The sequence below is a fragment of the Stomoxys calcitrans genome, chromosome 3 (assembly GCF_963082655.1).
Source record: "Stomoxys calcitrans chromosome 3, idStoCalc2.1, whole genome shotgun sequence".
Classification (NCBI taxonomy): domain Eukaryota; kingdom Metazoa; phylum Arthropoda; class Insecta; order Diptera; family Muscidae; genus Stomoxys; species Stomoxys calcitrans.
In genome coordinates this window covers 94,983,678-95,055,766 of record NC_081554.1, presented here as the reverse complement: position 1 = coordinate 95,055,766, position 72,089 = coordinate 94,983,678, and the positions used below count along the sequence as shown (strand labels likewise).

The 72,089-nt window shown below is 39.3% G+C and overlaps 2 protein-coding genes and 3 long non-coding RNA genes across 6 annotated transcripts; 2 read left to right on the top strand and 3 right to left on the bottom strand.

Moving 5' to 3' along the window:
- The first annotated feature begins 31,503 nt into the window (after positions 1 to 31,503).
- On the top strand, positions 31,504 to 33,280 carry LOC106094079 (transmembrane protein 230). 2 transcript variants are annotated; one of them, XM_013261254.2, is made up of 3 exons: positions 31,504 to 31,579; positions 31,640 to 31,872; positions 32,782 to 33,280. In XM_013261254.2, the coding sequence occupies exons 2-3, from the start codon at positions 31,690 to 31,692 to the stop codon at positions 32,965 to 32,967; spliced, it is 369 nt and encodes a 122-aa protein (XP_013116708.1). In that variant the 5' UTR covers positions 31,504 to 31,579; positions 31,640 to 31,689; the 3' UTR covers positions 32,968 to 33,280. The 2 variants fall into 2 exon arrangements, with proteins under 2 accessions (XP_013116708.1, XP_059221288.1); XM_059365305.1 differs by having other exon boundaries at positions 31,542 to 31,872.
- Positions 33,281 to 39,887: 6,607 nt separating this feature from the next.
- Positions 39,888 to 67,547, top strand: LOC106094080 (transmembrane protein 214). Its single transcript, XM_013261255.2, has 11 exons — positions 39,888 to 40,098; positions 40,161 to 40,474; positions 40,557 to 40,781; positions 41,002 to 41,167; positions 41,232 to 41,331; positions 41,391 to 41,505; positions 41,573 to 41,771; positions 41,832 to 41,977; positions 58,349 to 58,759; positions 66,743 to 66,861; positions 66,930 to 67,547. Exons 1-11 carry the CDS (start codon positions 39,972 to 39,974, stop codon positions 67,042 to 67,044), a joined length of 2,037 nt encoding a protein of 678 aa, XP_013116709.2. The 5' UTR covers positions 39,888 to 39,971; the 3' UTR covers positions 67,045 to 67,547.
- On the bottom strand, positions 46,212 to 53,681 carry LOC131995957 (uncharacterized). The gene is made up of 2 exons (XR_009397712.1): positions 53,546 to 53,681; positions 46,212 to 48,305 (listed from the first exon to the last, which is right to left on the bottom strand). It is a non-coding gene; the product is annotated as an uncharacterized LOC131995957 (long non-coding RNA).
- On the bottom strand, positions 58,220 to 59,041 carry LOC106094082 (uncharacterized). Its single transcript, XR_001222471.2, has 2 exons — positions 58,871 to 59,041; positions 58,220 to 58,813 (listed from the first exon to the last, which is right to left on the bottom strand). It is a non-coding gene; the product is annotated as an uncharacterized LOC106094082 (long non-coding RNA).
- LOC106094081 (uncharacterized) lies at positions 64,632 to 65,360 on the bottom strand. The gene is made up of 2 exons (XR_001222470.2): positions 64,934 to 65,360; positions 64,632 to 64,867 (listed from the first exon to the last, which is right to left on the bottom strand). It is a non-coding gene; the product is annotated as an uncharacterized LOC106094081 (long non-coding RNA).
- Positions 67,548 to 72,089: the final 4,542 nt, after the last annotated feature.

The following is a 72,089-nucleotide window of genomic DNA, read 5'->3' as shown; positions in this document are numbered from 1 at the left end:
ATTCGGGGAGTTTTCAATATTATTTTGGCGTTTTTACGGCATTGTTTTAGTTCACCATTTAACTGCATATTAAATTATCACGCGATTTACTTTCCTTTCTCTGTGGTGTTCAATTGCCGCTGTTATTGTTGTTGTTTTTGTTGATTCGCCATTGTTGTTTCTTTTTAGTTGTTCGTGAAATCTAGCACAAACGCCAATTTGACGCCAGGCTGACACGCAGTTCTTTTCATTTTTATAAGGGTAGGCTGGCAATACTGGTTAGAGTGAGCAATTGGTAGCAAACCATAATTTTGGCCCTCCACAAACAGATGAGCAGTTGTATGAAATGTCCTTCATGTGTGTAGGATTGTGTACTGGGACATTAGGGTGTCTGAGGGGAGCGAGCCTTTAAATTTATGCTTAGATTCGTTTGGAATTTTGCGGACACACCTGATTTAAAGTGACCTTGAAGAAAATATTAAAATAAATTGCGTGATTAGGCTTTTGTTAAAACGCAAGGTCATTTATGGGACAAACCCAAATAAAGATTTTTCAACTTTGGGAGGAGTATAGTTGCCTGAAGCTCGACAATACTAAATGGTCATGTGAACATTTTTTTATTAGCAAAGACAAAAAATTTAAAGAATTTGAAACTTAAATGTTAATAAAATGAGTCATAAGTTTTTTGTTTCATGTCGCCTGTGTTATTTGCGCACTCACATATGAACAACTGAGAATTTTACTTTTATCCTATCTGCTATGAACACTTTCTTATGCGTCTGTGCATGATATTATAAAAATTGTAAGCCCCAAAGCTACCAGACGTGCATTACCACTTTCTTAACCAGTCTTACCACAGTATTTTTATCTGACACTTTTCACTCCTTCATTTCATACAACGAAGTTTGCATGGCAACATTTTAATTTACACAAATCAGACAATGGGTTTATGGATAGAGATGGGCGATGGGTAAATAGCCAAAAGGTATTTACCCGGTAATTTGGGTAAATTGGATAAATACCCGGGTGGTTACCCATTTATACCCAAAAGCTGTGTATTTATAATTTTGAAGATATCTTGGGTATAAAAACATTTTTCAAACAATTTTTGATGATTTCGTATTCTTTGTATACAAACCTGATCTTCTATTCTCATAAAATCGGATTTATCGGATAGCCGCTATATAGACCGATGTCCAGACTTAAAGTCTTGAGGCAATAAATTGGTAATTTTTTATCCGATTTCGACGAAATTTGGCACAGTGAGTTCTGGTAGACCCCTCCCATTTCTGAGAAGTGCTGTTCAGATCAGGATATTTTTGGATATAGCTGCCCTATAGACCGACCGCCCGATGTCCCGATATAGGGTATACATAAAATAGTGTGTTCTGGTAGACCCCTACCCTCTAACCTTTTTGTTGAATATCGTTCAGATTGGGCTTTAAAAAGACGACAACTTATTCACATCCGCTAAATCAGACAGGTTTAAAGAAATGCGGCTGTGATGTATATAAAGGGTGATTTTTTTGAGGTTAGGATTTTCATGCATTAGTATTTGACAGATCACGTGGGATTTCAGACATGGTGTCAAAGAGAAAGATGCTCAGTATGCTTTGACATTTCATCATGAATAGACTTACTAACGAGCAACGCTTGCAAATCATTGAATTTTATTACCAAAATCAGTGTTCGGTTCGAAATGTGTTCAAATTTTGACAAATTTTGTTCAGCGATGAGGCTCATTTCTGGTTGAATGGCTACGTAAATAAGCAAAATTGCCGCATTTGGAGTGAAGAGCAACCAGAAGCCGTTCAAGAACTGCCCATGCATCCCGAAAAATGCACTGTTTGGTGTGGTTTGTACGCTGGTGGAATCATTGGACCGTATTTTTTCAACGATGCTGTTGGACGCAACGTTACGGTGAATGAACACATTTCGAACCGAACACTGATTTTGGTAATAAAATTCAATGATTTGCAAGCGTTGCTCGTTAGTAAGTCTATTCATGATGAAATGTCAAAGCATACTGAGCATCTTTCTCTTTGACACCATGTCTGAAATCCCACGTGATCTGTCAAATACTAATGCATGAAAATCCTAACCTCAAAAAAATCACCCTTTACAAGCCATCCTTTTGAACCGGCAGAGTATTGAACAGTAGGTGGACTTTTGAAGCGACGTCCACCAGACTACAACACCTTGTAGCATTATAGGTGTATCTGGTGTGGTTTTATCTTAAAGAGATAAATCCAAAAAAAAAATTTTTGGCAGCATCCCCCTAAAATGTTTATTTTGTAAGATTTTAAGATTCCCAAAATTTTAGCACAATTGTAAGATGTAAAAAGTGCTGCTGGGGCCTCAAAGTTTTGAAAATCTCGATTTTTTGGCTATTGGGAGACTTTGGGGACTTCAGCGACCCATATATCTGCAAAGGCTAAAGCTTCTTGCCCATGTCATCAAATTATAGGCCATTCTCTTCTCTAACATACAACTTCCGTATAAAGATAGTAGCCGAAGTTGAAATATTAGGCTGTAGTGACTGTAGGTTGGAAACTATAATGCGAGCTATAATTAATTTAGAACCGATTTTAATAAAAATAGGCAGAGACTTTCAGATGGGTAATACAACATTCCATACCGGATTTCATGCATATACGTCCAAAATTATTGTAACTACGCACTTTTAAGTGTAGGTTAGGTTAGGTTGGAAAGAGGGTGAAGATATTAATCCGCCTCATATCACTATGGGCACACATCTTAGCCAGTAATCGACTTGTTGTGCGCTCTAGAAACTAAAATGTAACCTCGAAAAAGAACATTTTAAGTTAGGAATTCCGTGCTACTTAAAAATTTCACTCCCCTAAGTGGTACGGAAAACAATTCATTTACTTTAAAGTGTAAATCGGACGATTTATATATATATGAGAACTATATATAGGTTAGGTTAGGTTGAATGGGTCACCCACAAAAGGTGAGTTCACTCGGAGGCCGGTTTGACCCATTGTGGTACCCTAGAGAGAGAAAGGGAAGAAAAAGGAAAAATGTGGGACCTTGTACTAGAGGGTATACACGAATAAAAAGAAAAAGACAAAAGAGTGGAGAAAAACCCGAGAGGGAGGTGAAGAACCGGAGCCTGTATCAGCCCCCCTTCAGAACCACCCTGTTTCCTCAACAAATGTCAGGAGAGATACCAGAGGTACGTTCGCCAGTTCATCCAGATCACAGAAGAAAGGGCTCCCCAGAAAGGAAAGCCTACGTCTCTGCAGACCCGGACAGGAACAAAGCAAGTGCTCAATAATCTCCTCCACATCGAGGCAACTCCTATAGAAGTCATTGTGCGGTATCCCCACGGCCTCTTATCCAACGCCAGCAATTCCGGCCAAATCACCTTCGCAGTCCGACATCAATCCACCATGTCACACCTAGCCACCCACTCCGCCCTGGCCATCCCCTCTACTGTGTTCAGCAGCTCGACAAATGGCACGTAGGCAAGACCGATGACGGGTCCGCATCGCATCGCCTCCAAGCCTGCCTGCGGTGCGGATCTCAGCGCCCCTGTGATCCAGACGCAGGCCTGCCTCTGGACCTTCTCGAACTCCTTCGCACACGTCCTCTTCCCTACGGCGTCCCACCATACCAGTTCTCCATAGGCCAGTACTGGTCTCACGATGGCAGTATACATCCAATAAATCATCTAGGGAGTCAACCCCCACTTCCTACCGAACATCCACCTACAGGAGTAAAAAGCGCACGTTTCAGTCTGCTATTATAAATAACAAAATTTGCTGTGATAACTACAAAATCTGCTTAAATATTGGAAACATATTACTGCTAAACTGATAAACAATAGTAGCTACGATAGCTAACAAATTGATCTGTTATGACAGCGTACATTGTTTGCTGTTTCAGCAAATATATCTGTAATAAATGTTGGCAGTTATTTATACTTAATGCTTAAGGCTGCAAAAAGGAGGTCCCCTGTCAGGGGGAAAAACTGGAATCTGTCACCACTCATTAATATGCGAGAAGTTTCATGAGCAAATTACATAATCATTGAAAATGTTATCCTTCGCTTAGAGGTATGCAATGGTTAGGTTAGTTAAGGTTGAAAATAGTATGCGGATATTAATCCGCCCCATGCCGCTAAGCCAGTAATTGGCTGTTTGCGCGCTCTAAAAACTGAAAAGTAACTCGAAAAAGAAGATATTAAGTTAGGAATTTTGTGCTAATTACAAAATCCTTAATCGTTTTCCATACCACCCCCTAAATTGGTTCATGTCTGGTGTCGTGTCTCATCATCTTCCTTACATGCCCCACACATGCTATCACTTCCCGTACCGTTACGACACCAAAAGCTATACTGACCTCCTTCTTACTTCATTTCAGTAATAGCTTCGTCCTCTCACGATCCGGATCACCCCATAGAATTTTCGCCGTCCCACCGACTGTTTCGTTTCCGTTTGCTTGTCGTTTGTCGCCCACACCCTTAAATCGGACCTCGTCGACCCGAAAAGCTTCGGGTTAACCAAGTTTATCGACGGCAGTTCTCTGGCCTTTACTGCCAAATCGTCTGCCATTTCATTCCCCCTTACTCCGTTATGGCCCGGCACCCAGCGCCCTAGTGAGCGTGGTCCTCATCGCTCCGCCTATGCCTAGACAACATGTTCTCTGAGCTATGGTATGGTCTTAACGTTAAACTTTTTCTCCATAGCAGTTAACCAAACTATTGGGGCGTAAGAAAGTATTGGTCTGAAGATATAAGTGGAAGAATATGCGACTGGGAAGTGTTGGATGACCACAGCTTCTCTGATCATCGTTATATAAGTTTTAGCCTTGGAGAAAATACTGGAGTAGTGGTCCCTCGGCTAAAAGGAAGAAAGGCGGATTGGGATAAATTTCGGCACAAATTCTGCGCCACTATCCCTTCTAGACTAGAAAAGGAAGTGGAAACTACGGAGGATATAGACAATGTGGTCAAGCGGATCACGAAGGCCCTGAATGACTCGCTTGTGTCAGCATGGCCTAATGCCAAGCCAAGGGGCAAACAGCGACCGCCATGGTGGACCCCAGAGCTGGTTTGTCTAAGGAAGGACTGCAGAAAACTCTTCAACAGTGCAAAAGCCACAAGAGCACCACACGATTGGGACATCTATAAGGCTGAGCTAAGAAAATATAAGGGCGAACTTAGAAAGGCTCAGAACAAATCCTGGGTAGAATTCTGCAGCTCCGTGGAGGAGACATCTGAGGCCTCTAGGCTAAGGAAGATTCTGTCCTCGAGACCTATTACGGTGGGGTATACCCAGAAGTCAGAGAATGTATGGACAATGTCTAGTGAGGAAACACTAGAACTACTCGTTGATGCACATTTCCCCTTAAATTCTCCAACGGACAACGTGGCGCCAGAAGAGGTTGTCACTGATATGCATTCGTCGGAGGCCATTAGGGATATTGTGTGTGAGCCGAAAATCCTTTGGGAGATAAGAAGTTTCGGCTCCTTTAAGTCGTCAAGCCCTGATGATGTATCACCGGTTGAATTACAAGCTGTGCTTGATAAACTGGTTCCCTGGCTTAGGGAGATATACTCTGCTTGTATCAGAATGTCATATATACCTGTGGAATGGAGGGACACGAAGGTCATTTTCATTCTGAAAGCAGGAAAACCCTACCACACGAAGACGGAAGATTTTCTCCTATTAGTCTGTCATCAGGCTTGGGATCTGTGGATCTAAAAAGATTGGTCAGCAGAGGAACTCCTCAAAGAGGTGTACTGTCTCCTCTACTTTGGAATATAGCCATTAACAATATATTATTTTCTCTGGAAGAAAAAGGCGTAAAGTGGTCGCGTATGCTATGACGTGGCAATTGCGGTTAGGGGAAAGTTTCCCAGCACTTTAAGATATATACTTCAGGCAGCTCTACGTGCAACAGCAAAGTGGGCTACCGAAAGTGATCTGGGTACAAATCCGTGCAAGACAGAAGTAGTTCTTTTCAGCAGGAGATACAAGTTGCCTACAGTGGAACCTGTATCCTTGGGTGGAGAGAATGTTCCATTTACAGAAAGCGCAAAATACCTGGGTGTTTTGCTGGACAGGAAACTGAACTCCAAATCCAACATTTTGGAAAGGGGAAGAAAGGCCCCTCACCTGCAAGAGAGCCATTGTCAAAAGTTGAGGTTTAGACCGCGTGTCATGCATTGGGTATGTACTGCAGTTGTCAGTCCTATTATGCTATATGGTGTTGTGATCTGGTGGACGGCGCTTCAAAACCCCACCTACTGTTCAATTCTTAGGACGACGCCATCTGATACACTGAATTTAATGCTACATCTTATGCCTCTGGACATTGTGGCTACCCAAATTGCAGCGACCACTGCCGTGAGGTTAAGAGATCTTTCTCATTGATCATTTGGCGCCCACGGACACTGTGTGGATTACACCCTACCTGAGCCGCTTTTTGATCAAAATTGCTGTACCACTATTCCTGATAGAACCGATTGGAACTGCGATATCCCTGGTAACAGAAGTTACATAGACTTCTATACGGATGGTTTCAAACTAAACGACCAGGTGGGCTTTGGGGTCTACTCTAAAGATCTAGAACTGGTCATATCGAAGAGGTTACCCGACCACTGTAGCGTGTATCAAGCAGAGATCCTTGCAATTAAGGAAGTGGTGAAATGGCTAAGATATAATGCCATTACGACGATTGGCATAAATATCTTCTCAGACAGCCAGGCAGCCATTAAATCCATGGAGAACGTATTTCTGAATGTCGCAGATCTCTCAACGAGATGACTGAACAGTTCAAAATTCAACTGTTTTGAGTGCCGGCCACAGAGATATCGCAGGGAATTCTAAAGCAGACGAGCTTGCGAGACTAGGAACTACCTTACACACTCCAGGAAATCTGTGGGTATGCCTTTGGCGACATGTAAGCTAAGTTTTCAGGACCAGGCTCGAAGGGCAACGAGTGATAGATGGTCACAAAGAGGGGGCTGTGAGCATTCCAAAACTATGTGGCCTCATCTAGACTTGAAGAGTTCTACTGCTTTGCTGTCATTGGCTAGAACAGACGTCTCAATCATTGTGTCCGTCATGACAGGTCACGGTCTAATCCGAAAACATGCTGACAGACTGAAGGTTGCCAGCAACGACTTTTGCAGAAGCTGTGAGGACATCGAAGAAGAAGAGACTATAGAGCACCTTCTGTGTGTGTGTCCCGCACTAGCAGTTAGAAGGAGTTCCACTTTAGGTTCTTATTTCTTTGAGAACCTATTTAGCGGATGTGAACATTCGCAACTTATTGCGCTTTTTAGATTGAGCTGGATGGTTCAACGGTAGGAACTAGAAGGCATCTTCCTTCTTCTGTTCCTGTGGTATCACAATGGATGAAAACATCTAAGTGAGTCTGAGGGCAGACTGCCACTTAAACCTAACCTAACCTAAGTATCGGTCTAATCATGCTTCTGTAGAGCCAGTGGACTATCCTCGGATTCAGGCCCCGTAGGCTCGAGCCTACGACCCGTTTACATAGTGCCCAACATCTGTGAGCCTTCTCGGTACGCTTCTTAATGTGACACTTCCAATTCAGTTTCCTAAGTATTTGACCAAGTCAGAAATCGAAATTGTTCTATTGAGGAAACGTGGTGCGTCAAATTGGCTCACCTTTGTCTTTCTCGTCAACAGTCATATTTCAGTCTTTTCTAGGTTAACACTGAGACACCTGGGTATATCCCAGTCATATGCCATTTGCAAGACCCTTTCAGGCTTTCTGCATAGCTGGTTCGGATTTTTTTTACTAAGAAACGTCTTTCATTCTACACAATGCAAGGCAAACAAAATTATGTAGGTATGTTTTTTATACCCACCACCGAAGGATGGGGGTATATTCATTTTGTCACTCCGTTTGCAACACATCGAAATATCCATTTCCGACCCTATAAAGTATATATATTCTTGATCAGCGTAAAAATCTAAGACGATCTAGACATGTCCGTCCGTCTGTCTGTTGAAATCACGCTACAGTCTTCAAAAATTGAGATATTGAGCTGAAACTTTGCACAGATTCTTTCTTTGTCTATAAGCAGGTTAAGTTCGAAGATGGGCCAAATCGGACTATATCTATATATAGCCCCCATATAGACCGATCCGCCGATTTAGGGTCTTAGACCCATAAAAGCCACATTTATTATCCGATTTTGCTGAAATTTGGGACAGTGAGTTGTGTTAGGCCCCCTTACATCCAGATCGGGCCAGATTTGGATATAGCTGCCATATAGACCGATCCTCCGATTCGGGGTCTTAGGCCCATAAAAGCCACATTTATTATCTGATTCTGCTGAAATTTGGGACAGTGAGTTGTGTTAGGCCCTTCGTCATCCTTCGTCAATTTGGCCCAGATCGGTACAGATTTGGATATAGCTGCCATATAGTCCGATCCTCCGATTTAGAGTCTTAGACCCATAAAAGCCACATTTATTATCCGATTTTGCTGAAATTTGGGACAGTGAGTTGTGTTAGGCCATTTGACATCCTTCGTCAATTTGGCTCAGATCGGTCCAGATTTGGATATAGCTGCCATATAGACCGATCCTCCGATTTAAGGTCTTAGACCCATAACAGCCACATTTATTATCCGATTTTGCTGAAATTTGGGACAGTGAATTGTCTTAGGCCCTTCGACATCCTTTGTCAATTTGGCTCAGATCGGATCAGATTTGGATAAAGCTGCCATATAGACCGATCTCTCGATTTGAGGTTTTGAGCCCATAAAAGGCGCATTTACTGTCCGATGGGACAGTGAGTTGTGATGAAACTTTCGATATTATTTTTCAATTTGGCTCAGATCGGTGCAGATTTGGATATAGTTGAAATATAGACCAATCTCTTAATTTAAGGTTTTGGGGCCATAAAATCCGCATTTATTGCCCGATTTCGCTGAAATTTGGGAGAGTGAGGTGTGTTAAGTTCTTCGACATTTATCTGAAACTTGGTCGAAATCGGTCCAGATTTGGATATAGCTGCCATATAGACATATGTCTTGATGAAAAGCCTTGGCCCAATAAAAGGCGGATTTATAATCCGATTTCACTGAAATTTTACACAGTGATGTATGTTAGGCTTTTCGACATCCGTATCGTTTATGGTTCAGAGCGGTTTATTTTTAGATATAGCTACTAAAAAGAGCAAAATTTTGTTTTATACAGTTGAACAATGACTTTTACTTATTAGTATTTGGTCCAAATCGGAACATATTTCGATATAGCTGCTATGGGTCGTAAGATATGCATTTTTCCCCGGATCTGACGAAAGGTGGTTTACATATATACCCGAGTTGGTGGTTATCCAAAGTTTGGCCCGACCGAACTTAACGCCTTTTTACTTGGTTTTTGTTTTTGACGCGACAAGAAGGCAGCAGCAGATCACTCATAAAAACACCTTTCATTTGATGCGGTATTACACGCAGTAATCAATGTGCAATTATTGTCAAATGAAATTACTCCCTTTATTCTTTGAACTATCTTACAAAATTGCAATCCCATAACGAATTATATTATGTATTTCAAATGTAATACATTCGCCATTTTCTCACTGGGAGATTATCTGCCTAAAATCTGTAAAGTTCCAATATCAAGTTAGTAGGGGATCCGATCGTTCTACAATCCTCGTAGTTGATAGTACGCCAAGGATTATTCAATACCCCATAGCCGTATTTGTCATGTGAAAGTGTTGTGGTGTTGTCGTCCAATTTCGAAATTTGATTCGTGATATGTTGGCAATTATAAATAAAATCTAAGGCTATAATTACACTGGCAGCACTAGGATACCAACAACGTTTTTTTTTTTTGTATTCCGACATTCGATGACACACTGGTTGGCGCTTCGAAGGGCGGAAGGAAGAGGAAAGGAGAAACGGATGTATGGGCATACATGTTATACCATTTTCAGGGTCAGTTAGCCCTTTTGTGTTTTGCTATGCGAGCTTCGAAAAACAAATATCCAAATGTTGCTCTTGCAAAGTAATGACAACTGCATTACACAGCCATCACCACCACCCCTTTCCGTCATTGCACCGTTAGAGGCACTTGTTTAAGGCTAAAGTTGCTCTAAGGTTGTTAAAGGACATTTCCCTTTAATTGAGTTATTATTGTCCGATTCGAGTTTCATTTTTGTTCTTGCCAAAATGTCCTTGTGACATTTTATGTGCTAATTTGGTTACATCAACACACGCTGCTGCCTTAGATATAAAACGACGTTTTGCAAATTTACGATACATGCCAGTGTTGAGGAGGTCTTATATTTTTATGGACTCCATCATTTAGGAAGAGTATAATCATTTTGTTTGCGCCATCATTTAATATTCACTAGGGACAACACAAAGTTTATTTTTTATTTCGAATAGCTTAAGATTGCGCAAAACGAACTACGTGTCATATAAATAAATATAAGCCAATTTAGAATGGCGCTAAATGCATGAAGGACAATTTTAAAATTTTTTCAATGAATGGTTATTTTTTCAAAAAATAAAGGAAGCAAATACGTTGGGATGCTCCAAGAATGCTCTTGGATATTCATGCAATTGAGAGCATCGTTTCAAAATCCTATCATTAATTAAAATCAAATGTCAGTGCAAATCAAATGATAAAATCAGGAGCCTTGTCGTCTTAGTTATTCCTGGCGATCTATAAACAAATAGTAAAAATGGGTAACAAGTAAAACCAATTATTACCAACTAGTATGGCGGCCGTAAATTCGACCAGGATCTAGGCCCTATCACCCGGGTGACACTACTAAGTACGCTATTACCTTTTGGAAGAATGATTCACTGGAAAGAAGGGGAAAGCTTATATCTACTGGATAGCCAAGAAGACAATATTGGTATAATCCTCCCCCAACCCAACCTATTTCCCTAGATAAGGTTAGGTTGAAAAGAGGAGGCTGATATTAATACGCGCCATGACACTATGGGCAAACACCTTACGCATAAATCGGCTTGTTGTGCGCTCAAAATACTAAAAAGTAGCCTCGAAACCCAAAATCTCAAATCCTTGTTTGTTCTCTTTTCAATCCGGTATTGTTTTCCAGGTGCCGGTGTCTGTTAGCCGCGATAGCCGAAAAATGGCATGGGAAATGCTCCAACGTCTTATCATCTTCTCCTCATGCCCTACACATTCTATCACATGCCGCACCGATTTTGCATAAGTGAGCTCGTAGTTCCATGTGTCCCGTGATGATGCGGAAAATTATACTGACCTCCTTCTTACTTCCTTTCAATAATAGCCTCGTCTTTTTTCAATCCGGATCCGTAGTGTTACATGCGCGTACGTCGCCCGAAAGGCTTCGGTTTAACCAAGGCCCTGGCCTTCACTGCCAGATCTCTCTCTCTCTCTCTCCCTGCTCATTCATTCCCCCTCACTCCGCTGTGGCTCAGCACCCAAACGATGCGAATCGTGTCTTCCTCAAAGAAGGCTTTAATGTCCTTCTTAAACTCCAAGACTGTTCGTGACCTTACCGTTTTGTTTGTTACTGCCCTGATTTTCAGTTTACTGTCTGTTAAGATGTTCACACTCGACGTCCTCGCGTCAACACCACACCACCTCACGTATTTCGTGATCGCCCGGATTTCCGCCTGCAGAACCGTATAATGGTCAGGCAGTCGAAAACAGATCTCAGTTCCTAGGTTCTCAATGTAAACTCCCAGGCCCACTTTGTCCTCTAGCTTTGATCCATCCAAGATGGGAATACCAGAGTTACGTCAATCCAAGACTCTGCCGCTGGTAGCAGTGCCTCGTACTGGACCTCAAGTGTCATCTCAGGTATCCTTTTCCATTTTATCCAGGTTTCCTATCGTCGGCTCGTTTATACCGCGATGGTATGACCTGCTCCTATCCTCTATCCATTCGCCCATCGCCTTAAGTCTCATGGTCACAGTGGCTGTCTTACACTTAATCTCTATGTCTTTGGTTCAGATATCTAGAATAGTCTCCAGTGAATAAAACCGATTGTAACTACGATATCCCCGGTAACAGAAGTTACATAGAAACGAAACAAACGACCAGGTGGGCTTTGGGGTGTACTCTAAAGATCTAAAACTGGTCATATCGAAAAGATTACCCGAACACTGCAGTGTGTATCAATCAGAGATCCTTGCAATTAAGGAAGTGGTGGAATGGCTAATATATAATGTCATTACGACGATTGGCATAAATATCTTCTCAGACAGCCAGACAGTCATTAAAACCCTGGAGAACGTATTTCTGAACACAAAAACCGCCCTCGACTGTCGCAGATCTCTTAACGAGATGGCTGAACAGTTAAAAATTCTCCTGTTCTGGATGCCGAACCACAGAGATATCCTAGGGAATTGTAAAGCGGACGAGCTTGCGAGACTAGGAACTATCCCACACATTCCAGGGATACTGAAATCTGTGGGTATGCCTCTAGCAAAATGTAAGCTAATTTTCAAGACCAGGCCATAAGGACAACGAATGATAGATGGTCACAAAGAGGGGGCTGTGAACATTCCAAATCCATGTGGCCTCATCTAGACTGGAAGAGGTCCACCGCTTTGCTAGAACAGACGTCTCAGTCATAGTGTCCGTCATAACAGGTCACTGTCTAATAGGAAAACATGCTGACAGACTGAAGGTTGCCAGCAACGACTTTTGCAGAAGCTGTGGGGACGTCGAAGAAGAAGAGACAATAGAACACCTTATGTGTGTGTGTGCGGGACACAGAGGAGTTCCACTTTAGGTTCCATTTCTTTGAGAACCGGTCTGATTTAGCAGATGTGAACATTCGCAAGTTATTGGGCTTTTTAAAGCGATCTGGATGGTTCAACGGTAGTAACTATTGTACAATAGAAGGCATCTTCCTTCTTCTGTTCCTGTGGTATCACAATGGACGAAAACGTCTAAGTGAGTCTGATGGCAGACTGCCACTTAAACCTAACCTAACCTAACCATAGTCTCCAGTGTCCTACTGGGCGCGGTTCTCATCGCTGCGCCTTTACCAAGACAACATGTTGTCTGGACCTGTTGCATTATCTTGACGTTGCACTTTTTCTCCATCGCAGTTATCCGAATTACAACAAGTAAAAACGTTCTAAACTCGGCCGGGCCAAATCTTAGCAACCCACCACCTTAATAAGTACCAAAGTTCTACCAAATCAGCAAAAATGAAAGCTTCTAGGGGTCGTAGAAGACTAATTGGCAGATCGGTTTATATGAGTGCTACATCAGATTCCAACATCCGTGGTAAGAATTGTTCACCTCGGTAATTCTTACAACGGATGTTGGAAGTCATAATAAACCACTTCGGGCAAAATCCAAATCTGAACCGATAAAGGCCATTTTGAATCACACCAATAAGATGTACGTGTCCGAAATTTCAAGCGGATATCTTATTCGTCCAACGGATCTCATGATTTTGCCAGACGCACGGGCAGACAGACGGACGGACAGTCATGGCTACCTCGACTTACAATGTCATGAGGATCAAAAAAATATATATTCCTTATGGGGTAAGAGATCAACATTTCGAGGTGTTGCAAACGAAATGACTTGATTAGTATAACCCCATCCGCTGGAATAGAAATTAAAATGAGAATTCACCATAATCGCAAAGAAATAAGACATCTGCGCTTTCAAGAAGTGAAATCGGAAGATCTATTTATATGGGACCAATATCAATATAAAGTCTTATATAGCTCTTTTCAGTTCTAAATCTGACTTTTGCTTGAAAGATATTGGAGAAAGGCTTATAGCTGTGCCTTTGCACAAAATAAATTCTCTTTATTAAATTAGGAAAGGAATTCGGAACGAGACAGTTTAAAGAACAGAAAGTTTCACCCATCCCCTTATTCCAATGACGTATTTTTGCAAATAACTTCATTTACTCCTATGAATCACAATCTGCCTCACCCATGGAGTAGCCAACCAAGTGCGCTGAAAATGTCAGCGAAAGTTTATTCTTTTAAATGTTCACAATAATGTAATTCATATTGAATGCCACAATGTACGTAATTTCAAGTTGTCCATAGGTCATTTATTTACGTGAGGACAACTGTTTTTATTTTTTTTATTTTCCGCATGAGTGTTTTTGCCAGGTAACTATGAACATGACCTGGGACGTAGTACAAACTTGGTTTGTTGCTTTCGTCCAACCATACGGAGCTACTATAAAAGCTAATGTCATGGTCAAATATGGCACGATTTTAAAATCTTGCTTGACTTGGCTATAGTATTCCCATTAAACGTTCACCAACACAAAGTCAAACACATAATTTAAAGCTCAAAAATATAAGAAGGAAATAATAAGTATTTAAAATTTCAAAAATAAACAAATACACGAGCGACCAAAACCAAAATGGCATTGGATAACCGTCGACTGAATGTTCATAGCTGAAGTCACAGACTTTTCGGAAAGTTACATCCATGGTTATTGATGATGAGACGCTATGCGGAAGATGGGTATGTTAATTCCACATTTACAAGATTCTGGACTAGTTTGCGATAAAAAATTTAGAATAAAGTTCGAATTGCATTCCCAATTTCCTATGTTTAAATTGTTAGGATGGGCCACAGTATGCCATCAGAGTCACTTAGACGTTTTCGTTTACAGTGATACCACAGGAACATGAGAAAAAAGATGCCTTCTAGTTCCTACCGTTGAGCCACCGAGATCGCTTTAATAAGCCCAACAACTAATGTGGAACTCGGCAGTAGTTGTTGTTGAAGCGGTGTATTATACACTGAGGCGGCAGCCCTTGCCGATAAAGAACTCCATGGGGTCAATCCGGTACGTACAACCGTCTGCCATGGGATTGCCACTTAACGGTTCACCGGATTGACCTGATGGAACTCCCAATCGGCAAGGGCTGCCGCCTCAGTGCACGTGTTCGTCTTTTTTCGTCATGGAAGAGGCACATCCCGTGCTGGGATTAAAAAGAACCCCGGACCCTGGTTCTGTTTGTCAGAACCACCTCCACCATCGGTCGCTGTCGGTGAGGTGTAACCGGTGCATGGAGTGGGTGCATTTCTTGCTCTGGCCTCACTTTACTACGGGAGTATAGTCATACTGGATATGTCGCAAGGTGCTGTGCGAACATAGCCAGCAGTGGGACATAAGCGTCGACGTCGTCGCCTTCTGCCTCCTCGTCGTCGGAGTATGGCTGCATCCCAGCCCCAATATTGCCAGGACAGTGCCGGGAAGTGTATCATTTTTGCAACTAAACTACAACGGTCTCCGTGGCAAGATTGATGAGATAGTGGATTTTATGAGTCGGAAGAGCATATTGGTCGCAGCGATCTAGGAGACAAAGCTGACCAACACCTGTAGCTTGCACCGTTGTCACGGATCGCTCAAAGAATGCAGGTGGGGGATTGGCCTTCGTTATACACCATTCCGTGCAATATAGACCCATCTCGCCAGCGCATGGCGCTAGTAACCCCTACATGGAGTGCATGGAGATACCAGTCAGGTCCGGTACTGCCGAGATAGAGCTATACAACATGTACAAACCGCCGTTGGTAGCTGTGTCCCAATTAATGGCCAAGCTTACAACCCCGACATAAGAGGGTTACTATCTAGCCATAATCGTCTGGTTCTGAGGGACTTTAATGCGCATCATACTTCATGGCATAGCTTTGGCAGAGCAGTTTGATTACGAGGAGATGCAGCAGCTCGCCGGACATCTCCATTGCATCTCCTGATCTCCTGCGTGACATATCCTGGCAAGCCGTCATCTCTTTGGGGTCAGACCACCTCCCTATGATTCTCACCGTCAACCGACCACCCGACTTCATAACCTCTGAGCGCCGGACGTTTATCAATCAGAATAAGGCCGATTGGGCTAGCTTCAGAGATTATACCAACCGCCGCTTCAGTGAACTGCCACCCCTCGGATGTGCTAGCTGCCGTGAAGTAATTCCGAGACATCATTAACGCAGCAGCCGCTCGCTTTATACCAGCCGGTCGAATACCCCAAGTAGTACTCGCAGACGAGCTTGATGGGATTCGTGCTATGGACCGCGCTAACCCCAGAATCAGTGAGCTCAATCTGGAAATAAACAGGGTAGTCAACGAACATAAGCGGAATTTGTGGCTGGAACACTTGGAGCATTGTGACTTAGGCACCAGTTTAGGCAAGGTGCGGTTTACTGTTAAGTCACTCTCGAACCCCGGTAGACGGAATGACAGGAACTCAGTCACTTTTGGCGAAGTAACCGTTACTGAACCGAAGAGATGCGCCAGGTTGTTCAACCGTCAATTTATTGTGCATCATGAGAGTGACAGAGCAAGGAGGAGAGCCATTCACTGTATCCGTGGTCTCCGAGCCGATGGACAGCCATCACAATTTACCCTGGGCCAAATTACGAATGTCACCTGTGGCGCCAAATCATCCAAGACGTTGGCCCCGGACAGAATCTCTACATTGATCTTGAAGAATCTGGATTTACCTGGAGTTGAGTACCTATCTACTGTGCTCAACCCGTCTTTGAACATTCTTATAGTTCCCGATGTTTGAAAAATAGGCAGAGTGATCCCGCTACTGAAGGCTGGAAAGGACCCGAGTTTGGGGGAGTCGTGCAGACCGAATTTCCCTTCTCTTAACAGTAGCAAAAACGCTTGAGGCATTACTCCTCCCAAGCCTCGCAGAACAATTTCCATTCGCCGAGCACCAAAATGGATTTCGAAGACTGCATAGCACAACAACTGCTTTGCATGCCATCACCGCACACATGTGCCGTGGAATTTACGGTGCTTCGACTTCTTATTCCCAAGGTGGGGTGATATCGCCGGCACTGTTTAACTTCTACCTATCATCCATTCCACCCCCTCCAGACGGCCGAGAGATGGTATCATATGCGGACGATTGTACGAACACGGCATCAGACCCCCTACCCATTGTTGACATCTGCGATAGGTTGAACGTCTATCTCTACGAACTTACCTCATATTTCGCTGCAAGAAATCTGAAAATATCTGCCACCAAAATATTTGGCGTCACATGACAGCTCTTACACATTCTCCCCACATGCCACAGCAATTTGCAATAAAGTCAAAAGTAAAAACAAGGTCCTCAAGTCACTTGCTGACCACATACAAAGCAATTGGCGGCTCTGTGGTAAGTTATGCAGCGACAGTGAGGTCTCGTCAGCTTTGTGACACGCAGTGAAATAATATTCAGATCTGTCAGAATGCCGCCCTCCGAACTACGACGGGCTGTCTCCTTAGTTCTCATGTGGAGCACCTCCATCAAGAGACAAAGATCCTACCAGTGCGAAGACATAACTAAATGCTGTCTAAGCAATTCCTTTTGGACTGGTATCGCAGAGACCATCCAAATCATCATCTTGTGGATAGATATACACCGCCCAGAAGCCTTAAGGTAGATCTAGAGCGTGAGGTTCAGCGCTACAAGAGAGAACCTCTAGATCAAGCGGCATATCAATCAGGTCTAGACAACATTTATGCAGACACGGTAGCGGATGCGGAAAATGGCTACCGGATGAATGTAGTTCTTGGAGAACGACCGCCTCCCTCGACACTCGGTTCTAACCTATTTTATCTTCTAATGCCTATAATCTGCCTAAGCCATCGGCCTTCTCTGGCAAACCAAAACGCCCTTTAAGAGTTCGGAATAATAAAAGGAGCATAGCTCCGAAGCTTAGTGAATGATTCTTAAATTCTCGCCGATAGGGAGATGCTTCCTTAATTGGGCTCTGAGATTAGCTGCTCATGCTACCCCAAAGGCTACATGTCTAGATTCGGTAACGGCGCCTGGGATCTTCACAGCTCAAAAGAAATAAGGCGAACAATAGTAATATGGGTTTAAGAATCATTGCTAATGCCACTAAGGACAGCTCGGTAATGGTAGTTGTCGACAAGGGAGAAGAACAGGATGGCCTACTTAGGAACGTCCATCCTAAATTACCTGGGCCTTCTCCATTTCGTGACGATTCAGGCTGGTATCGGGGCTATACAAACTAGTTGCTTTCGGAGAGCAATGCTTAATTGAAATATATATCGTTGAGCCCTACGAACGATAAGCGAAATCTGGCCAGGCACAGGATTTAGTCAAGAAAGAAGACATTCCTTCTCGACCAATGGCACAGGCTTGGATACCAAGGATTCCTTCAGATCCCAAACCATACTTGGGAGACTAAAATCTCTAATTCCAATCTTTCAACTACTGATTGATAGATTGGATGAGGCTGATAGCGATCAGAGACATGCAGTATTCGTACTAAACTCCGACTGTCTCGCAGACCTCAAGAAGTCTGAAGGCGTTGTATCCTACGGTTTCAACAAGCTGAGACTGAATGTATATAGAGGCAGTGTAGTTGGGGAATCAGGTGACGACTCAGCGAATGTTGCTGAACACTTGTCTGAGGATGTATCGACCACATCTCTAAAGTCTGGCGGGTTGCAGGACACTGGAAATCCCCCTGCCACGATCAAAACCGAAGGGGAACGCCTCGAGACGGGACCCGACAAGCCGTTTGTGGGTGAGTCATCCGATTGAATTAGGCTCAAGGTGTGCGTCAACGGGGAAGGACTGAACTCAAAAGATACTTCGACAGCAGCAGCTAGTGAATCATCTTAGGTGGAATAGTTCGCACCGCAAGTGTCCAGTGTCCTGAAGAAGAGTGGTTCCACTATTTCTCAACAGGCCCCGTAAGAAACATCATGGCAAGATCGAACGAATCTTATGAAGTTGAACTCCTGGCGGATTCGAGCGAATCTTGTTAGCATAAGCTCCTGGCGGACTCAGAAGACGAGGCCAAGGCAACAGTAGTTGAAATTCTGAATCGTGACTATGACCCGGTTTCTGCAGATAAATTTCCACCATTGTAGTGCCACCAAAGGACCTTTTGATTGCAGGAGGATTTGACGTGGTTCTTATCTAGGAACCATGGGTGTGTGAAGGCATGGAAATGGTTCGTGGACTTAGAGTTCCTAGATATAACCTATTCAAAGGTACGAGGAATGGGAGACAAAGAGACTTATCGTAAAGAGTTGTCTAAATAGTTTTCTTCTTCCGTTACTATGCACTGAAAATTCAGTAGTAGCCAGCCTTGAAATTAATAAGTCTCATCACTGGCTGGCTTGCCTATATACGGCACACGATTCAATGATGCCGCCTTTAAGAGCCTCATTGTAAAGAGTGATGCTAATGAACATGAATGAACCTTTCATGGTTGCAATCTGGCGATTTGTAATAAAGAGAATAACCGACCTTTATTACTAGGAACAGGCAAAAGGTACGAGATGCTACCTTTGTATTGGAAGATATAACCACAACTTCTCCGATCATCGTTATCTTAGTTTCAGCCTAAGAGAAAATACTGCAGAAGAGGTCCCTTGGCTTAACAGAAGAAATGCGGATTGAGATAAATTTCGGCACACATTCTGCACAACTATTCGTTCTGAGCCAGAAAAGGAAGTGGAAACTGCGGAGGACAATGACATAATGGTCAAGAGGATAACACCGTTCTTGAATAATTCGCTTGTGTCAGCATGTCCTAGGGCCCTAGTGGATCGCAGAACTGGGTCTATTCGTTCTTACACTCTTCCAGGGAAAGTCTCCAACGGACAACGTGGAGTCAGAAGAGATTGCCACTGATATGCATTCGTCGGAGTTTATTGGAGAAATTGTGTCCGAGTCGAAAATTCTTTGGGCGATAAAAAATTTCGACTCTTTTAAGTCGCCAGGCACCGATAATGTATCGCCGACTTATTTACAAGCTGTTTCCAAAAGACTGGCTCCTTGGCTAAAGGTAGATATACTCTGCTTGTATCAGCCTGTAGTATATAACTGTGAGAAGGAGGGACACAAAGATAATTTTCATGCCAAAAGCAGGAAACCCTACCGCACAAAGGCGAATGATTTTCGTTCCAGTGAAATAGTCCTTCATGACCTAGTCGCCTACATAGAGGGTTCTCTCACTGTCAAGGTATATAAGCATTTATTAAAGGTGCTTTCAAGAATTTCAAACCGATGTCAGTCGTGAAGGAGCTTGAGTTTCTAGGCATCAACACTACCGAAAAAAGTTTATAAATAAATTACTTACTAAACTTTGCGTTACGGCAGGCTTGGGAGTTGTAGACCTAACAAATAAAAGCGTGCTAAGTTCGGTCGGGCCGAATCTTAAATATCTCCCACCATGGATCGCATTTGTCAATTTCTTTGAATTACTTTTTCAAATAAATATGAGCTATATCAAATTATTGATTGATAATAATTGCGCCCTCAAGAGGCTCAGAAAGTCAATTTGGAAGATGGGTTTATAGGACAACTATATCAGGATATGGACTGTTTTAGACCGATATAGATATATGCAAATAGACGATATATGCAAAATTGCAGCCATATCGGATACGAATTCTCCCTCTAGAAGCTCAAGAAGTCTAATCGGGAGATCAGTTTATATGACAGCCATATCAGGTTATACACTGAAATTAGACCATACATGACACAATTGTTGGAAGTCATACCAAAATAACATATGCCAAATTTCAACCAAATTGGATAACAATTTAGAAGTTCAAGAAGTCTAATCGGGCGATCGGTTTATATGGCAGCTATATCAGGATATCGACTGATTTAGACCATACTCGATGCAGTTGTTGGAAATCTTAGCAGCCAAATCGGATAAGATATCAAGAGGTCTAATCGGGAGATCGGTTTATATGCCAGCCATATCAGGTAATGAACTGATTTGGACCATACTTAGCACAGTTATTGGAAGTCACAACAAAACACCACGTGCAAAATTTCAGCCACATTGGACAAGAATTGCTGCCTCTAGCAGCTCAAGAAGTCAAGACCCAAGATCGGTTTATATGGTAGCTATATCAAAATAGACCGATTTGGCCCATTTACAGTCCAAACCGACCAACACTAATAAGAAGTATTTGTGCAAAATTTTAAGCACCTACCCTTACTCCTTCGAAAGTAAGCGTGCTTTCGACAGATGCACGGACAGAGAGACATTGCTAGATCGACTTTAAATATCATGACGATCTAGAATATGTATACTTTTGGGGTCTTAGACGAATATTTCGAGGTGTTATAAACGGAATGATGAAATTAGTATACACCCATCCTATGGTGGAGTGCATAAAAAGATGAATCAACAGAGAAACACCTCAAGGGGATGTATTTTCTCCTGATAAGCCAATAACAATATATTAGCGACAACTTTGTCAAACATCTAAAAGTTGTCGCTTATACAGATGATCTATTTCGGTTAGGGGAAAGTTTCCCAGCACTCTTAGTGATATACTTCAGAAATCTCTACGTGCGACGGCGAAGTAGGCTACCGAAAGCGGGGTAGGCGTAAATCCGTGTACCCTACAGTAGCACCTGTCACCATGGGAGAAGAAAATGTCCCATTTACTGAAAGTACAAAATACCAGGGTATTTTGCTGGACAGGAAATTGAACTTCAAATCCAACATTTTGAAAATGTTGGATTTGAAAGCAACTCTTGACCTATATACCTGCAAGAGAGCTACTGGATAAAGTTGGAGTTTTAGACCGCGTGTCATGCATTGGGTATATACTGCAGTTGTCAGACCTATAATGCTATATGGTGTTGTGGTCTGGTGGACGGAGCTTCAAAAGTCCTACTACTGTTCAATACTCAACCGGAACTAACGGGTGGCTCGTTTGTTTGCATAGCCGCACTGAGTACGAAACCATCTGATGCACTGAATTTAATGCTACACCTAATGCCTCTGGACATTGTGGCTAAACAAATTGCTGTGACCACAGCCGTGAGGCTAAATTAACTTCCTCTTTGGTCATGTGGCGGCTACGGATTCAATATCCGATGTTCCAGGCAGTGTGCTTTTTGTACCACTAATCCTTATAGAACCCATTGAAACTACAATATACCTGGTAATAGAATTTACATAGACTTCTATACGGATAGCTTCAAACGAGACGATCAGGTGGGCCTTGGGGTGTACTCTGAAGAACTAGAACTGGTCATATCGGGAAGGTTACCCGACCACGGCAGTGTGTATCAAGCGGAGATCTTTGCAATTAAAAAAGTGGTGGAATGGCTAAGATGTTATGTCATAACGACGATTGGCATAAATATCTTCTCAGACAGCCAGGCAGCCATTAAATACTTCAAGAACGTATTTCTGAATCCAAAAATTGCCCTCGACCGTCGCAGATCTCTCAACGAGATGGCTGAACAGTTCAAAATTCTGGGTGCCGGGCCACAAAGATATCCCAGGAAATTTTAGAACACACATTACAAGGGAGCTGCATACTGTGCGTATGCTTCTAGCAACATGTATGCTAGGTCGTCTGGATCAGACACGAAGGGCAACGGATAATAGTTGGTCACAAAAGGAGGATTGTGAGCATTCCAAAATTATGTGACCTAATCTAGGCTTGAAGAGGTCTACCGCTTTACCGTCACTGGCTAGAACGGACAATCTCAGTCATTGTATCCTTCATGACGGGTCACCGTCTGGTCGGAAAACATGCTGACAGAGTGAAGGTTGCAAGTAATGAATTCTGCACAAGCTCTGAAGAAGAGACTATAGAACATCTGCTGTGTGTTTCCCGCACTGGCAGTCAGAAGGTTAGGTTCTCATTTCTTTGAGAACCTGTCTGATTTAGCGGATGTGAACATTCGCAAGTTGTTAAGCTTTTTAAAGCGATCTGGAAGGTTCAACGGTAGGAGCTAGAAGTATCTCTCTTCTTCTGCTTCTGTGGTATCACAATGGACGAAAACGTCTAATTAAGTCTGATGATATACTACCTAACTTAAACCTAGCCTTGGTTAAGATGCTAAGTTTAAAAAAAGGATTTATCAAAAAATAATAATTGGACAATCATCTATGAGGTAAAATAAAAATCAATCAGCGATCAACATTTGAAACGGATGACTTTATCCGTTACTAAATAGGAAACTAAATTTAAATATTGCATCTTTATTTTAAAATGTTGGTTCTTTGGCTCGTTTTCATTGCTAAAATACAAAGAAGGAAAAAAAAATTTTGGGCCAGCTTTTTTTCGCCGGAAAATTTTAATATAATCCCCTAAATACCACACAACCCAAAAGATAGCATTAATATCGGAAACACAATCCAGGGATAATAGGCTTAAGAACTCAAATCTAGAGATCGGTTTATATCGGAGCTCTATCAGGTTATAACCGATGTGGGCCATACTTGGATGCTTTTAAGTGTCATAGCAGAAGCCATGGTGCAAAATTTCAGCCAAATTGGATAATAATTGCACCTTGAGGAAATTCAAGATGTTAAATCGGGAGATTGGTTTATATGGAAGTTAAATCACATTATAGACCGATTTGGGTCATACTTGTGGTAGTTGTTGAGTCTTGTAACAGAAGTAATTATGCAAAATTTCAGACAAATCGGATAATAATTACGAGAAAATTTAAATCGGAAGATCGGTTTGTATGGGATTTGTATCAGGTTAAAGACCGATTTTCAAAACTTTTTTCAATTTTAGGGCTCTGTGTTAACTCTAACTATTTCTGTCCAAAGAAAACGCGAAGAGGCAACACAGTGCGAAAGGAGGATTGAAATAACAGAAATTTTTGTGCTCTCATAATTTAACAGCAAATGTCAAGCCCATAGGTGGCGGTAATTATTTTATTTTTCTTCTGAGCAAGCAGCTCTACCGAAAAAATTAAATTTACAGCAAAAAGAAAATAAACAAGCAAGAGCGTGCTAAGTTCAGCCGGGCCGAATCTTATATACCCTCTACCATGGATCCCATTTGTCGAGTTCTATGCGCAGTATATATTTTTAGGCAAACAAAGAATAATATCTGTTTTTAGGCAAACAAACTTTTATGCTATTGGAGCTATATCAAGTTATAGTACGATTCGGACCATAAATGCTAAACATTGTAGATGTCATTGTGTAATATTTCAGTTCATTCGGATAAGAATTGCTCCTTGTAGGGGCTCAAGAAGCAAAATCGGGAGATCGGTTTTTATGGGAGTGGTATCAAGCTATTGATCGATTCAGACCAAATTAGAAACGTATGTTGAAAGTCATGAGAAAAGCCGTTGTAAAGGGTGATTTTTTTGAGGTTAGGATTTTCATGCATTAGTATTTGACAGATCACGTGGGATTTCAGACATGGTGTCAAAGAGAAAGATGCTCAGTATGCTTTGACATTTCATCATGAATAGACTTACTAACGAGCAACGCTTGCAAATCATTGAATTTTATTACCAAAATCAGTGTTTGGTTCGAAATGTGTTCACTCACCGTTCAGCGATGAGGCTCATTTCTGGTTGAATGGCTACGTAAATAAGCAAAATTGCCGCATTTGGAGTGAAGAGCAACCAGAAGCCGTTCAAGAACTGCCCATGCATCCCGAAAAATGCACTGTTTGGTGTGGTTTGTACGCTGGTGGAATCATTGGACCGTATTTTTTTAAAGATGCTGTTGGACGCAACGTTACGGTGAATGAACACATTTCGAACCGAACACTGATTTTGGTAATAAAATTCAATGATTTGCAAGCGTTGCTCGTTAGTAAGTCTATTCATGATGAAATGTCAAAGCATACTGAGCATCTTTCTCTTTGACACCATGTCTGAAATCCCACGTGATCTGTCAAATACTAATGCATGAAAACCTTACCTCAAAAAAATCACCCTTTACAAAATTTCTGCCAAATCGGATGAGAATTGCGCCCTCTAGAGGCTCGAGAAGTCAAGATCCCAGATTGGTTTATATGGCAGCTATATCAGGTTATGTACCGATTTGCGCTATACTTAGCATAGTTATTGGAAGTCATAACAAAACACCTCATGCAAAATTTCAGTCAGACAAAAATTGCGCGCCCTATTGGCTCAAGAAGTCAAGATCCGAGATCGGTTGATATGACAGCTATACCAGATTATGAACCGATTTGAATCATACTTAGCACAGTTGTTGGAAGCGATGCCAAAACATTACGTGCAAAATATCAGTCAAATCGGACGAGAATTGCGCCCTGTAGGGGCTCAAAAAGTCAAGACCCAAGATGGATTTATATGGCAGCTATATCAAAACATGGACCGATTTGAACCATACTTAGCGCAAATGTTGGAAGGGATACCAAAACACTACGTTCAAAATTTCAGTCAAATCGGACGAGAAGCGAGAATTCCAGTCAAATCATGAACCGATTTGGCCCATTTTCAATCTCAACCGACCTACACTAATAAAAAGTATTTTTGCAAAATTTCAAGCGGCAAGCTTTAGTCCTTCGAAAGTTAGAGTGCTTTTGACAGACAGACGGACGGACATGGCTAGATCGACTTAAAATGACATGATGATCAAGAATATATATACTTTATGGGGAATCAGACGCATATTTCGGGGTGTTGCAAACAGAATGACGAAATTAGTATATCCCCATCCTATGGTGGATGCACTCGTTTCGCTGAGTGTGGTGTGGCAACAAATGTTGTGAACCACGTTAATAAACAATGGAAAAACGTGCAAATCAACTTGTACTTGATGTATGTACATGTGTGTGTTTGCATATATTATGGAAATTAAAGTACATGCCAAATTTTCTGTTTTCTATAAAACCACATAGCGTTTCCCCTCAAAAGAGTTTATGAATCACGAACTTTCATCAACATTGACGACAACAGATTTGTATACTGCACATACCAACCACACTAGTACCATTAACTAACCTATTTAGACAATGGCGGAAAAAGGCGAAATGGATTCATCTGTAAATGCCTTAAAAGCATCCAGGAATTCATCCAAAGAAGACAAAGTAAAGTGGCTTGTTATACCCTCCACCATAGGATGGGTTTATACTAATTTCGTTATTATGTTTGTAACACCTCGAAATATGCGACGAAGACACCATAATGTGTATATATTTTTGATCGTCATAACATTTTAAGTCGATCTGGCCATGTCCGTCTTACAGCAACTGTGCTTAGTATGGCGCAAATCGGTTCATAACATGGTATAGCTGCCGTATAAACCGATCTTGGATCTTGACCTCTTAAGCCTCTAGAGGGCGAAATTCTTATACGATTTGAAACAATTTTGTACAACGGCTTCTCTTATGGTCTGAATCGATCTATAGCTTGATATAGCTCTACTAGGTGCAATTCTTATACGAATGGACTGAAATATTACACAATAACTTCTACAATGTTCAGCATTCAATTCATTTATGGTCCGAATTCGACTATAACTTGATATAGCTCCAATAGCACAACAGTTCTTATTCATTATTCTTTGTTTGCCTAAAAACAGATACCGTGCAAAGAACTCGACAAAAGCTATACACGGTGGAGGGTATATAAGATTTGGCCCGGCCGAACTTAGCACGCTCTTACTAGTTTTTTTCGTTTATTTTGCTATTATGTTAATTTTAAAATAGCTGAAACTTCTTTTTCCATATTTAACTCTTTAAGAGCTTTCAGTGAAATGCCATACTGCAAAAAATTATATATGTACACATGTTTATCTCCTGAATAGCGCCATTTCATTTTGAATGTTAGCGCCACTTCTAAAAGGTTTCAGTAATATCCACAATTTTTGCTTGCGTTTTGGGGAGTAAGCCACAGGTCAGATACTTAATTCGATTTCGATGTGAGATTCGTACCCAAATACCTTTAGCTGGAATCACCTATAGCTATGATCGGTGTCACCACAGATATCACGGTCTCTCAAATTTATATGTCATATTGGTACTCTTCCGTAATGGTATGTAATTTTCAAGTGAAAAATACTTTTCATTTGGTCTACGTATCCTTGTTTGAGGGTGGGGTGAGCCATAAACTTTGCCACAATATTGTCAGACTTGTACAGGGCTACCAGATGTGACGATTTTACATAATTTTGACGATTATTTGGCCAACATTTTTTAGCTAGCGAAACATTCTCGGAATGCAAAATTTTATCGAAATTTTTCTTTAAGGAAATTTTCATTAAACTTGTTACATTATTGAAATTTTCATTCCAATTTTGTCTTTAGAGAAAATTTTATTAAAATTCTAGTCTTCGAAAAGTTTTTATTGTTTCCTTTTTTCAAATTTGTTTTTTCGGAAAATAATTTTTGGAAAGTTATATTTACAAAAAATTTTATTGAAATTTTGTATTTAGAAAAAATTTATTTGATTTTATGAAAAAATGTATAAAAATCTTGTCTTTCTCATTAAATATCAATATAAATATTCATGATTTTATGGATAATGATGGTAAACTATTAACAAATTAAGCAACAGCAATAAAATAAACTTTTAGTGGTCTTGTACCCATCGTAGATCGTGAAATCTTATTATATTTGTTAATATTTGAGAGTGACGATTTTATGGTTATATTAAAAAAAAAAAAATACAATTTTTACGATTTTCAACAAGTAAAATATTCCTTTGGTGGACAACGCTTTTTTTAACTCATGATAAAAGTTTCGTTGTTTTCAGTTCAGCGATCCGTAAAATCAATTTTCTTCAAGTTGAATGTAAATTTGTAAACAATTAGTTTAAAAATTTTCTTTAAAAAAAAGCACAAGTTCTAACTTAAAATGTAGTCGGTTTGAAAACTTTTTCAACTGAACTTAGCGAAACCAGAAACTTTCTAGGAATGTCAAAATTTTCGTAATCCAGTTACAAATATCTTAATTAAATCGTCATATGCACTTGAAATAAATAAAAAGACGTTAAGTTCGGTCGGGCCGAACTTCGGATACCCACCACCTCAGGTATATATGTAAACCAGCTTTTGTCAATATCCGGTAATAAATGCATAACTTATGCCCCATAGCAGCTATATCGAAATATGTTCCAGTTTGGACCAAATACTAATCAGTACAAGCCATTGTTCAATTGTGTATAACTTTTATACCCTCCACCATAAGATGGGGGTATACTAATTTCGTCATTCTGTTTGTAACTACTCGAAATATTCGTCTGAGACCCCATAAAGTATTAATATTCTTGATCGTCGTCGATCTAACCATGTCCGTCCGTCCGTCTGTCCGTACGTCTGTCTGTCGAAAGCACGCTAAATTTCGAAGGAGTAAAGCTCGCCGCTTGAAATTTTGCACAAATACTTCTTATTAGTGTAGGTCGGTTGGGATTGTGAATGGGTCACATCGGTCCATGTTTTGGTATAGCTGCCATATAAATTAATCTTGGGTCTCTAGAGGGCGCAATTCTGGTCCGATTTGCAAATTTTACACGACATGTTTTGTTATGATATCCAACAACTGTGCCAAGTATGGTTCAAATCGGTCCATAACCTGATATAGCTGCCATATAAACCGATCTTGGATCTTGACTTCTTGAGCCTCTAGAGTGAGCAATTCTTATCCGATTGGAATGAATTTGTGCACGAAGTACTTTCTTATGATATCCTACAACTGTGCCAAGTATGGTTCAAATCGGTTCATAACCTGAAATATCTGTCATATAAACAGATCTGGGGACTTGACTTCTTGAACATCTAGAGGTCGCAATCATTATCCGATTTACCTGAAATTTTGTATGACGGATCCTCTCATGACCATACGTGTTTATTATGGTCTGAATCGGTCTATAGAGTGATACAGCTCCCATATAAATCGATCTCTCTATTTTACTTCTTGAGCCTCCAAAGGGCGCAATTCTTATTCGAATTGGCTGACATTTTACATAGGTCTTCAACATATAATTTAATTGTGATCCAAACCGGTCCATATCTTGATATCGCTCTAATAGTAGAGCAAATCTTCTCTTATATCCTTTTTTGCCTAAGAAGAGATGCCGGGAAAAGAACTCGACAAATACGATCCATGGGATATAAGATTCGGCCCGGCCGAACTTAGCACGCTTTTACTAGTTTACCTTCGTCTGTTTATTAACAGAACCATTATGTTGAAGGAAGTGGATCAATTAAGACTTAAAACACATTAACATTAAGCTCATTTTAATAATTCGAAATATAACTTTGAATATGGTACAGACCGGTTTAGAATTGGATATAGCTGCCATATAGACCGATCTATCGATTTAAGGTCTTGGGCCCATAAAAGGCCCATTTATTGTCCGATTTCGCCAAAGTTTTGGGCAGTAAGTTACCTTAAGCCCTTCAACATTCTTCTTTAATTTGGCTCAGATCGGTCCAGATTTGGATATAGCTGCCATAAAGACCGATCTCTCAATATAAGGTTTTTGGCCCATGAAAGGCGCATTTATTGTCCGCTTTCGCCGAAATTTGGGACAGTGAGTTGTGTTATGTCCTTCGATATCCCTCTTCACTTTGGCCCAGATCGGTTCAGATTTGGATATAGCTGTCATATAGTTCGATCTCTCGATTTAATGTTTTGGCCCCATAAGAGGCACATTTATAATCCGATTTCGCTAAAATTTGACACAGTGGCTTATGTTAGGCTTTTCGACATTCGTGTCGTATATGGTTCAGATCGGTCTATATTTGGATATGGCTACAAAAAGACCAATATTTTGTTCTAGAAAATTGAACAGTGATATATACTTATTATAACTCTCAATATCCGTGTCGAAATTGGTCGAAATCGGACCATATTTCGATAAAGCTGCTATGGGGGCATAAATTATGCGTTTTTCACCGGATTATGACAAAAGGTGGTTTACATACATATATACCCTAGGTGGTGGGTATCCAAAGTTCGGCCCGGCCGAACTTAACGCGGTTCCTATGGATCACTTGAGTCCTTTCATCAAAAGTAAACGTGGAAATTAGCATATATTGGTGATTGTTGATGCAATGACTCGTTACTCTGCGACTAATCCTGTTCGATCAACGAATGCGAATCTAGTGCAGGATGCACTTAAACAGCTGACACTTAACTTTGGGTTGTCAAGACGAATTGTGGCTGATCGGGGAACAGCTTTTACATCATCGATGTTTGCCCATTATTGTAAAGGGAACGATATTCAAGACACCAAGGTTGCAGTACGATTGATCTAATTTTCGATTTTCAACTACGAGACATCCGTTGTTACAAACTATTGTCTGCGGTTGCCGATGACAAGGAGATGACGACTCCAAGCGAACGCTAAGAGGATGCCATGAATAACATCTTAGCAGCGAGGGAGGTGTAGAAAGCCAGATTTGAAGCAAAATATAAACCTCCTTGCCAGTACAACGAAGGCAATGCCGATAACTGAGGAATCTCGGAAACTTGATGTAAAGTACAGAGCGGGATAAAGGTTTAACGTTATATAAAATGTTTGTCGAAATTATAAATTTACATACCATTCATCATTGTTGCTATCACCTGTATGTTATTTTCGTATGACATAACCTTACAAAAGGGAGTAAATCCGATATTTTATGCGTAAAAATTTTTTAAGTTATCAGAATCGCGCTTAAATCACAAATTTGTGAAAACCAAAGAAACAAAAATTTACATGTGCTATTTTGAAAAGTGATTTTCATATGTTAGTATAATTTGTATCACACGAAACGTACAAATCTACATGTGCTAAATTTGACATGTCGTAAGACACCCACATACCCAAGGCGGACTTAAAAAGGTGGTCTCATGCGAACAGCTGTTAACAGCCGGCCAGCTTTGACGGTATAAAGATGACAGATTTTTGTTTGCATCCTCTTTGTTGTTATCTTCTTTTTCGCATATTTTCTGCTTATGTACGCACACGTAAACACACACGCACACAAATTTCTTTATGTGTGTTGGCAAAACGTCGATCAGATTATGTTTTGTGGTTGTTGTACAAATGAGACCACCTTTAACTGTTTCGCCATGCTACATCGTGTAATAGGGCCTTACAGTTGCTATTGCACGGCATGTAGTTGTCTTCTGACATGTCACATGTAATTTTAATGTTAGTCAGAATTGTAAATTTACGAACGATTCATCATTTTTCTATAACGCTTGTATGTTATTTTTATTTGACATAACCCAAAAATGTGAGCAAATCTGATTTTTTTATGCGTAAAAATTGTTAAATTTGTCAGAAAGTTGTCGTATTAATAAAAAAAGAAAGTATATATTAGACATTTATTTCTTAATTTATATGTTAATATTTACAACAGAGCCTAAAATCCTAGTACTGACTTCATTTACAGCGAAAATGCCTATTAAATTATTGCAAAATCCGAAGGACTCAGAACACAAACAAAAGTCAAACAACAACGCACAACAAAGACTATAGTATTGAAACAGAGTTAACTCGGCCATTTCGTGAGCATTTAATTACATTTGCAATTAAAATTATGCAAAATTTATTCTGATGCACCGACATGTCGCTACAATTTTGCTCATAGAACTCATTACCACTTGTGTTCACATTATCTTCGTTACCATTTTTTATAGAGCGTTTTGGCAGTGCTTCGTGTCAAAAGTCGAAGTCAGTACTGGGCTTAAAAACTAACAATTTTTCGTACGTATCACACGATGTGTATAACTTTCAGAGTTGCTATCTTTGAAAATACATATGGCAATACAAGTCGTGTGACAGCAACTTATGGAAATGACAGAGTATCATTAGCTAAGTTGAATACAATACGTTGCCACTAACTCGAATGCACTGGCTATTGTGAATGACTTCGTGGTTTTGTTTATTTTTATCAGCAGCAACAGCGGTAAAAACAAGTTGATATTATAGAAAAGGAAATACATGTATTGCTAAATACTGATTCTAGGGTGTTGTTCTATCGTGAAGACATTCCAACGCGGATGAAAAATATAGAGTATGTCTCGTCGACGCACAAATATTAGATACACTGCACTGGATGATGCAGATGAACAGCAACAACAAAATGACAGAGAGTTCGATGAACCAGATGCCTTTGTGGACGAGCAGTTTGTTAAACCTGAAAGAAAATTTCCTTGGAAAACTGTGCTCTTCATTTTGTTTTTCTTTGTTGCTGGAGCTGTAAGTCATTTATACGTCACAAACGGTAAAAAAAAAACAAAACCGAATGCTTCCTTAATTCCTTAACATTGTGTCTAATTAAATTTGTTGACGGTCATAACACCTATCAGATTAAATTAAGTCTTACGCATACTTTATGGATTAAAAGAAATATTTTAGTTCAATGCAAGGAACTAACTAAAACTAAGAAATATAATTCCGAATTTGAGTGGTGAGCCAAATGGTTACTCAATTCCTCACACTTATGCTTACTCCATTCCTCAATCAATTAATCCTTGGGAGGCGTGCTACCCTACGCAGAGGTTAGCATGTCCGGCTATGACGCTGAACGCCTGGGTTCGTGTCCTGGTCAGAACATCCTGATGCTGGCAACATTTGTGAGGCATTGTACTATTTGGTAAGGCAGCCATATAAAAACTTCTCCACAAAAAGTTGTCGCTCTGCGGCACGCTGTTCGAACTCGTCTATAAAATGGGGCTCCTTATCATTGAATAGTTTGACGAAAGCTACCAAACATATTGCACATGTATTTTGGCGATTTATCTTCATTATGGAAGTAATATGCAATTTTTCTCTCAGAAAACTGTAATACACACTTTGGCATTTTCGCGTGATTAAAATTAACAATAAGAAAAATTATGCTAACGTTAGGTAAACTTCAAAAATGTGTAAATTTTTTGTTTCAAGCAAAATACCTTTTTGAGTTGAAATTTTTTGAGTTGTTGATTTTATCCAGTATCTTTATAACCAGCAAGATATCAGCAGTGATTCGGGCAGGAAATTTATCTTCGTAACATATTTATTATAAACGTTAATATTTTAAAATTGTTTTTTTTTTTTTTTCAAGGAAAAAATTATAACGTATATGATTTTTTCAACAATAACGTAGAATTAATTCTGATATTGCAGACTTGCTTGACATGCAGTATATTAGTCTCTTCTGGATTCACTAATGAGAAATACGCCGACCGAGCTTGGCCTTTATTAATTCTGGGCATTTTGATGTTTATCCCAGGAGGTTACTATGGATATATATTACTGTGCATATGTTTGAAACGTGATGGTTTCACCGTTGAGGATATACCAATGTTATAAATTGTTGCAGCCAATTTGGTTGAACAAACATAAAATTTTATATGTTTAACGTTTTGTACATATTTTTTACTGTTTAATAACTGTAACTCGATTAACCGTAGCATGTAAGGCAGTAAGAGTTTGATATAATATCATTGTTTTTAAATGTTACGTTGTAAATGTTAATCTCATATACTAATATAAAATAACCATTTTCGAAAAGACTTTTGAATAAAAAAAAAACTTTCGTAGTCTTCCTGATTGCAGATATCACTCGCTAACGAATAAAAGCGACTATGCTCCCAATAGTCGATTAAACCTCTCATTGCTGTAAGTGACGTGTTTGGAAAATCTAGCTTTTAAAGTCACAAAACAAAAAATAGGTTAACTGGTTGCGTATTGGTATTCAAATGAATGATTAAAGGTAAGTATAGCACAGCTTAATGGTATTTTTCAAAGAAAATCAATATTTTGTAGAGTGCAGTTTACTGTGAAAATGGAAAAAAATTCAAATTTTTACACACCCCCTAAATTGACCCCAAGAACATGAATATGAAGTTCAGCTCGAGCCCTTAACTTAAACGAAATTTTGCTTAGAATACGAATATGCTGGAAAAAAGCCATAGGAAAAAAGTTAAACCCTGCTGCAGAGCCTTGAAAATATTGAACTCCTTTTGAAAAAATGTGTATATGCAAAAAAAATTTGCTGCTATCGTTGGCGTTACCCAGGGATTACCGCGTGAAGATGATAGTCAGATTTTAATCTCCTTTAGGACATTAATTATCATGAGTACATTTTAATCTCACACAGAACTGACTACTTTCATATGAGTTACCACTTCTCATGGGTTTGGGGCCCTAAAGTATGGAAAATTTATACTAAATTATCATTCAATAGCGGCACAGGCGAAAATTTTCTTCAAGTAATATTGTAAAAAGTCTTTTGCGTTTTTTTTTTTTTTATGTAAATTCTTCGCAAAATATGGTACTAAATTTAAAAAGACCCATTCCCGAAAACCTGGAGTCACTTTTTTGCTTTTAATTGTCATATTCGTGTTCTGCAAATTTGATACCATATTGCCTATATTCGGCGTCATTTCGCTTGATGAGGGGGAAGACACTTTTGGAAGCCCCCAACCCCCAAAAACGGACTTCATATTCGTGTCCCTGATGTATGCGAGGAATTCCATTTTCCCCTTATGCTGCAATGAACTTCGTGAAAGGTGCATATAAAATCTGATTCCCATATAGCGTTGTTTTAATTCTAGCACTTATGTATAACTATTTCAATTTTTTTTTTCCTGATATATATCCGAACCATATCGTGTAAACTTCCCATTATTTGCTTTGTTTTATTTTAGTCCTATCAAGTGTCAAGTTAGGTATTCTGGTCAGTTCCAAGCAGGGCCGTCGGATTAAGTTGGAAGAAAATCAGCACTTTTCAAAAAAAAAATCGGCATTTTCAGCACTTTAATATTAAAAACTGGAAAATGTTTTTAACAATCATGAAATGAATAAAAACGCATAGGTTTAATAAAAGCAATAGGTAAAGAGGTGTCAGGTGTATAATCACCTTATACCAAATTTTCGCCAATCCCAAGACAGCCGGTTGTACTTACCGGACTGACCCGATAAAGTCCTTCATCGGCAAGGGTTGCCGTCTCAGTGTACAAACACTGCTACAACAACAACAACCAAATTTTCGCAAATTAAGCAAAATACGTGTCAAATGAGCTCAAGAGTCTAAACGATCGATCTTCATGGAAGCTATGTCCAAGTTACTTCAAATTTGGAGTATATATAGGGTAAAAAAGATAAAAAGAAATTGAATCAGGAGACCTGTATTTAAGGCAATTATCCAGGATTCACTAATAAGGTTTGGTCACATGCGAAGACAACGTGTATAGGCCCTAGCAGTATCATTAAGGATGAATGCTGAATAAAGAAGAATGAATGTAAAAAGAGAACAAGTTGACATCCCCAATGCCAAGTACTGGCAAAAAATAAAAAAAAATTGTTTGTCGGCTAATCGCTTGGCTTAATCTTTTTCGGTGGATCCTGACAATTATCAAGGCGGATTTAAAAGATGGGCCCACGCGAATGGCTGTTAACGGCTGTTAGCCGACCAAGTTTGACGGTATTAAGATGACAGATTTTTGTTTGCATTCTCTTTGTTGTTATCTTCTTGCATATTCTCTGCTCATGTACGCACACGTATACACACACGCACACATATTTCATTTAGTGTGTTGGCAAAACGGCGATCAGTTTGATGACAACATGGCGTATTGTACCGTATGATTTGTGGTTGTTGTACAATTGAGACCACCTTTAATTGTTTCGCCATGGTGTTTACTAAAGAAGGTTAAGTGACTTGCCCAGCCAATAAAATATTGCAAATTCAGAGTTGTATTCAAACACACTCTTATGTCAAATTGTTTGTTCAGATTTTTCACATGTGTAATTTTTTAAATTATACGCTTTTAATCACAAACCTTTTAACGCAAATTTCTTTGTGTGTTGGCAAAACGTCGATCAGCTTGATGACAAGATGGCGGATAGCGCCACGTAATTTTTGGTTGTTGTACAACAACCACATTTAATTGTTTCGCCATGGGCATTATATATGAAAATGGTCCCTTATGACTCTCTGTACCCAATTTTGACCGAATCTGGTAAAGAATACGCCTTTTGTGATCCGAAGTATTTAAATCTGCATACCGGTTGATATCAAGGCTTAAATTTGCCTTGATATCCAGTCATTCCATAACAAAACAGTCATGGCGAAACAATTAAAGGTGGTCGCATTTGTACAACAACCACAAATCATATGGTGCAATTCGCCATCTTACCATCAAGCTAATTGACATTTTGCTAACACAGGTAAAGAAATTTGTTTGCTTGTGTGCATACATAAGCAGAGAATATGCGAGAAACATGGTAACAACAAAGAGAATCGAAACAAAAATCTGACATCTTAATACTGTCAAACCTGGCCGACTGTTAACAGCTGCTCGCGTGAGACCACCTTATTTAATCCGCCTTGCAAAACAGTGTTATAATGATGAAAATACAAATATAAAACACATTTGAAGAATATAATATATATATGTGTTCACATGTAATTGAAAATGTTTGTCAAAATTGTTAATTTTTGCTATTACACCTGTATGTTATTTTCGCAATAAAATTAATCTTAACCTAAACATTAAAGCACAATCTGATTTTTTATGGGTAATAATTAGTAAAGTTGTGAGAAAGTTTGTTAAATCATAAATTTCTGAAAACAATTTAATTTGAGCTTGCTTTTATTCGACTGACAACAAAAACAGCTGATTTCTTAATGTTTTTGTTAGAAGGAATAAAGCACGCTCTAATCGAAAACAAGTTATAGTCCGATTCGGACCATAAATGAATGCTGAACATTGTTGAAGTCATTGTGTAATATTTCAGTTTGCGCCTTGTAGGGGCTCAAGAAGCAAAAATCGGGAAATAGTTTCATATGGGAGCTGTATCAAGCTATTGATCGATTACGACTATATTAGACGCCCTCTAGAGGCTCAAGAAGTCAAGATCCCAGATCGGTTTATACGGCAGCTATATCAGGTTCTATACCGATTTACGGAGGCCACCGTAGCGCAGAGGTTAGCATGTCCGCCTATGACGCTGAACGCCTGGGTTCGAATCCTGGCGAGACCATCAGAAAAAATATTCAACGGTGGTTTTCCCCTCCTAATGCTGGCAACATTTGTGAGGTACTATGCCATGTAAAACTTCTCTCGAAAGAGGTGTCGCACTGTGGCACGCCGTTCGGACTCAGCTATAAAAAGGAGGCCCCTTATCATTGAGCTTAAAACTTGAATCGGACTGCACTCATTGATATGTGAGAAGTTTGCCCCTGTTCCTTAGTGGAATGTTCATGGGCAAAATTTGCATTTGCATACCGATTTTCGCCATACTTACACAGTTATTGGAAGTCATAACAAAACATCGCATGCAAAATTTCAGCCAAATTGGATGAGAATTGCGTGCTGTATTGAATCAAGAAGTCAAGATCCAAGATCGGTTTATATGACAGCTATACCAAATTATAAACCGACTTGAATCATACTTAGCGCAGTTGTCCAAACACAATGTGCAAAAATTCGGACGAGATTTGCACTCTCTAGAGGCTCATGAAGTCAATACCCAAGATCGGTTTATATAGCAGCTATATCAAAACATGGACCGATGTAAACCATACTTAGCGTAGTTGTTGAAAGTGATACCAAAACACTACGTGCAACAAGAAGTCAAGACCCAAGATCGGTTTATATGGCAGCTTTATCAAAACATGGACCGATTTGGCCTGCCGACCGTTTCGTTGTTCCAAAAGGATGCATGTGCATTCGTCGCCCACGCTCTTAACTCGGACTCCGCAATCGCCCGGATCTCCGCCTGCAGGGCCGTATTATGGTCATGTAGTCTAAAACAGATATCAGTCCCTAGGTTCTCAATGTAGACCCCCAGGCCCACTCTAGCTTCGATCCAATCCGTGTAACATGATCTTCCAGATGACAATACTAGGATTCTGTCAACCCTAGACTGTGCCGTTGGCAGCAGTGCCTCGCATTCGACCTCAAAGTTTTTCTCAGGTATCCGATCGGAAACCTCTTACCTTCCTTCGATTATACCGCGATGGTATGAGTTGCTCCATCCTCAATCCATTCTCCCACCGCCTTAAGTCTCATAGCCTCAGTGGCTGCCTCACACTTAATCTGTATGTCAATGGGTCGGATATGTAGAATAGTCTCCGGTGCCCTAGTGGGCGTGGTCCTCATCGCTCCGCCTATGCCCAGGATTCACTGAATAAGGTTAAGCCAAGCGATCAGCCGATATACGTTTTTTTTAATATTTGACAGTACTTGGCATTGAGGATGTCAACTTGTTCTCTTTTTACATTCATTCTTTGTTAACGTTTTCTCCTATATGATGACATTTTCAATCGTCAGATTTGACATCCTTAATGATGTTTATGGGGCCTATCCACTTTATGTTTTTACATGTGACCCAGGATTCACTAATAGAAGGTTAGGTCACATGCAGGATTCACTAATAGAAGGTTAGGTCACATGCAAAACACAAAGTGGATAGGCCCCATAAACATCATTAAGGATGTCAAATCTGACGATTGAAAATGTCATCATATAGGAGAAAACGTAAACAAAGAATGAATGTAAAAAGAGAACAAGTTGACATCCTCAATGCCAAGTATTGCCAAATATTAAAAAAAAGTATATCGGCTGATCGCTTGGCTTAACCTTATTCAGTGAATCCTGGGTCACATGCAAAAACACAAAGTGGATAGGCCCCATAAACATCATTAAGGATGTCAAATCTGACGATTGAAAATGTCATCATATAGGAGAAAACGTAAACAAAGAATGAATGTAAAAAGAGAACAAGTTGACATCCTCAATGCCAAGTACTGCCAAATATTAAAAAAAAAGTATATCGGCTGATCGCTTGGCTTAACCTTATTCAGTGAATCCTGCATGTGACCTAACCTTCTATTAGTGAATCCTGGCCTATGCCTAGGAGAGCTGAAACAATTACATGTGCTATTTTGAAAAGTTATTTTCATATGTTAGTTTCGTTTGTATCACACGACACGTACAACTAAACATGTGCTAAATTTGACATGTCATAAGACAACTACATGCCGTGTAATAGAGCCTTAGGTTGTAAAACAAAGTTTATATATATTCATTAATTTTTTTTTTAATCAAACATCGCCCACCCGGGCTTTACATTGATAGATTGGAACATTTTCAGGTTTTTATAATACAAAAATCGATATTAAAATATAATATAATACTATCACTAAAATAAATAACTAACAAATTAATTGAACGAATATATTTGTTTATTTACGCCATTTGTCACACAAGGTAGTTTCCATGGTTCGTATGGTCATGCGAACAGCTGAGTACAATTTTTTTAATTTGACAAATTTCTTAAACAAATTACAATTTCTGTAAACATTGATGTGAGTGCTTTCATGTGTATGTATGTTGTTTACATGAAAACAAAATACTTGGAAAACGAAATACTGACCGTTGGTTGTATTTTTTATTCAGGTTTGGTTTAAGCAAATTAAAAAAGTTTCGAGAAATTGAAAACAGGAAAAATGCATGGTCGTTTAACAGTTCTTTGTGGTTTTTTTCTTGGCAACAATAAATCATCTGCTTGGAAGATTTTATATTTTCACCATCACAATTTTTACAAGCGTATTTTATTGTTTCCATATTTGATTTGACTCCTATTTCTTGATTTGGTGTCTCGTTTATGAAAGGAAATGCTGGTATACGTTTTTCACTCAACATTAAATTTGGCCCTCATTGGTGGGTGATCAAAACAATAACTTATGAATTTGTCTGGGTCAGAAAAATTATTAAACTTTATTCTTCTTCTAACCTCGGCAGACATGCTGCTGCCCAGCCGGCATTTGACATTACGAGTTGTAAACAACTCACCAGGGTTGCACAGAAATATGTCGCTGTTGGGGAAATGACCCTACCTTCTTGTACCATGGTAGTTTCCTTGGGGGTAGATTTTTGTTTTTGTGCTAATAACGCTCTTAATCGTACCATGTCTTTTTTCAAAAACCACTTTGATATTTGCATTTACGGCATTTGTCAATCAATGTAGTTTCTTAATTGCACCATGAGGATATCAATTGTCTGCGGCTGCAACCGAAAATTTAGCTAGAGGTCTATACCCAGCTATAATACTAAATAAAACAGCAACTATTTCAATGACCACGCTTCATGATATGTCATGTAATAGGTAATTTACAGAACGGTCGATAACTCGAGTTTTCTATCCTCAAAAAATCTTATTATCGATAAGTCGAAAATCGACTAAATCCTAAATTTGATTTGACGTTTACTTTGTTGCACTTGCACTCATACCGGTCGGAAGCAAATTGTACATTCCATTTAATTTAATTTCTTCTAAGCTCCAAGCTTCTCAAAAACTTCAAAATGTCAAATAATAACCAATGGGAAACAGTGACAAAATCGAAAAAATACAAAAATCTCGAGAAGAAAGTTGTTGCCCACAAGGAAAAGAAAAGGGAAGAAGCCTTGCAGCCAAAATTGAATGAAATTTGTATGAATGTTTGAATGTACACTTAGAACATAACATTAATAAGGTTAAACTATTTCTCTTAGTGCCATCACATCAGATAAGGCAATTGTTGAGTGGGCGTGGAATAGCTGGCGGTAAAGATATATCGCCTTCTAAGTCTAATACCAGTTCCAATAAGTCAAAGTCTTCCACTCCGAAGAGAACTTCAATGAAACAAACAAAAGAATCACATCAAAATGAAAATAAAAAGGCAAAGCAGGAACAGGTGTTTAAGTCACCACCAAAACCCAAAAATTTGGACCAAGCGTTTAAAGCGATTACGCCCAATGAATTTCAAACACAATTAGAACATATACAATTGTTGTATCCTGGGTCAAAGCTCTCTTGGTTGAAGGCGGTATGGCACAAGCGCCGGAAATTCTGAAGTTCGAATTTCCAACGAAAGTATATTAATTTATAACCTTTTGTTTTATTTTTAGGTTGCAAGCTATCTTAATTCCAGACTTCAATTTGAATGTGATCCAACATTTTCAGGAAGATCAAATACCTACCCTGGGGTATTGGCATCTCCTGCTCTTAAACAAGCCATTCTGGAGTTTCTTTCCTGGGAGGGTGAAACAAACCTAAAGTACTTCTTCCACAATACTCTTTTAGAAAGTATGTGCACTGATTTAAATAACAACTTACCTGTTGTAGGGTATAAGGTAAGATTAATGGAGACTTATAGTCGTCATATTGTTTAAAGATGTAAGAATTGCTTTATCCTGAGATATGAGATGAGATATATGAAAATTTTATTAAACAACATTATTTCTCTCCTATAATAACTCATATTTTAGCCTAGTATAAAAAAAATACCTTCAAATGCATAGGATTTTGGAGCAATTTTAGATTCCAATATTAACTCATTTCTTCAATTTAAAGTTTATGTTACAACTTATTGCGCGGAACTGGCCTCAAATTTGTGCATCATGTATGGCTAGTACCGCCATGCTGCGAAACTCGTACCAGAATCGAAGCAATATTTGCTTAAGTATTCTATGGGCTGTAGGTCAAGGAGGATATGAAAATCTTATGGTGGGAATAAATGGTAAACTATAAATGGTAAATGGTATATATCACAAGCTTCTTGTTATTGTTTATTATTACTATAGTGTGGCATGATTTAATGTTACCCAATTTGGAAATGAAGAGCTATTGCCGTTATGTATCGGAATATATAGAAAAAATTTTAAATGTGGCCAGCGATCAAACGTAAGATTCAACAGGTTTTCGAATATTTGATTATATACTCATTTGTTTTTTTTTTACAGATTACAATTGAATCAAAACAAATTTTTTGAAGTTTATAATGCTCTTAAAGCCAATTACAATGGCGTTCCCAGAGACTGTCAACAGGCTTTGACTAGAAGCTCTGAACTGTTTTTGGTAAGATGATTGAACACATGAACTAAAACTGATTGAAAAATATTTTATTGGTTTTTGTTTGATTTAGCAAAAATTTATCGTTAATTCAACCAAACATACATATCTCTTCCAAACACTTCTTCGAGAAATCGAAAGTCCCACAAAGAGTGACATCGAAACTAATGGCTGCCTTTCATGTTTACTGCATAGTGATGACTGTTTTAAGGTTTGGAAAATGAATTATAAAAAGCAATTACAACCTACCATATATTTGTTACAAAAAATTGGTGAGTTATACCATATCATGCATTAAAGCCATCTATACTAATTGGTATAAATTCTTGTAGAATATGAACTTTCACATAGTGCCTCCTCATTGGCCATGTCATCAGCATTTAATGATTTCCTAAAAGATGCTGAGCAACTCAATGCAGAATTGGATATGGCAAAAAAACGCGATTCAAATTTGGATACATTAATAGCACTCGTGGCGGTAAGTTTAACTAGGTTAGATTAGATAAGGTTGAAGGACATGCCCGGCGCAACCGCTTTACCCGGAGATCTCTGGTCCATTGTGTTCGTCTTAGAAAGAAATGAAAAAAGAGAGAGAGAGAGAGAGGGACGAAAGCTGACAAAAGACGATTAAGATGAATGTTATGACGGCATAGACACCGAAAGATCTCTCACCGACTAGAGTGTGGCCCCGTCAGCGATCACGGATCATTACAGAAGTCCAAAAGACTTTAGAGAGCTCAGTGATGAAAAGAGGTTTCACCTATCTCCTCGCCATCGTGGGGAACTGGCACAGCAGATGCTCGACCATCTCCAGCTCCTCCTCATCGAAACAGACCCTGCAGAAATCCCCATCGTTTCAAGACCATCGCCATGTCAGCGACCTTACATCGTAATGGCGGGTCAGTACACCCATAAAAATCCTCGGTAACGGTTCCCCAGCTCATGGACAATCGACGTCCTCCGACCTTGGCCACAGGGCCTTGGCAACCCTGGTGCCTACGCCGAGTTTGCGCATTCACCGTAGTGGGCATCTACCATCCCAAACAGCCAACATAGAGGGGGTTCATCATTGGCGTCGCAATCCATGAGTCCATCCGTGATCCAAAAATTGCTGAATGGTCAGCCTCTTCGTTTCCCGCCACGCCTTGATGCCGGGAACCCAGCGCAATCTGACAGCAGCACCAAACGTCCACGTCTCTCCTTGTATCTCCCGAAAAGCCTAGACTTCCCATTGCACTTAGACAGGGACTTAGTCGCCGCCTGACTGTTCACAAAAATCTTGACAGTCTGAGAGTATCGCCGCTACTGACTCTGGACATCCAAGGCTCTGAGAGATCGCAAAACCCTTAGCCTGAAGAGTGCTGCTTTCGGATCACTCCTTCTCACCACCGATATCAGGTACGCCCCAAAACCCCGTACCTTATCCATCATACTGCGTAGACTCACCTTATTTAGAGCGCGGTGCCACACCAGGCAATCGTAGATTAGGATCGGCCAAACCACATCAATGAACATCCGGTGTACCGCACTTAGCTTAAGTCCCCAACTCCTACCTATCGAGTTGCGACTTGAGTAGCTCGCACCTTCTAACCTTCTCCAGTTCAATTTCTGGTCAAGAATAACGTCCAGGTATTTAACCTCCCGAGAGAGCAGCAGCTCCATTGCATCAAGGACCGATCCCTCGAACTCGCCATATTTCCTCCTTCTTGTGAACAAAACCCGCTATGTCTTGGGGTTTATGCCAAGCCCAGAAAGCTTTCTTAGCGCGTTCTTAAAGATAGCCGTGACAAAATAGATAAAGCGACTGCCAATCAAAATAACAACGTTATAGGCATAGACAACGACTTTACCTCTTTCCTTCTCGCAGGACCTGAATATCCCAGCGATAACCAAGAGCCACAAGATGGGGTCAAAATCTTATTTACCGAGCCTTCAGCCAGTGATGCATTGATAATTCTCTCATATCAACCAGAGAACGACGAATGGACCCCACGTTATAAAAAGCCCTTTCTATATCCAAGAAGGCCGCCAAAGTGAAGTAAGCACATTGTGCTCAAAGGCTTAACAAACTATTTTCATAATTTTGGAACAACGTCGTCCGTGCGATCATCGTCTGCGGATGTTTTTGATGCAACTCTTCGCGACGATTCCATTACCAATCCCATGGCAGCCGTTTGTACGTACCAGATTGATCCGATGGATTCCTTCATCGGCAAGGGCTGCCGCCTCAGTGTACACATTGCTACAACAACAAACATTCCATTACAACTCATTGTGTTATAATGGTCTATACGATTTGTTCATTATTTTAATAAGCTGTTCGCAATTGCTATTATCTTAATGCCTGTAGCGAGTAGGGCTTGGATTGAATTATGCTAATCGAGGTTTGTTTTAAATGGACAACTTCATCAATATCAAACAGAATTTACATTTGGCTTATATGACGATTGGTACTGTAGTATAACAACTAATATGAATTTTTTTTTGAAGATTTATTCGCATTACTACTTACGTCTTGCGATTTTTATATCTTTTGAGCGAATAATGCCCAACTCAACAAGTTTGTTACTCGTCGACAGGATACTTGAGCGATTCTAAAACCTAAGACGCAAAGCAAGCAAATTGTGATAGTTGTTCATCAGCTCGGAGAGCACGAATACGACGAATGACTCTTCCTTGCCTTGCCTCGCCTTGTCATTCTTAGGATGCTAAATAACTAAGCGGTTGAATAATCAGGCGCATCTTTTCATATAAGTCACGTCTGCAAAATGAGATCCTGTCATCTCTGTTGCAGGGGTTCGAAAGTGATTTAAAAGTAGACCATAGCTTGTTAATGCGCATTATTTCAAGTGCTCTATCCATAAATTTCGCATATGTTCGTTGACTACTCTATTGATTTCTAGATTCAGTTTCCTGAATCTGGGTCAGTAGGATCAGAGCAGCGAATCCCATCACGTCTGAGAGTATCGCTACCAGCGCCGCGAAATTGGGCCGCACTTGGGGTTGTTGTTGTTGTAGCAGTGTGTTGTGTTCTACCTTTCGTCTGCTTATTTCTGTTGAGTGAGTATCCAGACCCAGAAGCTCTGCTACTAAGATGGGGTGCGTCCAGAGGGATCTGGGTCTGAGTCGAGTGGGTCTGGCTGAGCAGTTAAACAGGTGACGTTTGTCTTGTGGTCCCTGGTTAAATCGGGACATACATCCTGCACGTTGGCATTTACCCTTGCTCTGTAGTTGAGGTAGCTGCATCTGTCGGATCGTAATTGTTCCTGTTCGTACGTGTTCGACCAGCGAGTCTTGCCTTAATGATGACTTGGAATTACTTCTCAGCAATGCCTATATCTATATATATCCCTGTCGATGTAGAAATTCCGAAGAGAAAATGGACTTGGTTGGGTCATATCATACGCCTACCGCGCGATGATATAGCGAGAAATGTCCTAGACTGGAAACCGCAAGGACAGCGTGGGAGGGGACGCCTGAAAAATACATGGATCCGCTGTACGAAAAGAGTTGGAATCAACCCATATATCGTGGAATCAAGCCAAGGCTTTGACCAACAATGCTCGATGGAGGAAGCTTGTTTAATATACACCAATTGTAAATAAAGGACATATATATAATACGTATATCTGGGCAATCCAATGGCAGCCGGTTGTATGTACCGTATTGACCCCATGGAGTCCTTCATCGGCAAGGGCTGCCGCCTCAGTATACAACACACTGCTACAACAACAACAAAAACGTATATCTGCGCGACTATGACGCTGCCCTGGGTTCGAAACCTAGCGAGAACAATGACCAAAAATTTTCAGCGGTTGTTATCCCTCCTAATGCTGGGAACATTTATGAGGAACTCGAACTCGGCTATAAATATCATTGAGCTTAAATTTGAATTAGACAACACTGATTGATATGTGAGAAGTTCGCCCCTGTTCCTTAATGGAATGTTCATGGGCAAATTTACAATTGAATTCTCATCTGTTCAAGAGCATCGAATATTCTTAGACAAAGACAAATTATCAAAACCACAAACTTTTTGTCACTTGATTCGTTCGCCAACTCATCGAAATCAGCTGATTTTATAAAATAAAAAATGTCTGTTTTCGAACATTTGGCACGTGAATCAAGTGGTAAAAGTTTTGTGGTTTTAGTAGAAAGTATTTTTAATGTTGGAAAATTGTTGACATTTTTTGTTAATATTGTTTCAGTTTTAGTATGGCTTGAGGTCATTTAAAGAGAAATCAGATGTAATGGTTTTTTGTTTGTTTTAATTTTTTATTACCGCTAGTATCTCAAAAATCATCGATTTTCACCATCAGAGCGGTATTTTTACAAAAAACAGAGGAAACTAAAGTTACCACATTTTAACAAAGCTATAACAGAAAATTTTTTCAAGCAAGCGGTTTTGTTTATTCATCGTGCTATGCACTGTAAACTGGCTGGGGCAAACGTCAAAAATTTCGATTAATGAATTTTTGAATTCACAATCGATAATAAGGTTTTGTTGTCGTAAAAGCGATTATTCGAAACGGTCAATCCCTTATTCCATTTTCGTCGTAAATGTAAGACGGAGACAGCAGTATAACTGCTTTGCTTGCCAAGTCTGTTGGTGTCCCCTTCTCTCTTTGTCCATTCCTCCATCCACCACTTTCGTTGCGAACGGCCTCCTTCATTCCACATTTTCGTCTTGAAACAGCGGCCTCCTTCATCCATTTAATTCGTAACAGTAAAACAGAGACAACGTATAGCTGCTTTTGCTTTGCCCTTTAAATTAATAATCATCCTTTAATCCTTTAATATTAAAATTAATATAAATAGTTTAAACGTGAATATTATATTAATTTCCTACACGAATTTAATTTCAAACTTCCGTGAAAGGGAACGCCGTCGAATGTTAAGCATTTTTTCATTCATTGGAGGAAAGAAAGTGAACAGAAAGTGTGAATTGATTTTTTGGTAAAACAAGCAAAAAACCCACATTACAATGCAAAAATCATCGCCATCAAGTTTTATTAAATTAAATTTATTTTCTTTTGGCTAAAACGTGTTTTCACAAAAAGTACGACTAGCTATTATAGCTCGTCTCATCGAAAAGTGGTATACAAATAGATGGACAGTAAGCAAAAAAACTGAGAAAGTAAAATTTACAAATACGGGCAAGAAAGCTGATGAAAGAAAATTATGTTGAAAGCTTGTGTGGTGATTGAATAGATGATGTGCGACGTGGAAAAATTTCAATTCTAATTGTCAAATTGAACCCTGTTTCGTGCCGGTTTCGGAGAGAGTAGATGTATTATCTGTATTATAAAAGATGAAATAAGCTCTTTATGGTGATGATGATGTTTCGATGAGCTTCGGTTGGTTTGAAGTGCTCGGCCGGTCGTTCGGCATAGGCGGTCGAAAGACATGGACACGTATTAGTTTTCTTTCGTTGAAGGGGGGTGTGGTGTTTGTTGTTGCATTGCATTTTGATGTTGATCTTTTTAACTTTGATATGAATACGTAGCTACAATTCCAGAGAGTAGCGCATTTTTTTGCGGCACGAAGCGATAAATTCATTTTAGATTTCAATTAAATTTTTAGTGTACATAATTTCGGTAATTTTATTGATTCCCAAGTCTTCTCAAACTTGGAGAGATTTCGTTAAAATGTTAGCGGTTTAAACAAAAATCTCAACAAAATAAATATCTATTTCTAAATTTGTACAAATTCGAAATGTTTTATCTATGCCTTTGTTTGGATATGTGCCTGGTCTCTTAATTCGAAGAGGAGTAGCAAAGCCTTTACACATGTTTTGCCTGTTGCCGCTTAGTTGAGGTCACCAATTTAATGCTGTAATGGTTGTTGCTACTTACTCTTAAAAAGTTGGTGGTCGTCATTTTAAAACAAAAAAACTATTGGCAGGTTTGCAGACGGCCTAGTGTTTGAATGTATTAGCTAAATTAATTACATGCTTCCCAATTTCTGAAATCTAAAAATTTAGCTTGTTCGAAAAAAAGATTCATCTTTCTTCATCTATGTACATGTTTCGCTCAGATGATCACACAGGCACACCATAAGATGGGGGTTTGTTAACTTTGTCATTTTTGTTTGTAGCACCTCGAAAGATAGGTTTATGGTGCCATAAAGTATACATAGTCTTGATAGTCAGTCGAAAGCACGCTTACTTCCGAACAAATAAAGCTAGGTGCTCGAATTTTACGGTGTCGTGAACCGTTCCATGTTTATAGACAGTTTATGCGGCACATAATGATTGTACTCATCATGTGTGCAGCTTTAGCCAAAAATGGTACATCGATTTTTTCTTTTCTTTGATTTTATTTAATTTTCCATACTTTTCTTCTATTTTATTTAATTTTCCATACTTTTCTTCTATTTTGTTTACATTACCAATATCTGTCATTCTATGATTACAAATTGCTGTGTAAACGGCAATCGATAGACGCCATGACTGATGGTCATGTGTACATGTCACCAAGACCACGCATCATGATGTGCCATTTTAACCGGCCATTAGATATAGTTGAATATATAAAAAAACTATAAAAACCAATTTCCCGATTTGATTTCTTGAGCCTCAAGGCGCAATTTGTTTCCGATTTGGCTGAAGTTTTGCAAGTGACACTTTGTTATTACTTCCATCAACTGTGTCAGGTATGGTCTAAATCAGTTCATAACCTTGTAAAGCTCCCATATAAACCGATCTTCTCATTTGATCCTTTAGAGAACCTTATGCTTATCCGTTTTGGTTGAAATTTTGCACGCGGTGTTTTGTTAAAACTTCCCAGCTTCCATATTGCCTTTGCCTGAAATTTTACGATCCATATAAATTCATTACTTGAAACAGATCTTATATAGACTAAACTTCTTATTTGAAAAGTCTTTCAAACAACTTTTCAAATGCGTTCCATTGTGGGGAGAGTATATAAGATTCTACCCCGAGGAATTTTGGATACTTATCAACAACTTATTATATACTAACAATTACTTATTATTTAGAAATCGTGGACCTCTATGTTGTTTCTTCAATTTATCATTCCATTTGCTTAAAATCGGATAAAATAGCATTATTTGTTTATGATGGCTATTGGTTATTTACCGGGGATGGAAAAGGCAATACTGTAGTACTTTTTCGACGCGAGGAATTCCGTAACGACCCCGCGACCAATTTAGTACTTTTTCAAGCACAAATTATTTTAGGAAGATTTTGGATGTATTTCAAATCTTTTCTATCTTACCGTCTGCGAAATTGTTTTACACACCTGTTATTGAACATAGTCATGTCTGTGCGACTGCCAAATGGAAATCGTTGGAAATGGGCAATATTGGTATATATTTAGTTATATTTGCCTTATTTAAAATGTTGAGCCTCTAGAAAAATTAATTATTTACGGAATTTCGATTGAAATTTACCACTTAAAGTTGTTGTAGTGGCGATCCTCGTCAAGCTGCTGTAGGAGAGAAAGCTCGTTCCGGTCCAAATGACCGATTGCCGCGGGATCAAGGTGGCCAATGGTTATTTTAAGGCGTATACCATAGAATTTCTACACTCGAATACTCGCGGCCAATATATTTCAGAGGTTACCATGTCCGTCTCTGACGTTGAGAGCCTGTTAAATACTGCGAGAGTATCAGAAACATTTTACAGCGGGCTTTCCTCCTGGCGCAGCGACATTTGGGAGATAATTACTTTCCATATCATTGAGCTTAAACTTGTATCGAACAGCATTGGTATTAGAGATGTATCCCCGCGGTTCCTTAACGGAATGTTCATGGTCGAATTTGCAAATTTTGCACTCGAATACTTTTGAAATCTTCATGCAGAACTAAAAAGTACTCTTCCGGTGAAAGAAGTACCTTTTTAGTACCATTTCAAAATTTGTATTTTCCATCCCTGTTATTTACAGGCGCCAATAACTCGCCTTGTCATATCGACACCCATAGGCAATTAGTATTTAAGAAAGAGCCGTTGCCGCCCTACCTCACATTGAGACTCTCCAATTGATACCGCTGTTTGTCCGCGGCTGTGGTTGTAACCCGCGGTTCCTTAACGGAATGTTCATGGTCGGACTTGCAAATTTTGCACTCGAAACTTTTGAAATCTTTATGCAGAACTAAAAAGTACTCTTCCAGTGAAAAAAGTTCCTTTTTAGTACCATTTCAAAATTTGTATTTTCCATCCCTGTTATTTACAGGCGCCAATAACTCGCCTTGTCATATCGACACCCATAGGCATTTAGTATTTAAGAAAGAGCCGTTGCCGCCCTACCTCACATTAAGACTCTCCAATTGATACCGCTGTTTGTCCGCGGCTGTGGTTGTAACTAATCCGCAAGGAGCGCAACCTGTGGACGCGCCTTGTAATTCTCGGTTCAGCGTATCATGATAACTATAAATACCACAGATCGGAGTTCCTTTTTTTTTGGATTCGGTTAATGATTGAACATATGACTCCATGGCTGAAATTATTATTTAAGATATTTTCGTATGCTGCAAACAATGTTTTGAATACTTAACACGTTTGTAATGTAATTAAAGATGTCACGCCATAGTTAAAAATGCCCCGCTTAAGTGGCTTGCTGTTTATATATATTGATATATATCAATGTCTGATCTATTAGTTTGTCGCATACTATTTTCGTATATGACATAAAAATAAAAACAAAACTTTGATCACCTCGGTCAGTAACTAAGGAAACACTTTGCTTCAAATATACACTAAGAGCAGTGTATAAATTCAGCAGATAAAAGAATAATTGTTCTAATCAAACACCTTTTGGAAAAGTTCAAATAAGTCTAGAGATAAAGCATTCTCAAAAAATTTGGTGTGAATTTAATCCGAATTTAAATAACTTGAATTTGTGTATACACACATACACACGTCCATACGTACTTATGGAGATAGGTGAGTATTTATTTTGGTAACCGCAAAGTATACCAAAGAAATACCGGCCGGTATATTTTCCCTGTTTGCGACAACTATTTTGTTTGGTATAAACTATAAACGTCTAGCCACAGCATAGTGACGTGTCAAGTGGGTACATAAAATGTTCATATGTATGTATGTATCAGGCGTTTAATGAGTTCGCGGTATTTGTAGTCAAGCGAACAACAGGAGAGAGAGAGCACCCTGCGTTAAAGACTAAAGATCATCAAAAAAAAAAAAAAAAAAAAAAAAAACAGCAACAGAAATGAAGACAAGTAAAAAAGCATTAAGTTCGGCCGGGCCGAACATCAGATACCTATAACCCCGTGTATATATAAATAAAATTTCGTTAAAATCCTGTACGGAATGATTATGAGGATGAAAGGCTGGGCGGCATCGGCTTAAAGACTCAGTGGCTGTGATACTCAATGTGGCAAGGTGAGTTATCGGCGCGGTTGAAGAACCAATGGCAATAATAGTACCGCGGCGATCGATTCTATGGACCGGAACTGGCTTTGGACTTGACGAGGATCGTTATCTCTACATTCATTTGATCGATCTTTATGAAGGCTATACCAAAAATGGTCCGATCTAAATCAAAATTTTTTATCATTTTCGTCCAAAATCTGTCAAATTCGTACATTCTAGATATTGAATTCACATTTTGACACATTTTGTTTGTCCAACAATAAATCAAATAGCGTACACTATTAGATCAAAAAAGACTTTTTATTTGTCCAACATTCGATTGCATATAGAATTTGTGTTCCCTTGTTTGGTATTAATTTTTTTTTATTAAATTAAACAAGAAAACAAATGTACATGCAATCGAATGTAGAGCAAGTAAAAATATTCAATTTGGCATCAATATCAAGTGTGAAACATAACCCATGTACCCAAATATGAACCGAACTGGTTATATTGGAACTCATACCACACTATTTCAAACTTCGACAGATTCATTAAAGAAAATACGAGTTGTCTTAGCGAGACATTGTCATAGCGAGTTTGAAGCACATAGTCCTCTAGTCATTCTGAACTGGTGTAAACGTGAAACGGTAAAAAAAAATTTTTCATTTCCCGGGATACCCGGGTATTTTGTTCTTATATTTCCATAAACATTATAACATGTTAACATATTAGTCAAAGGTTTTTGGCCTCAAACATCTTATTATTCCTAAATAACCTGGAAGCTATCTTTTGAACGAAAAAAAACTATATATTCCAAATTTTGCACAATTTTTTTCCGATATTGGTCGCCCAAAAACCTACCACGTTCCACCATTCGATACAAAACCTAAAAGACTATGTAAGCAATATTAAAATTAGTGTTATTTTACTTAAAAATCAGGAAACTGAATTGGAAGTGCCACATACACTTACAGTTGTTGGGCACTATGTAGTTGAGCCGTAGTCTCGAAATGGGGACTGAATCCGAGGAGTAGACCGATACTTACTTACGCGTCAGTAGTTTTGGTGGACTGCGATGGAGAAAAAGTGCAACGTACCTTGGCATAGGCGGAGCGATGAGGACCACGCCCACTAGGGCACTCGAGACTATTCTAGATATCCGATCCATAGACATTATGATTAAGTGCGAAACAGCCACTGCGGCTATGAGACTTAAGGCGATAGGAGAATGGATAGAGGATAGGAGAGCCGGGCGATCATGGAATGCGGATGTGGTGTGGTGATTACGCAAGGACGTCGATTATAAACATCTTTACGGACAGTAAACTTAAGAGCAATGACGATCAAGACAGTAAGATCACGAACAGTCTTGGAATGTAAGAAGGAGATTAACGCTTTCTCTGTGGATGACACGATTGGTTTGGGTTCCGGGCCATAGCGGAGTAGATGGGAATGAAAATGCAGACGATTTGGCAGTAAAGGCCAGAGAAATGCAGTCAATAAACTTGGTTAAGCGGAACCCTTTCTGTCGACTCCGTTCGATTTAAAGGCGTGGTGACGAATGCAAATTTAGCCTTAGGGAACAGCGAAACGGTCGATAGGACGGCGTAAATCCTATGGGGAGGTCCAGATCGTGAGTAGACTAGGCAATTTCTGAAAGTAAGAAGGAGGGGACACATAGGACTACGAGCTCACTTATGTAAAATCGGCGCGGCAAGTGATAGCATGTGTAGGGCAGGCAGGGAAGATGATAAGACGTTAAAGCATTTTCTATGTCATTGCCCGGCTGGTTCACAATACCAGACATGAACCAACTTAGCGGCGTGGCGTGGCGTGGAAAACAATTAAGTATTTTGTAAGTAGCACGGAATTTCTAACTTAGGTTTTCTTTTTCTAGAGCGCACAACAAACCGATTACTGCTTTAGATGTATGTCCATAGTGGCATGGGGTGGATAAATATCTGCACCCTCTTTTCAACCTAACCTAAGCTAACCTACTTAAAAATAGTTTTGTTTTTTCTCTCCATCAAAAGAGTTAATTTTGACTTATTTTTTCATTGCGAATTTTTGAACACAAAAGATTTTTTGAAGAAATTCGTGATTTTGCCCATTCTTTTTTAAGTTTCTAAGGATAAAACTTTCTTAAATTTCTTTAAATAATATTTTAAAGTCTATGCCAGCATGACCGGGAATTTCCGTCTTCAAAAAAGCGGGAATTCTCGGGATTTCCCTTTGCAACATTACACTTAAGTTCGACTTCAAGATCGACAGCTGTTCGTCTCGCACTACGCAGAAGATGTCCTAGCTCTAAATGATTATTTAACGTTTCGTTGCATTGAATTACGTTTTCCGCCATGCCATTCCTATGACTTAGTGTATGACTTGCTATTGTAAATTTCATGGCTTTGCCAATTTCAAAAATATTTTCTAAATTTGACGCAAATGCAAAGTGAGGTAAGACTATAGAAAAAATATTTCCACAAACGGATACAGAGAGATTCATAGAGAATGGAGTGTTACAAAAATATTGTAACATTCAGTTATCTCACAATAACAATCACGTATTAAATTTAGCCATGTCAAAAAGACATGCACACCAAAGTCGAAAAGCTACTTGTCGAAGTCAAAAAACTAATTAAAAACCACAATTTGCGACATTCGAACCTAAATAAAAAAAAATAATAGAATAAAAGAACATTATAGACGTACCAAGATCCACGTGGTAAAAGACGATTTGGCGGCTGTGTTCGTATGCTTAGATGTGACTGAACATATGGAAGGTCGTCAATAGATTGAGTTGAAAATTGATGTTGAATAGGCAGAGAAATGTTAAAACATCATACTTCTGGCTAGAGGAATAAAAAATCAAAATAAGAAAAAATCAAAATAAGAAGAAGAAAGTTTTTTTTTGGTTTCTTTAAGATAACAAAAACATTTGTTATTGTCGCACGCACAACATGTAAACATGTGATGATGTGTTTTATCGAATTTTCATTGATAGAAAGCAGCACTACAAAAGATACAGAAACTCTCATGTTTTGTTTACATCTTTGAATTTAATTCCCTAACAAGTGCCAACAACATGCACTTATACACACTGAAGATATAACTGTTGGCCCCACACTTATCGACAAGGCAAAACAGATTGCATTCATGAACCTCCTTTGCCTTAGTTTATTTTCAATAAAAATCCCTTAAAGATGTATCGGCTCCAGAAAATTTGTTTTATTAAAAAGACTTTAAATATTTCCCCACTCGCAATTGCAACACATCAGTCTTTTTGAAAGTATTTTTTTGCATTAATTTTTTTTTTATTAAGTTTTGTCATTGTCTCGACATTCATGCTGATAAGGCTAAATAAAAACTCTACCATAAGAGAAATAGCAGCATATTTTCACAAAGATTATCTGAGGACAGTATGTTTGCTGGAAGCCTACATTTATATTGATACGTTTATTCTAAATTGGGTTAAGCGATAATAAGAGTGGCTTATGTGTAAATAAAAAAATTTACATTTGCTTTTAGCTTTTTTTTCTCCAAAGGGGAGTCAACCTCATGGTTAACGTTGACATTTTTTATTGCTGTCAATTGTTTTAACTTTTCATGATTAAATCACGAAATACAATAGAATGCCCACAATTTTGAATGTTTGATTTAGTAGTACCTTGTATGAAATAAGTGAAATCAGGCATGAGGGAGAATGGTTCAATTTAGTTATTTAACCGTAGTATTGCAGGTAGGGTCAGATGTCTTTCAAGCAAAATAAAATACTATAAAAAAACGTCTGAATGCCTGTTCGCAGCTCAAGCGAAATTTTTGGTTTACTAACACAATACGACAATTTTAAATTTATTAGTATGAACATTTGTCACACTTTTTGTTGCTAAAGTACACATTTTTTGAGATTAAATTTTGTGTAAAAATAATCCCGTTCATGCTGCGAAACAGCACTTATATCGGAAATAAATCTCCAATACTCGTTATGTCACCCTGTATAACAAAGGCAAACCGTAAACTTCGCTAAGGATATGCCAATACAATCCTTATGGCAACGGAAGTTTGCGACGTCCAATCCATCAAAATGGAACTTCGCGTTGCAGACTAGAGTATCCAGTGCACCGTCCCCGCCTAAGCCCTAACTCATCTAGCGAGTAGCGGCAGAAGTAAAGCGAAAGCAATCCCCTTTGACCCTCTTCTAGATCATCGTAAGTAACCGAACTTTGTTAAATAATTTTTTGGACCATGGGAATTACAATGAACAAAGCTTAGCACATACTAGTGTTAGTCCAACAACTAGACACATCAGGCAGATTTACTGTGGTGTGTATTAAGTAAGGCGTTAATATCTTCTTAGATAGCTAGGTTATCTAAAGCCGGCTCAAAGCACACAATAAAGCTTAGGGTTCAAAAGTACAAAATTTTGGACGATTAATTTCTAATATGGATCACTGTAAGGCATGTCGTTGAATATATTGCAAATAGTGCAGAGTTTACATGTCTGGCTACACACAAGTGCATCAAATAACAGATGAGATTAATGAAGTTTCTTCCAAAGTGCAGAACCACTAAAAATGATTTGTAAATTTCAGTACGAAGTTATATTGTTTAACAATTTGTATGAACAACTTGATTGACTATGGCTACTAAAAGTTGGTCGCCATGCTTAAAGTTGTGTAGGAACTTTAGTGCAAGGGCAAAAAAATTAGTCAAATGATGATGCCGTACCTTAAACTGCAGATTTTGTTTGCGGTTTGGGAAATTTTGTGTGTTTTGCTACTAAATTTTAAAGACCAAATAGGTTAGGATTAAATACTAAAAAAAAGACGGGATAACTATGATTATCACACCGGCTGTTACTTTGAACTTCAATCTGTGTGGTGTTCTTCGTTATCACGAGAAGTTTAGCTGGGAGCTACCGGGCGCGTCCACAGGTTGCGATTGGTGGAATGCTCACAAAGGAGTAGCTGCAACTGCAGTCGCGGACAATGAGCGTAATCGAGGGCAGAGTCTCAGTGAGAGGCCGGGTGGCAGCGGCTCTTGCTTAAATTTTGAGTGTCTATGATGCTCGATACGACATGGCGAGCTACTGGCGGTAAGAGCTTGCACGCCTATAAGAGCTTGACGAGGATCGCCAAACCACATGCAAATGTGGCTACAACAACAATTAAAAAGAAATTTCGGAAAAGAATCGAATAGCCTGTTTGTTTGTTTAAACTGCAATTCGAGCAAAAAGGGAAGAAAGAGTTTAATTAAAGTCAAAAGAGCTAATAACTCATCAAAAATCAATACTTAAAACCGTCTATGTAGGTGAATATAAATCGGAAAAAGAAGCCCAGACGAACGGAAAGCAACTGTTCGAGATCGACAGGCCATAAGTCAGGAAATCCGTGCTACTAATAAAATCCCTTATTGTTCTCCATTCCACACCCCTAAGTCGTATGAAGTCAGCTATTATATCCCACCTAAGTGGGACACAAGACAGACCGTATTAGGGTCATGCAGTCGGAAACAGATCTCAGTCCCTGGATTCTCAATGACCCACTGTGTCTTCCAGCTTTGATCCATTCGTGTAGCATGAACTTCCAGATGACAATACCAGAGTTCCCTTAATCCAATACTGTGCCGCTGGCACAGTATCTCGCACTCGACCTCAAGTGTCGTCTCTAGTATCTGATCAGAAACCTTCTTCATTTCTTTACGTTTCCTATCGTCTCCTCGATTATTTCGCGATGGTGACTTGCTCATTTCCGCTATCCATTCCTCCATCGCCTTAAGTCTCATCTCAAGAAAAAGAAGTTACAGTACATGAATCTGTATGTCTATTTTGAACATCAAATATGCTGCGAGAATTGAATGCCAATCCGAAGGCCTGGATTTAATATCGGAAAAAAATCAAAAACTGCTTTCACTAATGTGATGTTAATAATAGCGGGCGGGCAGGCAGACTAATCGTGTCCGATTCAAATAATAAGGCAAATACTATTTATAACAGACCGTACAGAGACCGCAAAGCGCCACCACTTGGTACAGAAGTTCACATGGCCCGACAGGCGATAGCTGTGAGCATCACACTAACTGGAACATTGAGGTCCAATCTGTGTGGTGTTCATTGCTGTCACGAAAAGCTTAGCTGCCAGCTACCGGGCGCGTCCACAGGTTGCGGATTGTGGAATGCTCCATCCAGAGTAACTGTAACTGCAGTCGTGGACAATTAGCGGTATTGAGCGGAGAGCCTCAGTGAGAGGTCGGGTGGCACCGACTCTTGCACAAATACTGAGTGCCTACGATGCCCGATATGACAAGGCGAGTTATTGACGCCTTTAAATAACCAATGGCCACCCAGTTCTCGCGGCGATCGGTCCTTTGGACCGGAACGAGCTCGCTTACCTACAGGAGCTTGACGGGGATCGCCACCTCCACATGTAAATGTGGCTACAACAACAACAACTTTAATTAATTAATATTGCAAGCATTAATTGAGGGGCGCTGAAACATGTTTTTAATTTTCTCGGGTAAAAACTTAGACTATAAGAGTTATATGCAGGCATGCTAACCTTTACGAGTGGTTGTTGTTGTAGCAGTTTATTGTGTTCTATCTTTCGTCTGCTTGATTCTGTTGAGTGTCAAGACCCAGGAACTCTGCGACTAAGATGGGGTGCGTCCACAGGGATCTTGGTCTGAGTCGAGTGGGTCTGGCCGGGCAGTTAAACAGGTGACGTGTATCGTGCGGTCCCTGGTTACAATCGGGACATACATCTTGCACGTCGGCATCAATCCTAGCTCTGTGGGAATTGAGGCGGCTGCATCTGCCGGAACATAATTGAGCCAGAACTACTCTGGTTTGCCGGGGGAGGTCGATTTCAAGTGGTGCTCAACATATGATCTACTGCAACCAAATGTCCTAGAGGAGGAGATTTTCTGCGTTGGGTATGTTAGAGTACTAGGAAGTTCTCCCCCAATAGTTAATTTTTTTTCGATGAGAATGAATGCAAAAATAGTTTATGCATGTTTCTTCAATTGGCACGCATCAACACGTTTCTTAATACATGTTCAGAATTCAAAATAGGTGACCACAATAAGCTTGGCACAATTTCCCATTAAGACATACTTAAAAATCACAACCGAAAGACACACTATAACATTGCACATTCGTTTGGAGACACATAAAGCTGAAACTCGAGGCGCTGATTATTGCAAATTACGAATGGAAAAGTTATAAGAAATGCTACAACGATTATATTTTCTCTCGTTATAGATTGAAATAAGCGCATTAGAATCGTCTCTAATTTTTATACTCATTCAAATATTTAAATAATTTATACACAATAAAATGGCACAAAATACTAAAAGCAATAAGAACAAACAAAGCAAACCACAACAACCTGCTGCTAAGAAGGTAAAATATATTTACAAATTTGTATTCTCCACAGTATCTAGAACAGCTGTTATGCCTCTAAATGATTGCAGATATTTTTAACCTGTTTGCGGTTTCCTTTTTGTATTATTTTGTAGAACGTTCAAGAGAAAAGCGCGCAACAAAAAAAGAAACAACAAGCTGCTGAAAAAAAGAAGGGCTGTGGATGTTGCAAGTGGACTTTGGGATCACTGCTGCTCATTGCGTTGATCGCTGGAGCTTTGTACTATGACACCGAAATTAACGGTAAGGGTGTCTTTGCCAAATCTGCTACGGGCAAAGTCTTACAGAATGCTGGTCTATTGCCGCATGTCGAAAAGGCCTGGTACACAACCATGAGTAATGCGGCACGTGGTTACAAATGGGCGGAGAAGACATTACCACCTTATACTACCCCTTTCTGCAAGTTGGCTTGTGATGTTACGAAGCTGTTGCGCAATGCTGCCTGTAATGCATACACGGTAACGAAGGAAGTGATCTCTGCCAAAATGCCTGTTGCAGCACAATTTGTAAGTATTTTTGTTTTTAAAACAGCCATAAATCGCTACCGTAAAACTTGGTAACTAGAACCGAATAGAGTTTAATTATGATATGACATCATCTGTCGAATTTGTACTCACCTCTGGGTATGCTCTTTTTTCTTCAAGCTATGATTTATTTTGTTTTCTCTTTCGGCTTTCTTTTAGTTTTTTGACCTATTGTCTTTTTGTTGTTTTTTTTTTCTTTTTATCTGATTGTTTTGTATATGCCTTTTGTCTAACATCCTAAGATAGCTGTAGAAAACAAGTTTTTTTTTAACACTAAGTTCGTACTTGCGTAAGAGGTAGTATTGTCTTTTCAAACACAGTTAACGAGAGTTTCTATTGACGCATTTATTAATATATTCTAAAAAGATGTGTGTGTGTGTGTGTGTTTCCTACAGCAGAAATAACAGATATTTTAACCTGTTAAATATGTCATATATTCATATGTAGAATCATAGTGACCTATTATGCCATGCATGCGATATAAGTCTGACACATCATTGGGAAACTATAAAAACAAAGGTTTGATGATTTTACAAGCTTTCTGACTGGTCTATATTCACAAACTTTGTGAATACATAAAAATCCTGTTACGGAAACTCGGATTGACGAGAGCGCAATCAACTTGGCCAATTGGATTTTCTGATAAATTTAATGTTTCCTTGGACTCAAACAACATAGGTACACTAATTTAAATATCAATTTGTAAATGTTTTTTCGAACGCAAGGAATACTTTGGAAGACTGCAGCTAGTAGTGATAGAATTTAAAGTAATGAATACATGGAAATTCATGGGCGGCACACATTAATATAAAAGTTTTCCTTGATAGGATATTTGGTTTTTTTCTTTTCTTTCCTTTATACAATAGACAACATTTCTAATTAAACTTTACAACATTGTGTATACACGGAGATACACAGGATAAAATAGTCCTTACCGAAACTTAATCGGGTGTGCTCTGTGTTTCAACTAACTTTCACTTTTCGAAAACTATTCACTTTCACCCTGCCAAAATTAGCTGTTCTGTGATAGCGGGGAAAAGCAAATTTTCGAATTCCCGTTCGAAAAATTGATTTTTTTGCTAAGCCATATGATTTGCAGACTGAAAATCGTGGATTTTAACGGCAGCAGTGGACATTTATTCAAATAATAAAAAAAGGAAATAATAACACGCAATTTAAAACTCAGCATCCAAATGTTGACAAAAGATGTGCTATTTTGTTAAAATTAGTTTAATTAAAAAAAAAGATATGGTATTGTAAAAATATAGCTAAAACAAATAATAAACATACAAACAATTGGTAATCAAGTGCTTATTCGTGTTTACATATATTTTTTATCATAAATTAAAGCAATTCTTTTCGTATTCCCTGCAAAAAAATGTGTGAAAAATTTGCACATTTTTCAGGGAGAAAATGGCCACGGAACAACTCAAAGTGAAAAGTTTTCGTTTCACTACCCAAAGTGAGTTTCAGAACACACCCGATTGTTACCAATTTCTAGATGCCCTGATTTACATGATTTTTCCATCGAATTCTTCGTTAGACAAGGTAGTCTTTGTAAAAAAAACCCATATTCTTGATTTTCTTGGAAGAAAAAAATTTCCATTTATGATTCTCATACAGGGTGCACTAGAGAAACTTGCCCATGAACAATCCATAAAGAACAGTGGCAAACTTCTCACAAATCAGTGAGTGTTGTCCGATTCTCAATGATAAGGGGCCTCCTTTTTATAACCGAGTCCGAACAGCGTGCCGCAAAGCTACATTTCTTTGTATTTACGTGTCAAGTACCTCATGAATTTCGCCAGCTTTAGGAGGGGATAACCTGATGTTCTTGCCATGATTCGAAACCAGGCCTTAAGCGTCAAAGGCGGACATGCTAATCTCTGCGCTACGGTGGCCTCCAGAGAAACTTACTCATTTGAAAAAATCTCCCGAGCGGTAAGTTGGTTGGGGAGGAGGTCGAGAGTGGATGGGGAAGTCCCCAAGTTTGTTTCTCTCTCCAGTCAGTTGCTAACATGCTCTGGTCTATCGAGCAGCAGGCCTTCACGTCGAGAGCTTCTTTTCTAATTGTCGCCGACCGTCTCATCTCTCTCAGAGGCGATCTCTAAAGGTTTGAGTCCGTGCGATTTGTTTTTATAGGGTCATTTGAAATCCTTGGTTTATGTTAATCGACAACGGACCATATCACAGGCCATTGCCAACATACCGATTGATATACTGCAAAAAGTGGACATGAATTTCAATAATCTGATTTATCAGTGTATGTGCAATGGGGGTGTCATTTTCAAGACTGCCAGAATTGAAGAATTAAACTAGAAATAAAACAATAACTGAAGTAATATTCCTTTTATTGACGCACCCCACTAATGTGTGAAAGTATTGCCTCACATGACTAATGTGTGAAAGCATTGCCTCAAAGTTTAGGATAATATTTCTGTCCTTCCATCTACAACCGAAGTAAAGGAATTTTGGCCCATGAATTTCGATCTTGAACCACCTCGCGGATTTATTGGGACACTAACGAAATGTTGCTGGAGCCTCAGTGAGGGACCGGGCGGCACCGGCTCTCACACAAATGCTGAGTACCTATGATGCTCGATATGACAAGGCGGGTTATTGGCGCCTTTCAATAACCGATGGCCACCTTGTTTCCGCGGCGATCGGTCCTATTTGGACCGGAACGAGCTTGCTCACCAACAGGAGCTTGACGAGGATCGCAACCTCCACATGAAAATGCGGCTACAACAACAACGGAGCGCTGAGAGGTTAAGATTTTAATCAAAAACTTTTTTCATAAAGTTTTGAAATATTTATATAGATGCTATAGCAAAAACAACCAATCTAAATCAATGATATGTTGCCGAAACTAAAGGAGTAGCAGAGCTTTTTCGAGGTTGATGACGTTTACTCATTTTTATACAAGTACGAGATCTGATCATAAAATAACCGTTATTTTAAACTTTCAAAGGGTATTTATTTATTCATCAATAACTATCTTGTCCCTTTCAAAGTAAAGGCCTGGTTATGCTCTCCTATATGTACCGTAAATGTAGAATAAATATACCGTAAATATAAGGAGGCAATTACGCTTCTTACAAAACGTAGAATTTGACATTTCAAACAAAAGAATATTGTTAACAATAGAGACCTGAAGGACGCTGGAGAACTTCATGTGTACCTCAAGCACACAACATGCATACCTCAAGGGCAGCTCGCAGCAGACGGCTCTGCAGGTAGTGGTAAGAGACATCTCTCCTACTGAAGGAATAGGCAATGACGGCTTCCAGAATAATGAGGAGTGGGTATTTAACAACGTGGAAATAGGATCGATAGACCGCCACGGACGGACTGTGTTGTACATGGCAGTATTATCAATGCAGACATCAGAGATAATGTGATCAGAAGGGTATCACAATGGACTAGACTGGCCTCCAAGTCGCAGTATTATCAACGCAGACTTCAGAGATAATGTGATCAGAAGGGTATCACAATGGACTAGACTGGCCTCCGAGTGAACTCACCTTTTCATTGTGAGCAATTCATTCATTCGATCCGTTCAACCTAAAACATTAACATTTTTATTTTGGTTTTAAAGTTGAGCAAAACTTAAAATTTTGCTTTTGCAGAATTCTACTTTCCGCTTACGGTTAACAGACGTTCAGTAATTGCTTGCATGATTTTTCATAAGGCGAAACAAAACAGCTGACACGTTCTTCTATTGGGTTGCCCAAAAAGTAATTGCGGATTTCTTAAAAGAAAAATGCATTTTTAATAAAACTTAGAATAAACTTTAATCAAATATACTTTTTTTACTCTTTTTTTCTAAAGTAAGCTAAAAGTAACAGCTGATAACTGACAAAAGAAAGAATGCAATTACAGAGTCACAAGCTGTGAAAAAATCTGTCAACGCCGACTATATGAAAAATCCGCAATTACTTTGTGGGCAACCCAATATATTTACGGTACATTCATAAGAGCATAACCAATCCTTAATACTAACATCGCCCTTCCGTTTGTAACTCATTGAAGTATTGGTCTGAGGCCCAACAAAAGTATACAAGGTCTGATCAAAAAATAATTGCTATTTTGAATTTTTTCAACAAGTATTTATTTATTCATCAATAATTGTCTTGTCCCCTTCTCAGTAATCCCCCTCTGATATATTTTTCCAATTTTTTCCGTTTCTCCATATCTCGAAACACTTATGAAACGAGTTTTTTGTTTACACAAAACTCTTTTGATCCCCTGACTAACCTTTTTATTTGTCAAAAACAAACCGACAATCTAAAATGGCTGATATTACAAGCATATATAACAGACAATATTATACAACATACAATGGAGAATATTGAACATACGTAACTCACGAAATTTTAATATAAAGTTTATGTATACAACTTTTTGACTGTCGAAAACCTTAAAAATCGATATGAGGACTATCTCTGAGTTATGGCCATTAGTTATTTAAGGTCGCCAATAGCTCGCCTTGTCATATAGAGTATCACAGACACTCAAACTTTAATCAAGAGCCGGTGCCGCCGCCCTCTCTCATCCCAACCTGTGGATGCGCCCGGTAGCTCTCAGCTGAGTTTCTTGTGATGACGATGAACCCCACCCAATTGGGAGCTCAGAGTTCCAACCCGTGTGATGCTCATAGCCATGCCTTGCAGGGAAGATGTCATACCATAGGCAGCGTTGCCGTTATGGCGCTCTAGTATCACATTTGACACTTTTTTCGACGATGATAGTAGTACGCCACTAGATACTATACTATTTAGATTCTAGGAACACTTTTCGACATCTCTTTGCCACTTTTTAAAAACCATTGTTTTATTGCATGTTTTCACTTGAATAGCCCTGGCATATACATATTACGTACACTTCGTTTATTAAAAAAAACAGCTTAAAATGCTGATAATGTAAAATTTCTTAACTGGATTCCTTCTATTATGCTGAATCACATATTCATCCAGCCAATACGTGTAAATGAAGTTCAGACATCACTCCTATGTGCACCCTAATATCTATGAAAAAGAAAAAGCTAGAAAAATAAATCAAAAAAGTTCATGTACACAGCCCACATTTCTATACGTTTTCGCTATTTTGTGGGATTTTTGAGCAATTATATGGCACTCATTGGTATGTGAAAAGTTTGCCCTGTTCCTTAATAGAATGTTCATGGGCAAAATTTGCAATATCGCACGTGACATTGCCCGTAAATACTCCTAGTATTGTAGATTATAGGACCACTCCAAATGTTTTCTTCACAAATTAAATTTCTAGTACCAAATTATAGTCATAAATATGTCAAGGTACATACATTTGTTTCACTATTTACAAGACATAAATAATTATATAAACAGTAAAACTTTAGTCGTTAAGCCGAGATCATAAAGACCTTATATATTATTGTCCAGAGATGGGCTGTCCATTTTGGTCATAGTGTCCCAAATTCCGCAAATTTCGGCAATTTAGTTGTACTTCCAAAAGTAACACTAATAATTGTTTTGAGCTTACTACTACACCGTGCTTGGAGGCCACCTTAGCACAGAGGTTAGCATGTCCGCCTATGACGCTGAATGCCTGGGTTCGAATCCTGGCGAGACCATCAGAAAAAAATTTTTCAGCGGTGGTTTTCCCCTCCTAATGCTGGCAACATTTGTGAGGTACTATGCCATGTAAAACTTCTCTCCAAAGAGGTGTCGCACTGCGGCACGCAGTTCGGACTCGGCTATAAAAAGGAGATCCCTTATCATTGAGCTTAAACTTGAATCGGACTGCACTCGTTGATATGTGAGAAGTTTGCCCCTGTTGCTTAGTGGAATGTTCATGGGGAAAATTTGCATCCATATACTATAGGGGGAATATATCCATTTTATTTGCTAGACACATGTGTACGTACATTTATTTGATTGACTGTATGTTATAATTCTGTCTCCAGCATCTAAATATTATTCGGAGTTGGCATTGCCTTCACTATTCCTGGCGAAACCTCTCCAAATAGAAATTTTCTACGAAGAAGCGTCGCTTAGTAGCACGCAGTTCAGGCTCGGCTACACAAAGGATTCCCTTTTTATTGAGCTAAATCTTGAATGTTCATAGGAATATTATCATTTACAGCTATTTAAACATACCCATTGGGATTATTCACACTTCATCATTTAGTTTGCAGCTAATCGAAATATTGTAGTAACACGGTATACATTACGTTGGTCGTTCTGAGTAGTTTGAGCGTCAGTTCGTTTGCCATTATCTTAAAACACAAAAAAAAATCAGTGATGGTTATCCTTTCACTAGTGAAAAGTTTGCTCCGTTCCGTAATGGAATTTTCGTGAGGATATTTGCAATTTACGTTCTTGCCAACTATGATCGAAAATAATTCATTTAGAAATTTCATTTCCGTCTGTCCGTCTGTCAAAAGCTATTTTCCTAATCTGCTACAATTTTTCTCATTCCAATGCATTTATCGATTTAAATCCAACTTCCAACTGTAAGTCTTAAGGTCCTGAAAACTAAATTCTTAATTTTTGGTTGAAATTTTCCATTTTATGTACGGTTATGCCTTTCAATAATCATTACATGGCATTAAGAGTGAGAGAAATCGTCAAACTTATATAGTGGAGGATATAAACGGTTCGGCTTCACCGAACTATACGCCTTAATAGTGTGACACTAATTTGTGCCAGCTTTTTAGAAAAATTATACTACTTTTTCAACGAATGACACTTTTTGCGCCTCTTTTTGAAATTTACCAATCGTAGGTTTACAATTTTAAAAAGTATGCGACTATTTTTTAAAATACAATACAATATACAAAAGTATGGCATTGCTTTTTTGAATTGTGTGCCACTTTTTTTTTAATTTCTATTTTTTACGTTAAATAAAACGTTTGGTACTTGGACGTCTATGAAAGTCTTAAAACGCTGTGATTCTTTGACATTGTTTCGATATTTTGATATAACTGATCAACGTCCACATATCGAAGAATCGACATTTAAGAAGTTTTTCACCCGGAGACCTTAGGCATAGACAAAGGAAATCTATAGACTCATAACAAAATGTTCAAAAAAGCTCCAACAGATGAGAGAAATGTCAAATTCTCAGTCGTGTTTATGTGAGTGCGCAAGGAACTCGGGCTTCGTGGAATGGAGAACTATTGTGCTATTTTATTATCATTTTGAGTTTCAAAGTGTATACCTTTCTTTGCCTATGTCTTAGGTCCATTGTGTTTGCCCTAGAAGAAGGTAGTAGAGAGAGAAAGAAGTTTGAACAATCCAGATAGACATACGCCCCGTAAACTGTAATACAGCAAAAACGACAGAAAACCTCACGCACGGTGCTATTATTGTTGTAAACACGTGTCTATATGTGGTTATGGCGATCCTCGTTTAGCACCTATAGGTGAGTAAGCTCGTTCCGGTCCAAAGGATCGATCGCCACGGGCACATGATGGTCATTGGTTATTCGAAGGCGCTAATAATACATCTTGCAATATCGGGCATCATAGGCACTCAGTATTTATGTATGAGCCGGTGCCGCCCGGCCTCTCACTGAGACTCTGCTCGATATCGCTGATTGTCTGCGACAGCTACTCCGTATGGAGTATTCCACTATGCGCAACCTGTGGACGCGCCAGGTAGCTCGCAGCTAAGCTTCTCGCGATAACTATGAACAACTCACAGATCGGAGATCAAAGTTCCAGCCTGTGTGGTGCTCATAGTTATCCTATACAGCAGTATGTTATACAATAAGCCGGCAGCCTTTGCCAATGAAGGAATCTAAGGCGATCGGTCATGTAGACCGGAACGCGCGTTCACTTATACAGCTTGACGAGGATCGACACCTCCATATGCAAATGTGGCTACAACAACAACAACCGTGAAATTGTTTACCAGTCCTAGCTTGTAAAAAAAAATAAAATATTTCATTCTCATTAACATTCTCTTCCTAATTTCTTTTCAGTTGGAGCAATACGTGCCCGGTTTGCCCAAGAAAATTGAGGATACAGCTGGAACTGTCAAAACAGCATCTGTAGACATTTTCGACAAGTTAGTCAGCTTTTTCAAAACGCAAGTGTTGGTGTAAGTTTGATGTTAAATATAAAAATTTTCACTCGTGTTACATGTTTCTTTTTCTATTTTTTTTGCAGTGGACGATTCTCACCTGAAAATTTATGCAAGGCCTTGAATCAAACTCAAAATTTGGCTTTGGAATATTATAATCAGTTCCATAAAAAGGTGGATGCTTATGCCAAGCTGAAATGATTTCCTCAAACGCCGCAAATATCACTCTAAATATAAAACATTCACATCAAACGCGCAGTAACAGCCAACAACAACATCAGAAGTCACATTTGTAAAAATCAAATAAAACTAGAGGAAGGAAGTCGACCAGCCAGTCAGTCAGTCAGTCACCAACAGCCATATTTTCAAGGAATACATTTTGTAACATCATGTTCTTTCGACAAAGTGTGCTGTATATTTAATACTAGTTTAATAATTTTAATAATCTACCTTAAACGAAACTAAAACTAATCAATTGAGAACGGTTGCAGGCAGCAGCAAAAATGAATGGTGGATGCGCGCGCATGCCTACCACACACAACAAAACAGTCGTCCCACCAACACACCAACCGAGACAGACTGCAATTGCGAGGGAAGATGAATAATTTTATAAACTGAAATAAGAGTATGTCAGAGATTAGATAAACAACACAACACAAAATCACATATGATAAATTGTTAATGAATTTTAAATGTACCCTAGATTTATTAATGATTTTCAAGAAAGAAAAAACGAAACGAACTAAAAACAACACGAAATTGATAAGCGCAGAGTAAGCCGGTACTGAAATTCGTTTTTGTTGGTTCCACTAAAGAGCAACAAAACCTAAATATCTCTATAATGATGTCGAAGGCGTGTTAACTTTTGTGTTAATATGATAAAGAGCATTGCAAAATTAAAGCAATTTTTAATAGACTTTTTTATACTAATTTAATTTATTCCAACCGTTTAGCCATATTAACTCAAAGATTGGCTATTTTGGTTATCACATAACTTAAATTCCAATACATTTGTTACTACCTATGCAGTTCTTTTAACATCATCTTCTGAATGTAAACTGTTTTGCTACGTATGAAAACACATTTCTATGTCTATTATAATTTTGGAAATTGTGAAGAGCTGCATTTGTTGTCGTATATATTCCAATTTCTCAATAAGCTTTAAGTCAATTCCCACTTTAGCATATTTACGTTTTATAGACTTTTTAAATTAAGTTTTCTTTGGGAACTTCTTTTTTTTTTTAAATAAACTAAAAAAAATAATTTTTGTTTGATTTAATCATAATTTTTCACTTACTTTATGAACGCCCTTATTAGTAATAAATATTTGTAGTTTGCACCCGGATGTCAGGGAAGTCAGCGCCGGCACGGGGAAATATTCAATATCAATGAGTGCTGTCCGATTCAAGTTTAAGCTCAATGATGATGGTCCTCTTTTTATAGCCGAATATGAACGCCGTGCCGCAGTGCAATACCTCTTTGGGTTTATACAGGGCATAGTACCTCACAAATATCGCCAGCCTAGGTGGATGAATAAGAATAACCACCGCTGTAAATTGTTTCTTATGTTCCCGCCAGGATTCGAACCCAGGCGTTCAGCGTCATAGGCGGAAATGCTAACCTACCTACTGCCATGGCCTCTAGATGATAACTAGATTTCAGTGACAACTAGATGGCATAAAAATATTTAAAAAAAATATCAAATATCTTGGAAATATGCACCACCAACAGTAAATGAGTGCCGCTAACTATTTGTCTCTTATGTTTCGATCATTCGAGTTCATTTGCAAGCATGGTACAAGTAATGCTTGTGATTCGAGTTCATTTGCGAGCATGGTACAACAATTTGTAATTACCGATCCATAAATATGAAAAGAGCATAAAAGTGAATAAGGTGATGCATTTTATACATTAAAACTCGTTCAAATGCTGTATGACGCATCGAAACAATTTTTATTCGTTCATGGACAAATATTTTTTTAACCGTGACTCGTAGTGATTTTCTCGGGAATGTCTCGCGAGTGTCTCGTGAGTTGTGCGTGAGCATACGTGAATAAAAATTATGTCTCGTGAACGTGAATCGACATAAAAAAGTCGTACGTGAGCGTGCGTGCGTCACATTTGTTCTCGCGAACAGAGGGATCGATTTACCGCATACGTGATCGAGTGCGCTTTCATCTCGTTTTTAATGGATGTTACACCCCCCAATTTTTCTGCCAAAGTTTTTATAAATGAAAATAGATAGAGAAATTTCGAACGCGTATGCGGTAAATCGGCCCCAGCTTTGCGCCAACTTTGTTGCACTTTCTGGATGGCGTGTATCAGATACACAAACAATTTGCCATGGCCTTTGAATTTAATGAGTTCAAATTTAAATTTTTGGGCAATCACACAGTATCGTGTCGCTTTAGGGCTTTTTTTTATTGTAAGGTGAAAAGTTTTGATAAGGGCATCAACTCGGTGGATGACAAACGAGGCTCATTGTCGACCAACAAACATTTGCTGGGCACTAACAAATGTAAGTATCAGTAAGTGCTGAGTACTATGTAAGTATTTTACCCCTCTTAAAAATTGATATGGTCAGTTCCAATTATATCAGACATCAGATATAATTTGATTCGAATAATGGTTATATATAATTGGATCTAATTGTATCAAATTAGATCAAATTGGATACAATCTAATACAATTTGATACATTTAGATACAAATGTATCTTGAATTTGTCTCAGATATAAATAGATCCAATTATATGTACTAATATCTAATTGGATCTTAAATTAAAAAAATGCTGTTGTTTTTTATCGTTAATTTTGCATTTAAATGTTTTTGTTTTTAATAAAACTTTTTTTTTACCAACCTTTACTTTTTGCTGCCAGTGGGGTTTGAACATGGGTCATATATATGTAATTATATCTACTACCAGAAATAGCTACATATAGCATCAGATATAATTATATATAATTGGATATGGCAGATCCATTTGGATTAGATCCGCCTTTATTTTATCCCAGATGTACTTGGATCTGACCATATCAAATTTGTTTACTCGGGATATTATTTTTATATTTTTTTTGTAAGGAAATGTTAAATTTTTTGTGCTAGGTAACAATGGGTCCAATGATCAGTCGGGTATATCCTGTCGATATCCGTAATAAAACTCAAATATTGTACAATTACATCGACTGCCAGCATGATAAGGTCCTGAGGCCCCAAAGTTTCGCCGTCGCTTTGGATTTGTAGCCTTATTATACCAAGGTGGAGCTGGCTCAGGGACCGCCCTACGATCTGGAATTAACAAGCGCTGATGACGAATTAGATTTGTCCGAATTGAAAGGAAACGATGCCGTTTTTGTTGTAGCAGTTTGTTGTCTTCTATCTTTCGTCTGGTTTATTCTGTTAAGTGTCCAGAGTTCCTGGACCTGGCGACTAAAATGGGGCGTGTCTGGGTCAGAGTCGAGTGGGTCTGGCTGGCCAGCTAAACAAGTGATATGTGTCGTGTGGCCCCTGGTCCCAATCGGGACATACATCTTGCATGTCGGCATCAATCCTTACTCTGTGCGAGTTGAGGCGGCTGCCTCTGCTGGATCGTAATTGAGCCAGAACTACTCTAGTTTGCCGGGGGAGGTAATTTCTTCAGTTACAATGGGAGGTGGTCGTTCTCACAGGACTACATACCGCATTTGCTACCGTGTCTGTATGAATGTCGTCTAGACCCGCTTAAACTAGAGGTTCTCTCTTCTCGAGCTGAACCTCACGTTCTAGATCATGTAGATCAAGCTTAAGGCTTATGAACTGTGGATACCTATTCACAAGATGATGATTTGGATGATCTCTGCGATATGAATTATGAAGGTGGTTCACAGGAGAATTGAGGAGCCAGCCCGTCGTAGTTCGAAGGGCGGCATTCTATAGATCTGAATATTATTCCACCGCGTGTCACAGAGCTGAAGAAACCACACTGGCGCTGCATTACTTACCATAGACCTGTCAATTGCTTTGGACGTAGTGAACAAGGTTTCTTGGTCACCACCGCAAGTGCTGCTGGCAAGTGACTTGAGGACCTTGTTTCCACGTTTGACTTTATCGCAAATTGCTGTGGCATGTGGGGAGAATGTGTAAGAGCTGTCAAATGTGACGCCAAGTATTTTGGGACACTTGATGGTCGGAATAATTTCTCCATCGAACATCACAGTCACCTCAGTATTCACCTCACGCGTATTTGTAGTGAACAATGTGGCTGAAGATTTGGTGGCAGATATCTTCAGATTTCTTGCAGCGAAATATGAGGCAAGTTCGTTGAGGTAGACATTCAACCTATCGCAGATGTCAACAATGGGTGGCGGCCTGATGCCATGATCGTACAATCGTCGGCATATGATACGATCTCTATGCCGTCTGGAGAGGGTGGAATGGAGGATAGGTAGAGGTTTCTACTTCTTATCCCTAAATTCCACAAATGACTGGCGACCACACAGATAATTGGCGACCTAGAGTTTCAGGCCTGGCTGGAGGGACGTATGAGCGATGTCCTCAAATAGTTTGGCATGGCTGACCGTGTCGAATGCCTTCGATAGGCCCAGTGCCACGAGGACCGTCGTATCACATGGCCTGGGCTGATCGAAGCCACGGCAAATGCGTGCGGCGATGGCATGCAAAGCAGTTGTTGTGCTATGCAGTCTTCGAAATCCATGTTGATGTTCGGCGAATGGAAATTCTCCTACGAGGCTTGGGAGGAGTGATGCCTCAAGCGTTGTTGTTGTTGTAGCAGTTTATTGTGTTCTATCTTTCGTCTGCCTGATTCTGTTGAGTGTCAAGACCCAGGAACTCCGCGACTAAGATGGGGTGCGTCCACAGGGATCTGGGTCTGAGTCGAGTGGGTCTGGCCGGGCAGTTAAACAGGTGACGTGTATCGTGCGGTCCCTGGTTACAATCGGGACATACATCTTGCACGTCGGCATCAATCCTAGCTCTGTGGGGATTGAGGCGGCTGCATCTGCCGGAACATAATTGAGCCAGAACTACTCTGGTTTGCCGGGGGAGGTCGATTTCTTCGGGTGCAATGGGTGGCGGTCGTTCTCCAAGGACTACATTCACCCGGTAGCCAATTAACGCGTCTGCTACCGTGTCTGTATGAATGTTGTTCAGACCCGCTTGATCTAGAGGTTCTCTCTTGCAGCGCTGAACCTCACGCTCTAGATCGTGTAGATCTACCTTAAGGCTTCTGGGCGGTGGGTATCTATCCAC

Bases quoted from the DNA above. Each gene is read 5' to 3' on its own strand.
- LOC106094079 (XM_013261254.2), top strand. From the start codon at position 31,690: ATGTCTCGTCGACGCACAAATATTAGATACACTGCACTGGATGATGCA. The intron at 31,873-32,781 runs GTAAGTCATTTA...CTGATATTGCAG, and splicing joins TTTTCTTTGTTGCTGGAGCT to ACTTGCTTGACATGCAGTAT.
- LOC106094080 (XM_013261255.2), top strand. From the start codon at position 39,972: ATGTCAAATAATAACCAATGGGAAACAGTGACAAAATCGAAAAAATAC. The intron at 40,099-40,160 runs GTATGAATGTTT...TATTTCTCTTAG, and splicing joins GCCAAAATTGAATGAAATTT to TGCCATCACATCAGATAAGG. The intron at 41,506-41,572 runs GTAAGATGATTG...TGTTTGATTTAG, and splicing joins GAAGCTCTGAACTGTTTTTG to CAAAAATTTATCGTTAATTC.